The sequence below is a fragment of the Cervus canadensis genome, chromosome 13 (assembly GCF_019320065.1).
Source record: "Cervus canadensis isolate Bull #8, Minnesota chromosome 13, ASM1932006v1, whole genome shotgun sequence".
Taxonomy (NCBI): domain Eukaryota; kingdom Metazoa; phylum Chordata; class Mammalia; order Artiodactyla; family Cervidae; genus Cervus; species Cervus canadensis.
Genome location: NC_057398.1, coordinates 69403910 through 69475998, shown reverse-complemented (window position 1 = coordinate 69475998; position 72089 = coordinate 69403910). Strand labels below are relative to the sequence as shown.

Below are 72089 nucleotides of genomic sequence, written 5' to 3'. Positions count from 1 at the left end.
AACCAGTCCATCCTAAAGGAGATCAGTCCTGAATATTCATTGGAAGGGCTGACGCTGAAGCTGTAGCTCCAATACTTTAGCCACCTGATGCAAAGAACTGACTCATATGAAAAGACCCTGATTCTGGGAAGGATTGAAGGTGGGAGGAGAAGGGGATGACAGAGGATGAGATGGTTGGATGGAATCACCAACTCAATGGACATGAGTTTGAGTAAACTCTGGGAGTTGGTAATCACAGGAAGGCCTGGCATGCTGCAGTCCATGGGTTCGCAAAGAGTTGGACATGACTGAGTGAGTGAACCGAACTAAACTGAGCCATATTCATACGCTGGAATATTTAGTTCTATTGACCTTCCTATACTCCTATAAGTGATGTACATAAATATTGAAACCACTCACAAAACCCCATGCCATTTTTATAGAAATGGAAAAAAAAATAAGATTCCAAAATACTGAGAGGGTAACAGGCAGGAAGGCCAGGGATCTCCAAATGGAGGAAATAGGCTACAAGTGTTAGACATTTTTCGTCTTTCCCTTAAGTGGCAGGAGGAAACTACAAGTGTCAGACTTTTTTCTCTCAAAATTCTGTGCTGCCAGGATGATACCAGGTTCCACCTGAACTTAACTTCTCTCAAACCTTGAGCTAACCAGTACATTTTTGTTATGGAAATGTTTTTCTTAAGCTATGTTAATGAAATTATGTATTTGCTTTGGAATTTGCCTTTCTTCAAAATGGTTCCACCTAAGACTAACTTTTGGCTGATAACAGCTCAACAAACCAATATTCATATCAATTGTTTTATGGCTGGGGATGACACACCTTGAGCCATCCTATCTCAAAGATGCATGTTGTGGGAGAGGGGCCTGGTGAAACTCCCTCAGACTCCAGGTGTCTCTCTTATCTGCTTAATATCTTTCTAACAGACATAAAACATTTGACTGAAGACTAGCACTCTCCGTCCCCCTTCTGATGTCTGTGTCAGAGGCTTTCTCTGTCCCTTTTTATACTTTAATAAAACTCTTCTATACAAAAGCTCTTGAGTGATCAAGACTGGTCCATGGTTCCGAAGTTAAATCTTCTTCGGAGATCCAACACCATTCACCGTAAGCTATCAATATTGGAACTTATGGAACTCAAAAGAGGCCCAAAGAGAAAAAACAATCTTGAGAGCAAAGCACAACAATGGGGCCTTCAGGCTTCCTGAATTCAAAACAGGTAAGAATGCCACAACAGTCAAAAGAGTGTTCTACCTGCAGCAAAATAGGCATAGAGACCAATGAATCGTAAGGAGGGAATCTTGAATAAATTCACACATGTGTGGCCAAATGAGCTTTGCCAAGGTTTTAAAATTACCAAGTGAAGAAAGGATGGTCTCCTCAACAATCAAAAGAAAGGTAACCTACAGAATGAGAGGAAGTATCTGCAAACTTTGTATCTGAATAAGGGGTCAATATCCAGAATATACAAGCAACTACCACAAACTTCAAAACAACAGCAGTCAAATAACTAACTGATTTTGAAAAATGTGTAAAAAGCTTCAATGGATGTTTCTTCATAGAATACAGAGAAGTGATCAATGTACATAGGAAATGTGCTCAGCATTACTAAGTACCAGTGAAATGGAAACCAGGTCAAAGGAGATATCACATTTCAGGATGTATATTATAAGAAAATAACAGGTGCTGGCAAGGATGTAGAAAATTGGAAGTTTTGTGGCCTGTCCAGAAGACAGGTGATTTAGCATATGCTTGAAACAGGCAGGGGCATTATGAGTCTCTGTCATTGAATCTGGTATGCATTTTAATGTTTCCTTTTTCCCCATTGGTTAGGTTATCACAAGTTCAAGCGTGGAATCTCTGTTTAATTTCTTTCCACTCCTCTCCTTTGCTGTCCTTCAGCAAAGAAGATTATTCAACAGCAGCTTAGTCCATATTTGCTAACCTCCCTCATGCATGCACTGTACCCCATGTCACCATCAAAAAAAAAAAGAAAAATGTTGAGTGATTGGTAAGCAGCCTCACCAGTGTCCTGACAGCTATTCTTTGTCCCTCTAGTTCCCCAGGAAGACCTGGTGGAGGAACTGTGCTTTTTATAATCAACTATCCCACTAAACATATGGCACCTGTGAGGATGGACAACAGCTAACTCAGTGGACATGCACACACTGTACAGAAAACAAATGTGATAGAAAATTATAATATTATTCATCGTGGCTGTTTTTAAATGGCAGGAATTCAGTATTATCAGATCCTGTATATTTGATTTTCTTTAAGACAAGTAATTAGTGGATTAATAGAGTAGCATACTTTTCCCAAGATTGAATTCAGTCCTCTAACAAAGTTTACTTTTAATCAAGTCAGGGGCAGTTTTCTGAAATATTTTGTGAATATTTTGTGAATATTTTCTGAAATATTTTCTGAAAATATTCTTTTTTGAAATAAAATTCTTGAATTCCTGACTACAGTTTTTAATTTACATTGTCATTATTTAAAAATGCCATTTTGAATTACTTATCTGCTGGGAAAGACTCAACATTCATCCATTGAATTAAAAACTGTATATATCAGTTGACTTGAATGTTTTGAACCTTTATTTGAATTCAGCTAAAAAAATAAAGTCATGAAACAACACTTTTATCTCAGATAAATAAGGGATACTTACCACAGAGTTGGGCAAAGCCTCTTCCTCTGATGATCAAATGGATAGCTCCTCCTCCTGGTTCTCAGGGAGCTCTGGAATGATATAGAGGAGTTGTCAGGACAACTGTGATGCTGATCTGAAGACCTTGTTAATGTGGACACGGGTGGCGGGGCAGAGGGGGGAGTGTGTGGATGAGGGTGCTTAATAAGTGTGGGCTGAGATGTGTTGTACAACCTTCCTCATGGATGGAGGAAGGCTAAGGAGATGAACGTTTCAGAAATGAGTCAGAGAGCCTTTAACTTTCTCACTAAGGGGAACTGCTGAGGAAACTGCCCCAGACTACAGTTTGTAATTTACATTGTCATTTTTTTAAAATGCCCTTTTGAATTATTTATCTGCTGGGAAAGACTCAACATTCATCCATCGAATTAAAAACTGTATATATCAGCTGTCTTGGATATTTTGAACCTTTATTTGAATTCAGCTAAAAAATAAAGTCATGAAGCAACAATTTCAACTTGAAATTGTCAGTCTAACAAGGGGAAACACTAAAATTCACACTATGCTTCAGTAGTCATGTACAGTTGAGAGGCTTGGAACATAAAGAAGGCTGAGTGCCAAAGAATTGATGCTTTAGAATAGTGGTGCTGAAGAGACTCTTGAGAGCTTCTTGGACAGCAAGGAGATCAAACCAGTCAATTCTAAAGGAAATCAATACTGAATATTCATTGGAAAGGACTAATGCTGAAGCACCAATACTTTGGCCACCTGATGTGAAAGGCAGACTCACTGGAAAAGCCCCTGATGCTGGGAAATATTGAGGGCAAGAGGAAAGGGTTGGGGGACCACAGAGGATGAGATAGTTGGATAGCATCATCAGCTCAGTGGATATGAATTTGAGCAAACACTGGGAGATAGTGAAGGACAGGGAAGCCTGGTGTGCTGCTGTCCATGGGCTCACAAACAGTCAGACACGACTTAGCAGTTGAGCATTGTGATCAAGGATACATTGTATTTATTCTTTTCATAATTTTTAGGAATTAAAAAGTTCTATATAATTTTCTATATTCACAGTGCTGTGTATCTATCAATACCATCTACATCTAAATCATTTTCATTAGATCAAATATAACCTCTGTACCCACCTTCCCTCTTGCCTCCTGGCTCTGGTAATTTCTATTTCCAGTTCCTGTGAGTTAACCTATTCTATGTACCTTAAGCCAGTAGAATCACATAATATTTGTCTTTTTGTGCATGCCTTATTTCACTAACTATAGTAATTTTTTGTATTATTTGGTCATCCATTTTGTAGCATATTTCAATCCTTAATTCATTTTTATGTCTGAATAGTATTCCATTCTGAATATATATCATATTTTATTTATCCATTCATCACATGATGGTCTTCGGGTTGTTTCTATCATTTCAGTACTAATAATGGACTGTGAATATTAGAGTACAGATTTCTGTATGATACCATAACAAGCATCACTACAAACAAGGCTAGTGGAGGCGATGGAATTCCAATTGAGCTATTTCAAATTCAGACAGGTGATGCTGTAAAAGTGCCGCACGCAATGTGCCAGCACATTTGGAAAACTCAGCAGTGGCCACAGGACTGGAAAAGGTCAGTTTTCATTCCAATCCCAAAGAAAGGCAATGTCAAAGAATGCTCGAACTACTGCACAATTGCACTCATCTCACACACTAGTAAAGTAATGCTCAAAATTCTCCAAGTCAGGCTTCAGCAATAGTGAACCGTGAACTTCCAGATGTTCAAGCTGATTTTAGAAAAGGCAGAGGAACCAGAGATCAAATTGGCAACATCTGCTGGATCATCAAAAAAGCAAGAGAGTTTCAGAAAAACATCTATTTCTGCTTTATTGACTATGCCAAAGCCTTCGACTGTGTAGATCACAATAAACTGTGGAAAATTCTGAAGGAGATGGGAATACCAGACCATCCTACCTGTCTCTTGAGAAACCTGTATGCAGGTGAGGAAGAAACAGTTAGAACTGGCCATGGAAAAACAGACTGGTTCCAAATAGGAAAAGGAGTATGTCAAGGCTGTATATTGTCACCCTGCTTATTTAACTTATATGCAGAGTACATCATGAGAAACGCTGGGCTGGAAGAAGCACAAGCTGGAATCAAGATTGCCAGGAGAAATATCAATAACCTCAGGTATGCAGATGACACCGCCCTTATGGCAGAAAGTGAAGATGAACTAAAAAGTCTCCTGATGAAAGTGAAAGGAGTGAAAAAGTTGGCTTAAAGCTCAACATTCAGAAAACTAGGATCATGGCATCTGGTCCCATCACTTCATGGGAAATAGATGGGGACACAGTGGAAACAGAGTCAGATTTTATTTTTTGGGGCTCCAAAATCACTTGCAGATGGTGATTGCAGCCATGAAATTAAAAGACGCTTACTCCTTGGAAGGAAAGTTATGACCAACCTAGACAGCATATTAAAAAGCAGAGACATTACTTTGCCAACAAAGGTCCATCTAGTTAAGGCTATGGTCTTTCCAGTGGTCATGTACGGATGGGAGAGTTGGACTGTGAAGAAAGCTGAGCGCCGAAAAATTGATGTTTTTGAACTGTGATGTTGGAGAAGACTCTTGAGAGTCCCTTGGACTGCAAGGAGATCCAACTAGTCCATCCTAAAGGAGATCAGTCCTGGGTGTCCATTGGAAGGACTGATGCTGAAGCTGAAACTCCAATACTTTGGCCACCTCATGCGAAGTGTTGACTCATTGGAAAAGACCCTGATGCTGGGAGGAATTGGGGGCAGGAGGAGAAGGGGAAGACAGAGGGTGAGATGGCTGCATGGCACCACTGACTCGATGGATATGAGTTTTAGTAAACTCCGGGAGTTGGTGATAGACAGGGAGGCCTAGCGTGCTGCGATTCATGGGGTCTCAAAAAGTCGGACATGACTGAGCGACTGAACTGAAATGAACTGAAGACCTCAGATTCTTCTTTGTGTCCTTATCAAGGATCAAGGCCCAGAAGGGAGGAACCTCTTTGACCCTCCCCAAACCTGGTAACAATACCAATAAGTAAAAGGTCTCAACTTGAGGGGGAGAGAGCTATTTGAATGCAAATATTTTATTGACAATACAGTGCCATCGGTCAAAATATGAAACCAGGTCATATTCAAGGGTGGTAACCAGTTATCTCAGATCTGTCTGCTTACATTTGAATGTTATGATGCTATCTTGAGAACATTATCTATGGGTTTTCTGCAATATCTAATATCTGTAAGGGAGGAAATCGCTACTGTTTTATTGCTTAGTAAAAAAGTCATCATTATGTGTTTTGACTCCCATCTTTGAGTGATTGTTTTTATTCTTGGGAAGAAAGGTAAAAGAAAGCTGAGTTGTTTCTTTACTTATAGCTATCAAGGATACTAGATGTCTGGGATTCCATCAGGAGTTCTTTAAATGTATGCTAAAAACCTACTCAATATGTTATTATTAGCAATATGCATATTATGTTGGATTTAGCAATATCAGCATTACTGTAAGAACAGGAGAAATCACATTAAGGTTAAATGGGAGAAGGTTTCTTTATCAGTTTTACAGGTAGATACACTGACAATAAAACAATATAACAATAATTCTAAGATTCTCATCTTTTTCAAATTAGTCACTAAGTTCTGTGAATTTTGCTTGTAAATACACATTTTCCATTCATGTAACTTAACTCCCACTAACTTTTTATCCTCACTTTCACCATGTTTTTGTACATATTGTAAATAAAGTTACTTGTACAACATGGAAAGCAAGTATATTTCAAACACATCATATTTATTTAAGACCTGTGTCTGAGTTGCTTTTTGGTTTGCAATGTCTTTCTCACCACTTTCACATGGAATTCTCGGTGACACTTCAAGAATCAGCTTGTACTTCACTCTTCTTATTCTCACGTTTGCCCTCCATCTTTTCCTCCATGGTACAAAAATAATTTAAAAAAAAACCAAGGGCCCCTTTCCATGGAATTTTGGATTCTGTTGTCAGATTATGGGATTAGACTTACTCCTTATTTTCTACTATTGTTAATGGGGGTGATAAATGTATAGTGATGATTAGATTAGGTGACAATTATAAAAGGCTTAGGAACATAAAAATGTCATGTGTCTATTATATGTCTATTTATTTTATTGTAATATAATTATTGATTTTTCTTGTCTTACATTTCTGAGATATTATGAGCTCATTAAGGAAGATTCTGACTTGTTTGGCACAGGTCAGTTTTCATGTAATGTAAAGAATTGATGCTTTTGAACTGTGGTGTTGGAGAAGACTCTTGAGAGTCCCTTGGACACCAAGGAGATCCAACAAGTCCATCCTAAAGGAGTTGAGTCCTGGATGTTCTTTGGAAGGACTGATGTTGAAGCTGAAACTCCAGTACTTTGGCCACCTGATGAGAAGAGCTGACTCATTGGAAAAGACCCTGATGCTGGGAAAGATTGAGAGCAGAAAGAGAAGGGGATGACAGAGGACACGACTGAACGACTGAACTGACCTGAAAGTGATGCCTAGTGCTAAAATTATGTTTACTAATCTTTATAATTAACAGACTCTACCTAATCAGAAGGTTGGACTTAATGCTCAGATGGTGTATGTTAATAATATTTGCAAAATACAATGTGCTATATGAATTTAAATATATATATGTATATATATGTACACACACACACGTATATAAACACCAAAATTTACTTTTACTTTGCAATTTTCCTATCTAACCTCTAAAAAGAAAGAAAAAAAAAAGGAATATTTTTCTTTCTTCATGAAAATTGTATGAGTAATGCTGTTAAAATTTAAGACAAATTCTGAAAAGCTTCAGAATGAGCTCTCTGGAGAAAATATGCAAAAGCCACCATATGTTCTCTTGTTTTTACCTTTCAAGATTCATGAGTCCAGAGACAGTTGTTACAAACATAAACTCTATATGAAACTAGACGACTTATTTATTTTCAATAAGAAAAATGGTTAATGCCTCATGTTAGCTGCTTTTAGGACTGTGAGAAAATGTTTTTGGAACTCTCTTCTCAACAATACACATTCTCACCTGTGATATTATAAGAAAAAACATTTTAGTAATACAATATTAAGTACTCACAGATATTTTATAATTGTAAAAATCACACACATGTGTGTGTATATATATATATTTATATATCCTAATAATGCAGTCAAAATTCTCAAGCAGATTTAAGATATTTACACTTTACCACTTACATAGCATAAACTAGATTTTTACATACTGAGAAAATTATATAAGTAAAAAATGTAATGACTATATTTGACTAACACATTAGGGCAACACAGCTGCCCAGATAGATTGTTGTGCCAAATTCTTAATATGTTACGAACTTCTGCTGAAAAAAGAGAAAGAAATTGTGAACAGGTGGTATTTTTACTGTTTATTTTATATTGTTCTCTGGTTTCTTCCCTTTGGCTACCATTTCCTACCAGATGTGCTTTTTATTTTTCCTTTTAATTAAAAAAATCTTTAATGTGATCTATATCTTTAGTCAGCTTCATATCCCAGGAAAAAATATATATAAGCTTACATATTATTTAATCACCATGATAAGAAAATTTATTGTAGAGTTAAAGAAAATAATACTAAGTTAATGAAACATGTAGAAAATAATTATTTAATAAATATTAGATACATTGGGTGTTATTTTCAAAACAAAAAATTGGGGGCCAAGGTCACTTTTTAATTTCTGGTTACAACATATTTCAGAGCTATATATTTCTAACAGTCAATAAAATACAGTTGTATCACTGTATATCATCCTTCTGATGGTAGATGGAATATATTTTCAATATTAAAACGTCTTAGCATCTGTGCATGATATCGTTCTAAAACATGTAGACTTAGTAATTTTATTCTCTTTCGGAATTAATTTCATGACAGTATCATAAATTAACTCTTAGTCTTAAATAGTGGAAGATTGAGAAAAAAATGTTTAAGAAGTCACAGTCCTTAACAGGGTTTATTTTCTATTCAGGGCAAATGCAAATAATTTAGCCATTATTTTAATCATACTTTTTAAATTAATGTATTTAGAAATTAGAAAGCTAAATAGAAAAGCATATAGTGAATGGAATCGTTGCCATTTGTGTTAAACCTAATAACTATTCAGAAATAAACAGTCATTCCTTGACCACGGTAGGTGATGGAGCAGTTGTAAATAGATGGATTCCATATATAAAACTTGAATAGAATGATGATAAATGCTGTCTGAGTGTTACTGAGCCCTAAATTTAAAAAGTGATACAAACTAAAGGAATAAAGGAAAATGTCTCCTAGGAAATAAGAGTGGCTCTATCTTGAAACTTGAGAAAAAATTCAATATAATTTAATAGAAGGGAGCCATGTATGAGGGAGTTCTGGGAAAGGGCAGTCCTAGAAGTTGAAGGATTTCTTACCATCTAAAAGTGTTTGCATAAATAGGAAACACAGATGTCGCTAAAATCACAATGTGTTTTCTAATTTTTACACACACACACACAGACCCATATCCTTTTTTTTTTTTTTTAATTCTGTGACCAAGTTAAATGAACAACTGAGTAGAGATAAGAAAGGAAATCTTCCTATGATTTAAACGTGGGGGTATACAGGGAAATGAACATGGCACTTAGATGTTTATCTATTTCTCTTAATAGTTTCTATCTCAGATTAAACACACACACACACGTTCTTCAAAACAATAAGAAGCATAGTTCTCATTGCACTAGAGATGCCATACTGGTTTCCAAAATGCTCAAAAAACATAAAAATTAGAGTGAAAAACTCTATCATGGAACAATACTTTTGCAAAACCTGCAATCCTCTCTTTTTTGCATGGTCTCAACTCCTTCTATAAAATCTCCTTCCTTCATATTTAGAACTTCTGCTGTCTAGATGCATTGTACCATTGAAATGAGGGCACATGAACCCATGGATCCAATGTAGCACATCCAATTTATAAACTCAGTCTTTAAAATGTCAAAAAATTATTTTCAGGATGTATAATAACTCTTCTTAGGAGGGACTTTCTATTCAATGCTGTGTGTTTCATTCAAGTCAAGTTCTGGCTATGAGTCTGCAGCAGTGAGTGTTGGAGGTTTCTGAAGCAATCAGCATCCTTTTGCAAAGCTCTGCCTCAGGCCAATGCATTATAAAGACTGAAGTAAGAGTCCTCAAGGCCTTCCCAGGTGCTAAAGAATCAGCCGGCAATGCAGGAGACTCGGTTCAATGCCTGGGTTGGGAAGATCCCCTGGAGAAGGAAATGACAACCCTCCCCAGTATTCTTGCCTGGGAAATCCCATGGACAAAGAAACCTGGCGGGCTATAGTCCATGGGGTTGCAAATGAGTTGAACATGACTAGCGACTAAACTACAAACAGAAGAGACTTCTAAGCTCCCCAAAGGAGGGAGAAGAGGTGGAAGTGAGGTGGGATGCAATCAGGTTGATAGGAGTCTTATCAAACTTATAATTCATTCTCAGGGCCTTCCTTCCCAATCTAAGCTAGAAATTTCAAATAAAACAACATTTAAAATTACATTATAATTTTGCTACTTTAATGATTAATTTGGAGAACTTAAATTCAGATAGATGTATTTTTCCAAGAAATAAGAGACTCTTAGAGTGCCCACAGAAGTGTGGTTCTTTGATTTGTACTGAACATCTCATTTTCTTCACTATGAGATCTTCAAGTTAGTAAAGAGTGGACATCTGATCTAGGAATTTTTACTGTCTACAGTTTCACCAAAATATGATGCAATAGCTGTTGTTCTTCAGAATCTGTAGCATGCTTCCAGAAAAGTATGGGTGATTCTTTTTTTTTTTTTTTTTTGCCACTGAATTACATTGACTTCCAATCTCCCAGTTCCATGAAGAATAAAACCACTACCATTTTCTAATCTAAACACATTAGACAACCAATTCCAGATTCCCAGATTTAAAGGTCTCTTTCTTGGAATTACTTCTGTAGCATGTACTTTTTATTTTGTCTCTTTTTGTCCTTGATTAATTTATCAAGACCAAAGTATTTTATACTTGATCACATTAATTCTCATATAACTCAACATACAGGTAGTTGTATAATTTTTCTTCTCATTTCTCCTTCAAATATAAATTTAAATGTAAACATTTATGTGGTAATTCTTCTGAAGAGGAAAGTGTATGAGAAACATATATACATATATATGTGTTTATATACACACACACACATATATGAATTATCCCCTCATATTTGAAGGTGACATAGTTGACAAAATTTCAATATCAGCATTCTTTTTTGTGATTTTTAAAATTAATGACTGATTCATGTCAATGTATGACAAAATTAGCCTCCAACTAATAAAAATAAATTTAAAAAAATAAAAAATAAAAAAAATAAAGAAATTCATCAGAAAAAAAATAAAATTAATTTTTATTGGGTTGTAGTTGCTTTACAGTGTTATGTTAGTTTATAATGTATAGCAAAATGAATCAGCATACTAATACACATATTTCCACCCTTTTGCACTTCCTTCTTATTCAGGTCACCACAGAGAATTAAGTAGAGTTTCCTGTGCTGTACATTATGTTCTCATTATTTATGTTTTTAAAATATATAAAATATTACATTATACTACTATTGAGTTGTCTTAATAGTAATTGTTGTTGCTGTTATTCAGTCACTCAGTTGTGTCTGACACTGCAACCCCATGGACTGCAGCATGCCAGGCTACACCAATTCTTGTCACAGTCTCAGAGGCATGACATCCCTGGAAGAATCAGCCTATTGTCTAAAACTGTGGATAGGGAAAGAATTTCAGGCAAGACCCTAAATTGTATATATCTCTTCTAGTTTATGTTAAAAATGAGTGCTCAATTTAAAAGACAGCTCCATTATTTCAGGAAACTCATAAAGATCATTTTCAATTACTTCCATGTAATCAATTGCTTCCCCAAAGGGCAAGTCCATTCATGGGACTGGAGATATGCTGAATTCATGGTGACTTAGAAGGAAAGGAAGAAGTGAGTTGAATGTCCACAGATGTGTAGTTAGTTTAAACCAACATTCATCTCTTCTAATAATGCCCTGTGAACACATAGACCAGGTGTCAAATATTGTGAAAGGAAAATAAGGTAATGATTATCCTGGGGAACCAGAGAGAAATAAGAGGTCAATGGAAGCATTCCACACTATTCCATTTAATGCATATTCAATATTCACTGTAGCACTAATGCATACTTTTAAGTTACTTTTTTCCACCCTGAGTTTCTTTTCTGAACATTTTTGTACTTAAGCCTTTACATAAGAGCAATTATAGGGTATATATCTGGAAATGGAGTTTTGGGGTCATGTATAAGGACATCTTAAAGTTTCTCAGATATTAGCTAAATGTAATCTAAAGTACCATAAAATATTTCTATTTTTATGCCAGCAGTGTGTTAGAGTTCCCTTTACATCTTTACAAAATTTAATATTTTAAACTCTTTTATATCAATATTATAGGTGTGTAATAGTATCATTGTTGTTGTCGTTCAGTTGCTAAGACATGTCTGACTCTTTGCAACCCATGGACTGCAGCACGCCAGGCTTCTGTGTCCTTCACCATTTCCTGGAGCTTGCTCAAACTCATGTCCATTGAGTCGCTGATGCCATCCAACCACCTCGTCCTCTGTTGTACCCTTTCTCTCCCTACCTTCAATCTTTCCCAGCATCAGGGTCTTTTCCAATGAGTTGGCTCTTTACATTAGGTGGCCAAAGTATTGGAGCTTCAGCTTCAGCATCAGTCCTTCCAATGAATAATCAGGATTGATTTCCTTTAAGATTGAATGGTTTAATGTCATTGCAGTTCAAGGAACTCTCAAGAGCCTTCTCCAATGTCATGGTTCAAAAGCATCAATCCTTCTGCACTCAGACTTCTTTATGATCTAACTCTTACATCCATAATCTTTTAATTTGAATATTCCTAATCATCAGAGCGAAAGATTATTCTTTTATTTGTTTTATGACTGTTTTGTTTATTCTGCTGCAGATTAGCTGCCAACACAAAGATTTTATCAATTGTGTTATTCAATTGTGTTCTTTATTTTTTTTCTTTCTTGTGTGTACATATTTAATGTGTGTCTTTGAAACTATATGCACACTGCATATACATCATAGTATTTAAGGTCAATTTTTAAAAGTAAATTCTTATCTTATATAATGTTATTTTTTTGAATGTAAAGTATAATAGTTCAAATGATTCACCCTTTATACTTCTCTCTTGCTGATTGGAATTATGTTTATTATAGAGATTATTTAGGAAAAATCATTCTATCATGATACAGTTACTATATCACTTATCCCCATTATTTTTTGCTAGAACACATTTTTTTCTGACTTTAATGTTACTTCTGAGTATTTTAAAATTGGTATTTTAATGTTTCATTCTTGTGTGTTATATTATTTTTATGGTTTTCCATTTCCTCATCTCTTTTTTCCAGTTTTAATATTCACAATATATAGAGAACTAACCTGGCATGTTTATTTAATTATTTAATATATCTTTTTTATTCCTTAGAACAAGCTTTCTGTATGTATCTTTTGGACATGCCAAGTGCATGTGGAATCTTAGTTCCCCAGCTAGAAATCAAATCTGTGCCCCTGCAGTGGAAGCTCAGAGTCCTAACAAATGGATCTCCGGTGAAATCCCTAACCTGGCAGGTTTTTAATAAGCTTTATTTGTGACAAATAATAACTAAAAAACAATTAAAAAACTTATTCAGAGTCGGTTTACTTTTACAGTATTTTGCTATCTTTTATGTAATATATTTATATAAATAACAAAGCATGGTTAGAAAATGAACATTTAACAGCAATTTCAATAACTACAAAAGTATCACTAGTATTAAATCTAGATGTCTGTTCTAGTGTAATTTAATTTCATCTTATTATGCTTTATAGTTTATTGCTCTTTTAAATGTAAGTTATGCTTTCAGATGTAACTTTGAATCTATTTTTCACACTTATTTCAAGAGTTTGAAATGTTAATATTATTCTTTAAAGATTAATTTTATCAGAAATAAATTTTTAGCTTTCAACTTTATTGACATTTTCAGCATTACATTTCTTGTTGTTTTGTTTTTAACTTTTATTGAGAGTTCATTTTCAGTGAGAGATTTCGGGTTTTTCTCTCTTTTCTTCTGTTAAGCATTTTGAAGTTATGTACCTCATGGGTAAATACAGTCTTAAGATATGTTCGAGTGAGTGAGTGCTCGGTCACTCACTCATGTCAGACTATTTGCATCCCCAATGGACTATAGCATGCCAGGCTTCTCTTTTGATGGAATTTCCAGGTGGGAGTACTAGAGTGGGTTGCCATTTCCTACTCCAGGGGATCTTCCCAATCCAGGGAGATATATTGTATTGAATGTATTCATGTGCTCAGTAGTATTTTTTTTTCCCTTCTTTTATTCACTGATAGAAGTGGAAATGCCGACTTCAAGCATTGAGTTAATGTCAGGTCCCCATAATCATAATCAGTAAACTAGGGCACCAACCAAGAAGGAGCAGTACCCATGTGATAAACAAGTTTCCTGTTCTCAGAGATTTACCTCATATGTGAACCCAATTGGTTTTTTGTTTGTTTGTTTGTTTAGTTTTCTTCATATTTATAGTTGCTCTGATTTTAAAGCAAAGGGCAACATCAAAGCTAGAAATAACTTGCTGTACTGTCCCAGATGTTTGGGTTGAGTTTCAACATTGCTTCAGAATGAGATAGAAAAAACAATTTTCAATTATTGGAAAGAAATTCAATATATCTTGAGAATATAATAGGTAACCAAAGATGGTATACAAAGGACATTCTATATCATACTGCCTTCAACTTTATGATTGCAAGGAACCACTGAGAATTTTCTCTTTTTTTCCCCATTTATTTTTATTAGTTGGAGGCTAATTACTTTACAATATTGTAGTGCATTTTGCCATACATTGTCACGAATCAGCCATGGATTTACATGTGTTCCCCATCCCAATCCCCTCCTCCTGCCTCCCTCTCCATCCCATCCCTCTGGGTCTTCCCAGTGCACCAACCCTGAGCACTTGTCTCACGCATCCAACCTGGGCTGGTGACCTGTTTCACCCTTGATAGTATACTTGTTTCAATGCTATTCTCTCAGAACATCCCACCCTCGCCTTCTCCCACAGAGTCCAAAAGTCTGTTCTGTACATCTGTGACTCTTTTTCTGTTTTGCATATAGGGTTATCGTTACCATCTTTTTAAATTCCATATGTATGCATTAGTATACTGTATTGGTCTTTATCTTTCTGGCTTACTTCACTCTGTATAATAGGCTCCAGTTACATCCATCTCATTAGAACTGATTCAAATGAATTCTTTTTAATGGCTGAGTAATATTCCATGGTGTATATGTACGACAGCTTCCTTATCCATTTGTCTGCTGATGGGCATCTAGGTTGCTTCCATGTCCTGGCTATTATAAACAGTGCTGCAATGAACATTGGGGTACACGTGTCTCTTTCAGATCTGGTTTCCTCAGTGTGTATGCCCAGGAGTGGGATTGCTGGGTCATATGGCAGTTCTATTTCTAGTTGTTTAAGGAATCTCCACACTGTTTTCCATAGCGGCTGTACTAGTTTGCATTCCCACCAACAGTGTAAGAGGGTTCCCTTTTCTCCACACCCTCTCCAGCACTTATGGCTTGTAGACTTTTGGATAGCAGCCATCCTGACTGGCGTGTAATGGTACCTCATTGAGATTTTGATTTGCATTTCTCTGATAATGAGTGATGTTGAGCATCTTTTCATGTGTTTGTTAGCCATCTGTATGTCTTCTTTGGAGAAATGTCTGTTTAGTTCTTTGGCCCATTTTTTGATTGGGTCATTTATTTTTCTAAAATTGAGCTGCAGGTGTTGCTTATATATTTTTGAGATTAATCCTTTGTTTCTTCATTTGCTATTATTTTCTCCCATTCTGAAGGCTGTCTTTTCACCTTGCTTATAGTTTCATTTGTTGTGTAAAAGCTTTTAAGTTTAATTAGCTCCGATTTGTTTATTTTTGCTTTTATTTCCAATATTCTGGGAGGTGGGTTATAGAGGATCCTGCTGTGATTTATGTTGAAGAGTGTTTTCGCTATGTTCTCCTCTAGGAGTTTTATAGTTTCTGGTCTTACATTTAGATCCTTAATGCATTTTGAGTTTATTTTTGTGTATGGTGTTAGAAAGTGTTCTAGTTTCATTCTTTTACAAGTGGTTGACCAGTTTTCCCAGCACCACTTGTTAAAGAGGTTGTCTTTTTTCCATGGTATATTCTTGCCTCCTTTGCAGAAGATAAGGTTTTTCTAGATATGTGGATTTATCTCTGGGCTTTCTATTTTGTTCCATTGATCTATATTTCTGTCTTTGTGCCAGTACCATACTATCTTGATGACTGTGACTTTGTAGTAGAGACTGAAGTCAGGCAGGTTGATCCCTCCAGTTCCATTCTTCTTTCTCAAGTTTGCTTTGGCTATTTGATGTTTTTTGCATTTCCATATAAATTGTGAAATTATTTGTTCTAGTTCTCGGAAAAATACTCTTGGTAGCTTGATAGGGCGCGCATTGAATCTATAGATTGTTTTGGGTAGTATACTCATTTTCACAATATTGATTCTTCCAATCCATGAACATAGTATATTTCTCCATTTATTTGTGTCCTATTTGATTTCTTTCATCAATGTTTTATAGTTTTCTATGTATAGGTCTTTTGTGTCTTTAAGTAGATATACTCCTAAGTATTTTATTCTTTTTGTTGTAATGGTGAGTGGTATTGTTTCCTTAATTTCTCTTTCTGTTTTCTCATTGTTAGTGTATGGTAATGCAAGGGATTTCTGTGTGTTAATTTTATATCCTGCAACTTTACTATATTCATCGATTAACTCTAGTAATTTTCTGGTAGAGTCTTTAGGGTTTTCTATGTAGAGGATCATGTCATCTGCAAATGTTACATGAGAATTTTCATGTAGCATTAATAACATTTTAGCCTATGGTAATCTGGTTATTTAGTAATCTAAAAAAAATGTTTTATGTTTTCTAGGTTTGTGGATAAGTTTCTTAATAATATCTTTGGGTAATCATGTACACCAGTATGTATTTTATATCAGCAGCTTCTTTTTTTTAGTTTGAACTATTTCTATTATGTATATTTTATTTCTTTTTTCTTCTTGAGAAAATTTACAGTAAGTGACATAAAAATAAATTTACTTAAATTTACAAAATAACTCATAAGAGCCACAAAATTGGTGTCTCTCACTTTGGTCTATACAGACACCACTGGAGACTGAAATGCTGTGAGAAAGCAATATTCTTGGAGAAGACTCTGCTTATGCTCTTATCTGACATTAGTGTTCATGTGATAAGTGTACTCAATTATTCATGAATTATGATGTTTGCTTAACAGTAAGAACTACCTAGTCAAATACTTTACCTTACCACTATGAAAAACAAGTAGCAGTTGTGACATTTGTTTATAAAATGTCACAGCAAACAGGAATGCATTATTGAGATGATAAGAATTTATAAATAAATGGATATAATTCTTTGACATTAAGCATTGTAAACTGTAAAACTCCTACATTAACAGTTAAAGCTTATATTCAAATTTAAAAACTGTTATAATTTTTAACCTGATATTTATTACATAATACACTACACTGTAATTGGATTACTACCATCAAATAATTCAGTTTTAAGAAAACATAATTTATGATAATTGACTGAAATATATAACGGCTGCTTCTATGTACTATCTTGCTTGAGTGCATGCTCAGTCGCGTTTGATTCTTGGTGACACCAAGGACTACAACCTGCCAGGCTCCTCTGTCCATGGGAGTTTTCAGCAAGAATACTGGAGTGGGTTGCCATTTCCTCCTCCAGGGGATCTTCCTGACCCAGGGATGGAACCCGAGTCTCCTGTGTCTCTTGCAAAGCAGGCAGATTCTTTACCACTGGCCCACCTGGGTACTACAATGCATTATTTTACTAAGGCATTTAAATGTCTCTGGGAGGAAAACCTACTATATCAAAATGATAGCTTGATGGTACATAAATTTCTTTACTCTTTGTCTGCAATGTCAGTTATGCTGACTTTGCTATTATCACAATTTTTCGTTTCTTACAACAGTGCTGGTCTACACAAAACAAATTACATATTCAGCTACCCTCATTGTCCTAAACTAATGTCAGCCACGAAGTCTCCTGAATAACAGTTTTTACCTTTGTTAGGAAAGTTATGTGGGATAACAATTCAGAGCTGACTTACCGAGCAATAAATAATAGCCTGTTTTATTTTGGTTGGGCAATGCAATTTCAAAAAGAAAAGGTTTAAAAACATTTCATAAAATGGTTATTTTCTGCATTATATAGATGTTCTGGAATAAAGGTTTTAGTCAGTACTTTTTATACATATCAGAAGACAGAATGCAAACAAAATTTCCTCTTGAAGTTGAAAGATTAACTATATTAATTTAGTTTCACAAAATGTGTTTTCCAAGTATGAATGAGTGTTCTCTAATTTTATGTTTCTTTCTATGAAAATGATATTTCTTGTCTTAAAATCTGCTCTTTGATACATGCCTTACTCTTTTTCAGAGAGTTAATATGGTTTGCATCATTTCTCAGCCAGGACTCTTGGTGTCCCTTTCATCTGGACTGGTGTGAGTTTTAACCTTTTATAAGGTCTGTAATGACACAGGAGTCTTACAGAGAAATATACTTTAAGTAGCCTTGTAAAGAAACACAAGTGATATTCTGTTCTTCTTGGTCACATTTCTGCATGTGTGTGTGTGTTTTTTTTTACATTTCTGTCTTATATCATAACTTGTTGGTTTGATTCTGATAAACAGAAGTGATATTTATTATGCCTTATCAGTTATTTTAATTTTCACTTTAAATTTCACTTAATTATACTTGCAAAGTTACTTGTTCATATATTTTCTGCATTGAAATCTAATTCTACATTGTTTCTTTTTTATATTTTCCCTTTGTATAGGAATAATAATAATTACATGTATAGCTGTTAGATGTACCAACTATTTTAGACACACACACATTATTTTTCACAACAGCTCTATGAAATACATGTTATTATGTCTCAGATTAGGATGACAAGGTATGAAAAGTATAACTAACCAATCCTAGGTTACAGACCAAGAAAATAGTAAGGTAAGAATTCATTTTCAAGGAACATAATTTCAGAGTTCATATTTTATTTTATTTTATATCTCACATAGTGGTTTTACTACTTTCTGCATTAAAATTGCATATAATATAAAATAAAATAAAGTACATTTTTTAAATCAACTGAGGTTTTACTTACTTTTTATTAAGAGTCAAAATTAAGTAAGATTTTCACAATATAAAGCAAGGTCAGAAAAGGATATTAAATAGGGAACAATTCATAGGAATCATTTTTTTTTTATTTTATTAAATGTATTTTATGTGCACATAAGAACTACTTTTATACAAATTTATAAGAAAAATAAAGCATATGGATTTAAAACCTACCAGCAAATCACACGAATAACAAAAAAAATGTAAAGTTCATGAAACTACTAAACTGCATATTAATTACAACTGCAAGAGAAAAGTAATGAGGGAATTGATTTCTGTATTAATATACTAATTAAAAGTTACGAACTAGACTTCTGCTTCTTGCAATAATCAAGTAAAATGTCCAGATTTAATTTCAATCATGAACAATTAGAGAATGGGGGAAAAACACAAGCAAACAAATATAGAGATTATTTAATTGACAACATAGGACTGTGATCCCCCAAAGTGGGAAAAAAGTCGTGTGAGAAATAAAATTGCCTAAAGACACATTATAGGTCACAGTACAGAAACAGAGATCCCAAGTAGAGCACAGTAATATTACTGAGCTAAGCATATAGGTAAAGAATCTGCCTGCAATGCAAGAGATGTGGGTTCGATCTCTGGGTCGGGAAGATCCCCTGGAGGAGGGCTTGGCAACCCACTAAAGAATTCTTAACTGGAAAATCCCCAGGACAGAGGAGTCTGGAGGGCAATGGTCCATAGGGTCACAAAGAGTCAGACATGATTGAAGTGACTGAGCACGGGCGCAAAGCATATAGAGATTAAAGTTTAGGTGCACTGAGGTAGCTATAAGTTGCAAGGCATAGGTCAACATAAGACAAACCTACATAGAAAAAGAGCACTGAAACTTTGCATAGCAATTGCACCAAGTCTTCGCAGAATACTAAATTACATGTGCGTACAATGAAGCTTTATGAAACCAGGAAAAAATGATAGGGTGATGGTATAAGCTAGATAATTCTCCAAGATTACGTGAGGTGCAGAAATATTCAAGAATCCAAACAACATTACTGGAGAGTCAACTGTCAGTAACCTTGGGCATTCAGTAAGGTACACAGAAGGTTAATATTTTAGTAGTAAAACAATAAGAGTAGTATGTCTAATTTGTCTAGCCTAGAAGGAAGATTACTGGTAGTAATAAGCCTAACTTTTCTCCAGAGAAAAACTTATTTTATACTCAAAAAGCAATGCTTAAAAATAGAGAAAAATCAACCTGATGTGGAAATCATTTAGTTGCCTTCTTGAACCTATTAGCAGAAAACTGGATTAAAGATTTACTGACCATGGACTTGCTCACCAGAGCAAGACCCAGTTTTCCCCACAGCCAGTTCCTCCCACCGGGAAGCTTCCACAAGCCTCTTATACTCATCCATAAGAGGAGAGACAGTATGAAAACCACAATCACAAAAAAACTAATCAAACTGAGGACATGGGTCACAGCCTTGTCCAACTCAGTCAAACTATGAGGCATGCTGTGTAGGGCCAACCAAGACAGACAGGTCATGGTCAAGAGTTCTGACAAAACTAGAGAAGGGAATGTCAAACCACTTCAGTATTCTCACCTTGTTCAGAATCCCATAAACAGTATGAAAAGGCAAAAAGATATGACACTGAAAGATGAACCCTCCAGGTTGTTAGGTGCCCGATATGCCACTGAAGAGTAGAGAAATAGCTCCAAAAAGAATGAAGACACTGAGCCGAAGCAGAAACAACACCCAGTTGTGAATATGTCTGATGGTGAAAGTAAGTTCGATACCATAAAGGGCAATATCGCATAGGAACCTGGAATGTTAGATCCATGAATCAAGGTAAATTGAAAGTGGTCAAACAGGAAACAGCAAGAGTGAACAACAACATTCTAGGAATCAGTGAACTAAAATGGACTGGAATGGGTGGATTTTATTCAGATGACCATTATATCTATGCTGGTGGGCAAGAACCCCTTAGAAGAAATGGAGTAGCCATCATAATCAACAAAAGAGCTGGAAATGCAGTACAAACCATTCAATATTACAATAATCCAAGTCCATGCCCTAACCACTAATGCTGAAGAGGCTGAAGTTGAACAGTTCTATGAAGACCCACAAAACCTTCTAGAACTAACATCCAAAAAGGAAGTCTTCTTCATTATAGGGGACTGGAATGCAAAAGTAGGAAGTCAAGAGCTACCTGGAGTAACAGGCAAATCTGGCCTTGGAATAAAAAAAAGTAGGTCAAAGGCTAGCAGAGTTTTGCCAAGAGAACACACTGGTCATAGCAAACACCCTCTTCCAACAACACAAGAGAAGACTCTACACATGGACATCACCAGATGGTCAATATTGAAATCAGATTGATATATTATTTGCAGCCAAAGATGGAGAAGCTCTTTACAATCAGCAAAACAAGACCAGGAACTGACTGTGGCTCAGACCATGAACTCTTTATTGCCAAATTCAGACTTAAAATTAAGAGAGTAGGGAAAACCACTAGGTCATTCAGGTATGACCTAAATCAAATCCCTTATGATTATTCAGTGGAAATGACAAATAGATTCAAGGGATTTGATCTGATAGACAGAATGTCTGAAGAACTATGCACAGAGGATCATAATATTGTACAGGAGGCAGTGATCAAGATCATCCCAAGAAAAAGAAATGCAAAAACGCAAAATGGTTGTCTGAGGAGGGCTTATAAATAGCTGTGAAAAGAAGAGAATCTAAAGGAAAACGAGAAATGAAAAGATATGCTCATCCAATTGCAGAGTTCCAGAGACTAGCTAGGAGAGAAAAGAAAGCCTTTCTAAGTGAACAATGTAAAGAAATATAGGAAAACAATAGAATGGGAAAGACTAGAGATCTCTTCAAGAAAATTAGAGATATAAAGGGAAGATTTCATGCAAAGATGGGCACAATAAAGGACATAAATGATATGGACCTAATAGAAGCAGAAGATATTAAAAAGAGGTGGCAGGAATACACACACACACACACACACACAAAAAAAAAAAAAAAAAAAAAAAAAAAAAACCTTACAAAAAAGATCTTCATGACCCAAATAAGCACGATGGTTTGATTACTCACCTAGAGACAGACATCCTGGAGTGAGAACTCAAGTGGGCCTTAGGAAACATCTCTAAAAACAAAGCTAGTGGAGGTGATGTAATTCCAGCTGAGCTATTTCAAATCCTAAAAGATGATGCTGTGAAAGTGCTGCACTCAATATGCCAGCAAATTTGGATAACTCAGCAGTGGCCACAGGACTGGAAAAGGTCAGTTTTCATTCCAATCCTAAAGAAAAACAATGCCAAAGAATGTTCAAACTACCTCACAATTGCACTCATTTCACATGTTAGCAAAGTGATACTCAAAATTCTCCAAGCTAAGCTTCAACAGTGTGTAAACTGAGAACTTCCAGATGTTCAAACTGGATTTATAAAAGGCAGAGGAGCCAGAAATCAAATTGCCAACATTCACTGAATTATAGAAAAAGCAAGGAAATTCCAGAAAAACATCTACTTCTGCTTTATTGACTACACTAAAGCCTTTGGCTGCATGGGTCACAATAAACTGTGGAAAATTCTTCAAGAGATGGGAATACCAGACCACCTTACCTACCTCCTGCAAAACATGTATGCATGTCAAGAAGCAACAGTTAGAATCACTCATGGTACCAAATTGGGAAAGAGTGCATATTGTCACCCTGCTTATTTAACTTATATGCAGAGTACATCATGCTAAATGCCAGGCTGGATGAAACAAAATCTGGAATCAATATTGCTGGGAGAAATATCAATGACATCAGATATGCAGATGACACTACCCTTATGGCAGAAAGCAAAGAGGAATGAAACAGCCTCTTGATGAAGGTGCAAGAGGAGAGTGAAAAAGCTGGCTAAAACTCAACATTCAGAAAACTAAGATCATAGCATTTTGTTCCATCACTTCATGCCCAATAGATAGGGAAACAATAGAAACAGTGACTGAGTTTATTTTCTTGTGCTCCAAAATCATCACAAATGGTGACTATAGCCATGAAATTAAAAGATGCTTGCTCATTGGAGAAAAAGCTCTGACAAACCTAGACAGTGTATTAAAATGCGGAGACATTAGTTTGTTGACAAAGGTCTGTCTAGTCAAAGCTATGGTTTTTCTAGTAGTCATGTATGGATGTGAGAGTTGGACCATAAAATGGCTGAACACCAAAGAATTGATACTTTTGCATGGTAGTGTTGTAGAAGACTCTTGAGTGTCCCTTGTACTGCAAGGACATCAAATCAGTCAATCTTAGAGGAAATCGATCCTGAATATTCATTGGAAGGGCTGATGCTGAAGCTGAAGCTCCACTATTCTGACCAGCTTATGTGAAAAGCTGACTCGTTAGAAAAGACCCTGATGCTGGGAAAGATTGAAGACAGGAGAAGGGGAGGACAGAGGATGAGAAGTTTGGATGGCATCTCTGACTCCATGGACATGAGTTTGAGCAAACTCTGGGAGATGGTGAAGGACAGGATGGCCTGGTGGACTGCAGTCCATGCAATCACAGAGAGTCAGACATTACTCAGCACACACACAAGGCAAATACTATATATAAAATAGATTAAAAAACTAAAAGGAAAAAAAAATTTGAAAAAGAATATATATATATATATATATATATATATATATATATGTATATATATATACACACACATATATATAAAACTGAATTACTGGGCTGTACACCTGAAACTAACAAAACATTGTAAATCAACTATAATTTTAAAAAATATGGTAATATTTAAAATAAACAGTAAAGAAATCTAGGAGACTTTTTTATGGACTAATTTATCAGTTAATTAAGCATGCTAAACTAGGCTAGTCTTACATAATAAAAGAACCAGATATCAGTATGTCCCTATGCTATATATAATACCATTTATCTAGATAAATGACCAGAATTGTAGACTTGGTAGCTTCGTTTTATTGGTCAGTCAGTCAGTTATCATCTTTGAGGTCACTCTTCTACACTTCTTGAAGGTTTCAGTTCCTGATTCACTGTGACTCTTGCCAGCCCTGCTTCTACCATAATTCTCAATGATTTCAAAAATCCTGGGCAGACGGTCCTTTCAATATCTGTCCTTAGTTACCCATTCTCAAGGTCATTGGAGAATCAATAGTTTCCATTCCAAAATCTGAGTTTTATTCAACTCTCTGAGCCCTGCTTCTTATTTTCTATGTGATTTCTTCTCACATCACCAACTCTGATCTGTCCTTTTTCACTGGAATCTACTGTCCACTATACTGTCCTTAGTCACCTGAGGGCTCTTCTTCCTTCCTTCCCCAGATTCAGTTCCAAGATCAATCACCATAAAGAGTCCTGTGCTGATCCTCTAAACAATCACTGATGATCTACTGCAAGCTAACACCAGTCTCAACTCTGCTTCCCTTTTCTCTCTTCCTCCTACTCCCAGTTTTCTGAGCTTTCAGGTTTTCTATCTACCACCTTGAATGAAAGTTCTTGAGGCAGATGACAAACTGCAGAGGGAAGATCCAGTTACTCTTATGGTAAGAATCAAGCTCCCAGAAGTCCAGTCAGTGTGTGGATTGAAGACTAATAGGATAGTATTAGCAGATATTAGGATAAAAGCCTAGGGCCCCATCTTCAAGGGAACTAGATTCTTACACACTGAGTTTGCAGGAGTGAATACAACAATTTTATTGTTGCTGTTGTTCAATCATTAAGTCACGCCCTTCTCTTTGCAACCCCATGATCTGCAGCATGCCGGGCTCCTCTGTCCTTCACTATCCCTGGAGTTTGCTCAAATTCATGTCCATTGATCAGTGATGCTATCAAACTATCTCATCCTCTGCTGCCTCCTTCTCCTCCTGCCTTCAATCTTTCCCAGCATCAGGGTCTTTTCCAATGAGTCAGTTCTTCGCATCAGGTGGCCAAAGGATTGGCGCTTCAGCTTCATTATCAGTACTTCTAATAAATATTCATGGTCAAGTTCCTTCAGGATGGACTGGTTTGATCTCCTTGCTGTCAAAGGGACTCACAAGAGTCTCCTCCAGCTCCGCAGTTCTAAAGCATCAATTCTTTGGTGCTCAGCCTTATTGATGATCCAACTTTCACATCCTTATATGACTACTGGAAAACCCATAAAAGTTATTAAAGAAGACAATTTAATACAACTTGACACAAACAAACGTTAACACTTCATGAAGTAAGCAGTCTCCATTCCCAAGGGTCCAGAGAACTGCAAAATGGGATGCTGTGCTGTGCTTAGTCATCAGTCATGTCTGACTCTTTGTGACCCCATGAACTGTAACCCACCAGGCTCTTCTTTCCATGGGATTCTTCAGGCAAGAATACTGGAATGGGTTATTATTTCCTACTTCAGGGGATCTTCTTGATGCAGGGATTGAACCCATGTCTCCTGTGTCTCCTCCATGCAGGCATATTTTTTACTTGCTGAGCCATGGGGTGGGAGGAAGGAAGTTTTAAAGCTTAAATAATAAGAAATAAGGAATAGAAACAAATAGAGAATGAATAAGGAAATAAGTACAGAGCACAGAGTTGGCTTGGCATTGGGGATTGGCGTACTGGAATTAATCTATTTTTGGTCAAGTGGGACATTTACTGGGACAGGAACAAGATGTAAGTTTTGGTTTGCATTTATGGCACCAGGGCAGGAGCCATTCCATCTTGGAACTACAGTTTATTTCAACAATAGTATCTCTAAAATATCTCAGCCAGCCCTTGCATTTTAATGACCATCATTCATTTCCTCAAAAGAGAGCCAGTTCTAAGTAGTAAGACACATTGTCCAGTATTCTTGCCTGGAGAATCCCATGGACAGAGGAGCTTGGCAGGCTACAGTCCATGGAGTCGCTAGAGCTGGACACTATTTAGAAACTAAACCACAACCACAGTGTTGGTAGAAGCTAATAGAAGACATTTCAATTCTCGGATGTACATTCTCTGATTTAAAAAAAAAAAAAAACTGAGCCACGCTGGGTGGTGAAATTAAATGCTTGCTGCACCTGGAATTTATCTTAAACCTACCTTTGAACCTATCACACTGTTTATACTGAAGTAGTTTAACATAAGAGATAGCCTAAGAGTCATTCAGCTGACATTGATGGAGTTTGGGATTTAAATCAGAAGAGTTCTAGAATCTAACATCAACTTCACTTTAATCTAGGCAGTCTGAATGGACCCAAACTCTTGCATTGTCCTTCCAAGCAAGGCTGTTGGAAGGACTAAATGAGATGATTTCTGAGAATTATATAATCAGGAGACAATAATTGGCAGTTGCTGCTTATTAAAAGAATGTGTCTTCAAATTGCTGTTTCTAAAATACTATGGCCATCAAAATGTGTAAGCAAATGTTATTATTAGTTTATTAATTACAAAATTGGGACAAGAGTTTAGATGCATTATTTCTTTGGCATATATAACAAATAAATAATATTTACATAGTAATATAAATAATATTCCTAGGAGACAATCAAATCTTCTGATCTGCTTGATATTTGGATGTTTAGACAAATAAAAATATCTGTATTCTGTTACTTTATATAGGGCAATGCTACATTTTATGTTAGCATTTCTGTCTACATAGCAGTTTGAGCCATGCCATTTTAACTTGATTATTTTGGTATTTTGTTTGGATGTGAAGCCTTTTGAATATTACACTTTCAACTTTTAAAACTATGAAGGAATATGTTAGAAAAGTCTTCAACTTGTCCTTATATTAGAGACAAAAAAGGATAGAATTCAATTATGAAATGAAAGTAAGAGTGCTCTAGTTCACAGCTTTCTAATATAATTGATATGACCAGGCTGGAATAAGGTTGAGTTTGCTATTCATAAGCTCAGACTGATCACTTGAGCTCCTACCCACCCAGCTTACTAGGTCACACAGCTTCACCGGCCAGGGTTCTCTTCTCCCCGAATTGTCCAAGGAGGATTTAGGGGGTTCTGGGGGTTTGGGAAGAATCCCTTCCACCTGGAGTTGCATCTGAAACATAGTTTTGTATTTGAACACTGGACAACACAACTTAATGTATCTTCATCCAGTGTGACAGTTACCTGTTTTGGTCCCAAAATACCCACCCAGGAAGCGATTCATCTTTAGCATGAAGTTTACAGCGAGGTACCCAGAGTGCACCCTTGAGGTGTGTGCTAGGATGACTGAACCAAAAGGAACCTCCAGACTCAGCCAGGCTTTGTGCCAGCACGCAGTGTCTTTGCAGAAGGACCTGAGCGGGTCCTTACCCAGATGCATGCCTCTCCCCTGGGAGTTTTCCTTTGTGGGCTCTTAGTAGTGCCACAGAGCAGCAAACTTCCTCTGGGATGAACTCTAGCCCAAAGGTTGCCAGATCCCCTGCACTGCTTTGCTCAGAAGAGACTGTTGAAATCCCTGGCAACTGGCCTACCTGCTCCCCTAAGGGCCATTTCAGAGCACAGAAGACATTAGCAGATAAGGTCTTTGTCAAGGTGTTGTTGTTACTTAGTTGTTCAGTCGTCCAACTCTTTTGCAACCCTTGGACTGCAGCCCGCCAAGCTGCTCCATCCACAGGCTTTCCTAAGGCAAAAATACTAGAGTGTGTTGCCATTTCCTTCTCCAGAAGGAAACCTTCCTGGAGATTGGGAAGGATCTTCCCAATCCAGGAATGGAACCAGTGTCTCCTGTGTCACTTGCATTGGCCTTAGCCATCGGGGAAACCCCCTTTGTCAATTTAAATCTTTTAAAATTTCTCTTCCACCTGCCTAAGCACCTTTCCTTACTCACTCAGGTGTGTCTTCCAGGCAAAAATATTCCTTAAAAAGTTTCCAAATTTAAAGAAAAGCTGGCCCCCACTTTCAAATTTAAATTTCTTTTACATCTGGAAGATGTTGAAGGTTTTCACATTTTTATGAATGAGTGTTAGTATCTAAATTCAACTTAAATAGGCACAAACAAATGTGCCTTGAATAAAAAACAACCATTTCAAATGCCAAAGACATTATGAAGTAGCAAGTTTTGCTCCAATCTACAAGGAAAGTATTAAGCAAGTCATTTAAGGATTTTATTAGAAGGATTATGTTTAGCAACTGATGAAAGAAAATAGAAGAATTTATGTGATCCAGTTCAGTGGGTTGGAGAAGGAAATGGCAACCCACTCCAATATTCTTGCCTGGAGAATCCCAGGGACAGAGGGGCCTGATGGGCTGCTGTCTATAGCGTAGCACAGAGTCGGACACGACTGAAGCAACTTAGTGGCAGCAGCAGCGATCCAGTGGGTGAAGGAATGCCTCCCTGAGGAATTGGTATTCCGTCTTCAACTAGAAGGGCATCCTAGGTGGCACAGTGGCAAAGAAGTGAAGTGAAGTGAAGACGCTCAGTTGTTACCGACTCTTTGCACCTCATGGACTGTAGCCCACAAGGCTCCTCAGTCCATGGGATTTTTCCAGGCGTGAATACTGGAGTGGGTTGCCGTTTCCTTCTCCAGGAGATCTTCCCAACCCAGGGATTGAACCTGGGTCTCCACCATTGTAGGCAGACATTTTACCGTCTGAGCTCCCAGGGAAGCCCAGGAGATCAGGACGATCCCCTCGAGGAGGGAATGGCAACCCACTCCAGTATTCTTGCCTGAGAAATCCCTTGGACAGAGGAGCATGGTGAGCTACAGTTCATGGGGTTACAAAGCTACAGACACAGCTGAGTAACTGAGCATAAGCACTTTTACTAGAAAAAGAGACTGAGCAGGCATAGAGATTAGCAGAGCATTCCAAAAGAGGACAGCAAATACCAAGATTCTGGGAACTAAACAGACCATGGAGCAGAGCGAGGGAGAGTCTTAGCTGGTGGTGCTGGGAAAACTGGTCAACCACTTGTAAAAGAATGAAACTAGAACCCTTGCTAACACCATACACAAAAATAAAATCAAAATGGATTAAGGATCTAAATGTAAGACCAGAAACTATAAAACTCCTAGAGGAGAATATAGGCAAAACACTCTCCGACATAAATCACAGCAGGATTCTCTATGACCCACCTCCCAGAATATTGGAAATAAAAGCAAAAATAAACAAATGGGACCTAATGAAACTTAAAAGATTTTGCACTACAAAGGAAATTATACACAAGGTGAAAAGACAGCCTTCAGAATGGGATAAAATAATAGCAAACGAAGCAACAGACAAAGGATTAATCTCAAAAATATACAAGCAACTCCTGAAGCTCAATTCCAGAAAAATAAATGACCCAATCAAAAAATGGGCCAAAGAACTAAACAGACATTTCTCCAAAGAAGACATACAGATGGCTAACAAACACATGAAAAGATGCTCAACATCACTCATTATCAGAGAAATACAAATCAAAACCACAATGAGGTACCATTACATGCCAGTCAGGATGGCTGCTATCAAAAAGTCTACAAGCCCATAAGTGCTGGAGAGGGTGTGCAGAAAAGGGAACCCTCTTACACTGTTGGTGGGAATGCAAACTAGTACAGCCACTATGGAGAACAGTGTGGAGATTTCTTAAAAAACTGGAAATAGAACTGCCATATGACCCAGCAATCCCACTTCTGGGCATACACACCGAGGAAACCAGATCTGAAAGAGACACGTGTACCCCAATGTTCATTGCAGCATTGTTTATAATTGCCAGGACATGGAAGCAACCTAGATGCCCATCAGCAGACGAATGGATAAGGGAGTTGTCATACATATACAGAATGGAATATTACTCAGCCATTAAAAAGAATTTATTTGAATCAGTTCTAATGAGATGGATATAACTGGAGTCCATTATACAGAGTGAAGTAAGCCAGAAAGATAAAGATCAATACAGTATACTAACACATACATATGGAATTTAAAAAGATGGTAACGATAACCCTATATACAAAACAGAAAAAGAGACACAGGTGTACAGAACAGACTTTAGGACTCTGTGGGAGAAGGCGAGGGTGGGATGTTCTGAGAGAATAGCATTGAAACAAGTATACTATAAAGGGTGAAACAGACCACCAGCCCAGGTTGGATGCGTGAGACAAGTGCTTGGGGCTGGTGCACTGGGAAGACCCAGAGGGATGGGATGCGGAGGGAGGTGGGAGGGGGGATCGGGATGGGGAACACATGTAAATCCATGGTTGATTCATGTCAGTGTATGGCAAAAACCACTACAATATTGTAAAGTAATTAGCCTCCAACTAATAAAGATAAATGAAAAAAAAAAAAAAAGTCTGACAGGCTGAAATGGAAACCAGAAGCCTGACTATTCATGGTTTAGAAGAGCACTTTAATGAGTTACACTTTATTTTATGACTAACAGGAAATTATTGAAAGATACAGGATTTTAAAATATTAAATACATAAAACTTCAAAGTGATGTTGAAACTAATTTAAAAAATGAAATAATAAAATATTATTTTAGCTACAATGTGAAGAATGGTATGAAGAAAAGTGAGAGCTAGTGACAACCAACCAGTTAGAAGACTTTTGAATTGGACTATAGCAGGAAAAACGTTATGTTAAAAGTGAAAAAATAAAAGGAATATTATCTCTAACTTGGCACTAACAGTTACAGTCTTACTAAAGAAATAGGAACCATAGGCACTTGGGGAATGATGTAATTCAAGAATACTGATATAGAAAAGGTACCAATGCAAGAGCAATTCCTTCTATAGTGCAAAATGCTTTTTGTTTTGTTTGGTTTTTTTTTTTTTTTTTGTATTTTTATTTTTTCCATTATTTTTATTAGTTGGAGGTTAATTACTTTACAATATTGTAATGGTTTTTGCCATACACTGACATGAATCAACCATGGATTTACATGTGTTCCCCATCCTGATCCCCCCTCCCACCTCCCTCTCCATCCCATCCCTCTGGGTCTTCCCAGTGCACCAGGCCTGAGCACTTGTCTCACGCATCCAACCTGGGCTGGTGATCTGTTTCACCCTTGATAGTATACTTGTTTCAATGCTATTCTCTCAGAACATCCCACCCTCGCCTTCTCCCACAGAGTCCCAAAGTCTGTTCTTTACATCTGTGTCTCTTTTTCTGTTTTGCATATTGGGTTATTGTTACCATCTTTTTAAATTCCATATGTATGTGTTAGTATACTGTATTGGTCTTTATCTATCTGGCTTACTTCACTCTGTATAATGGGCTCCAGTTTCATCCATCTCATTAGAACTGATTCAAATGAATTCTTTTTAATGGCTGAGTAATATGTTTTAATATTTTGTTTGGTTTACATGGATTAAAATGTTAAAAAAAATAGGACATATATGATGTTTACTATGTGAAAGTGAGTCACTCAGTCATGTCTGACTCTTTGTGACCCCATGGACTGTATAGTCCATAGAATTCTCCAGGCCAGAATACTGGAGTGGGTAATTTTCCCAATCCAGGGGTCGAAACCAGGTCTCCCACATTGCAGGCAGATTCTTTACTGGGAAGCCCAAGAATACTGGAATGGGTATCCTATCTCTTCTCAGGGGGATATTCCCGACCCAGGGATCAAACCTAGGTCTCCTGCATTGCAGGTGGATTCTTTACCAACTGAGCTATGAGGGAAGCCCATTTACTGTATGGTCATTTAACTACTACCCCAGACTCAGATCTAAAGTATTTTAAAAGCATTCGTGAAAAAATAAAATATTTTCTTATTGGTTTTAGTGTCAATATTCAGTAATGGTCTAAAACTGAGATCTCAAGCTTTTGTGTGTCTATATACCTTATATAATAATATATAGCCCTTGTGATTTAGAAGCATCAGTCCCAGCTACCACAGATCAAAATTTATAGACTGACACACTAGCTTAGTAATATTTTATTAAATATTATATTTTCCGGATTTTTATGTTCTTATTTTGATTGTTTTGCTTTAATATATAATGCAACTAGTTTCAGGCTTCTCCCAGTTTGTGAAATATAGTGTATGGTATATTTTTCATCTTTGTGTTGGTTAGCATACCTGAGCATGTCAGAACTATTTATTAAATGAATTAATTCAGACAGATAACTATTCCATAGGTATTTTACACAATTATATCACTGGATAAATTTAAATAGGCACATCAAAATATGCCTTGAATAAAAAATAACTTCAAATGCCAAAGGCATTTTGGGGTAGCAAGTTTTGCTCCAATATACAAAGAAAGGATTAAACAATTCATTTTAAGATTTAACTACAGAATTAACTAGAGAAGTAATTGTAGAACATTTCTAGATAAAACAAAGTAGATTATTTTAATTACTATGATGCTTTATGATGATCCTAGTACCTAGGGAAAAGAGACATGCTGTTCAGTAGCCAAGTCATGTCTGATTCTTTGTGACCCCATGAGCTGCAACATGCCAGGCTTCCGTTTCCTTCACTATCTCCTGGAGTTTGCTCAAACTCACGTCCATTGAGTCAGTTATGCCATCCAACCATCTTATCCTCTGTCACCTTCTTCTCTTCCTGCCCTCAATCTTTCCCATCATCAGGGTCTTTTCCAATGAGTTGGCTGTTATTCACAATAGGTGGCCAAAGTATTGGAACTTCAGCTTAAGCATCAGTTTTTCCAAGGAATATTCAGGGTTGATTTCTTTTAGGGTTGGTTGGTTTGATCTCCTTGCAGTCCAAAGGACTCTCAAGAGTCTTCTCCAGCACAATTTGAAAGCATTAATTCTTTGGCACTCATCCTTCTTGACGGTCCAACTCTCACATCCTTACATGACTACTAGAAAAAACATAGCGTTGACAATACACACACTTGTCTGCAAACTGATGTCTCTGTTTTTTAATATGATCACTATGTTTATCATAGCTTTTTTTTTTTTTTTGAAGGAGCAAGCGTCCTTTAATTTCATGGCTGCAGTCACTATCCACAGTGATTTTGGAGCCCAAGAGAATAAAGTCCGTCACTTTTTCTATTTTTTTCCCCATTTATTTGCCATGAAATGATGGGACCAGATGCCATGATCTTAGTTTTTTTTGTTGTTGTTGTTGTTTTTTTAATGTTGAGTTTTAAGACAGCTTTTTAACCCTCCTCTTTCATCTTCATCAAGAGGTTCTTTAGTTCCTCTTCACTTCCTGCATTAGGGTACTATCATTTGCATATCTGAAGTTGTTGATATTTCTCTTCACAATCTTGGTCCAGCCTAGCATTTCCCATGATGTACTCTGCATAGAAGTTAAATAAACAGGTTGACAATATACAGCCTTGCTATATACTCCTTTCCCAAATTTGAAACAGTCTGTTTTTCTATGTCCAGTTCTAACTGTTGCTTCTTGACCTGCATACTGATTTCTCAGGAGGCAGGTAATGTGGTCCAGTATTTCCATCTCTTGAATAATTTTCTGTAGTTTGTTGTGATCCACATAGTCAAAGGCTTTGGTATAGTCAACAAAGCAGAAGTAGATATTTCTCTGTAATTCCCTTGCTTTCTCTATGATCCAAAGGATGTTGGCAACTTGATCTCTGGTTTCTCTCCCTCTTCTAAATCTAACTTGCTTATCAACTCTGAAAAGAAGATGCTAATATATTGCTGCCCTCAATATGCCAGCAAATTTGGAAAACTCTGGAGATTCTCGGTTCAGATACTGCTGAAGCCAGGCTTGAAGGATTTTAAGCGTTACCTTGCTAGCATGTGATATGAGTGCAATTGTGCATATTTTGAACATTCTTTGACATTTCCTTTCTTTGAAATTGGAGTGAAAACAAACCTTTTCCACTGTTGGAAAAATTTTTTAACCTTCCAAAAGATTTTTTTTTAAGTGAGAAAATAAAACACTCTTAGGTCAGTTAATTTGCCTTTTCAGAAGCTCCGATCATGGATATGCCATTTATTCTCCAAGCGAGTCTCTGCTTTATCTTCACTGTCCATTTTGCTACTATTATGTATTCATTTTAGTTGATTGAATATTGTCTGTGACAGACCATATCATGCTAAATATCTTTAGTGACATGGTTGTTATAAAATATTTTTTAAATGAAGACTTTTGAAACTTCCAGATGGTTTGAGATTTGTCATTTGGTGGTATTCCCTAGGCTTACCAGATGGAGTGGTACCAGCCCAAAAGTCAATTGATATTTTTTGCCATTAGGCCACTCTTCTAATTTTTCAGGCTTCCCTGGTGGCTCAGATGGTAAAGAGACCCAGGTGTGAAGTGGCTGCCATGGGGAATCTCAAAATATGTGAACCAGGAGAGCTACCAGTGATATAGAGACATCAACTAAAGGTCAGATCACCAACCACAGCAACAGTAAGGCATTTGCTGTGGTTTTATCTTGCTCCATTTTTCTGGGGAAAAAATAAAGTGTGTGTATATGTGTGTGTATGTGTGTGCATGTGCACAAGTGCACCTGGCTTTGTGGAGGAGGAGGCAAATAGGAAGAAAACTTACGTAAAACTCTAGGATGAGTGGAAATTCTCAGGATTCTTCTAGAATAGCACTATCCATTGAGCTTTGTCCTCAATTCATTACAATGAGTTGTTATTTCAATAGCCATATTTGCTCTTCTCAGAAGTTCACTGTAATAAGATTTGACATTTAAAAGCACATACTGTGAGAACAGAGAGCCATAGGAAATCTTAGATGTCACATTATGAACCATAAGCTCATTGTGGGAAATTTTTGCCAATCTGCATATTCATCTTATAAATTTATAGCTCAGTATTATTCACAAGGTAAATTCTTCAATCACCTTTATGAGTTTATAGCGAGAAAATGCCTCATAAAAGCCAAATTACTGAATTTATTTTTCTTACGGTGCTAAAATGTTGGTTAAAATATTCCTTGGAAATAAGCATTGCATTTCTCTTCCACAAAACAGTTTATGTTGCATGACCTGCTCTCGTAATTGCATGTAGTTTATTGCGGCTAGGAATCACTTGCTCCTAAACCTGTTGTTATAAAAAGCACAATTCTGGATTGTTAGTGTAATGCAAATATTTCTTTGAAATGTAGGTTGTTTCCCACTCTCAGTATCATCACAGAGCTCACCCACCCAGCCAACATAAGATTCATGCAATTCAGAGTCAAAGACCATTACTCCCTTGCTCTTTCAAAGCTGGAAAAGCTAAGATGCCACATTATCAAGTGAATTGCATTTAATCTCTTGGGTTGAAAGAGAAAGAAATGCCATGAAATATTAAACATAAAAATGCTGCTTTGAATTCCTATGTGGGGGCTAAAATTTTCATTTATAAGATTTTTAATTTGATTTTTAATTTAATTTTTAATTTAATGTATGTTGATGGATTTGAACCATTGATATTACAAGTGAACATGATGGAAATATCTCATTCTGGCATCATTAATCATAAATTGAAAGCATGACTTATGAAAGAATTAAATGCAGAATTTAAAGAATTAAACATATATATATATGTTTATTAAACATATATACATGTTATTAAACATATATATATATATACACACACACACACACTCAAATATGATATTTTGATATTTATTTAGATAGTGTCATTAGTACTATGTCAAGACATCTGTGTCAAGACAGTCGTGTCTGACTGTTTATGACCTCATGGACTATATAGTCCATGGAATTCTCCAGGGCAGAATACTGGAGTGGGTAGCTATTCCCTTCTCCAGGGGATCAAATCCAGATCTCCCACATTGCTGATATATTCTTTACCAGCTGATCCACCAGGGAAGCCCAAGAATACTGGAGTGGATAGCCTGTCCCTTCTCCAGATGCAGGAATCGAACCAGAGTCTCCTGCATTGCAGGTGGATTCTTTACCAACTGAGCTACAGGGAGGCAAGGGAACCCTAAATACTCATTGGAAGGACAGAGCTAAAGCTGAAGCTCCAATACTTGGCCACCTGATGCAAACAGCTGACTCAATGTAAAAGACCTTGATGCTGGGAAAGATTGGAAGAAGAAGGAGGAGAAGGCAACAGAGGATGAGATGGTTAGATGGCATCCTGATTCCATGGACGTTAACTTGGGCAAACTCTAGGAGACAGTAGGGGGCAGGGAAACGTGATGTGCTGCAGTCCATGGATTTGCAAAGAATTAGACATGACTTGGTGACTGAACAACAAAGTAAGGAGAGTTGTTTTTGCTTTGTTTATAAATATTTATTAAAGTTAAAAGTTGTTTGGTCTTTTGTCCCATGAGCATCCATCCAACTGTGTATCAACTGCTAAGATGTATGGCTGCTGTCATAAATGCCCCTGAAATCCTCAGGATAATAGATCATCTTCCTTTACTTAAAACTCCTGTTCCTTGCCTTGTGGTCAGCACCTCTCTTCACAATGTTATTTAAAAAGTGTCTAAAATTTGTGTCCCAAGTGAGCCATCCATGGATAAAAATGTATGTGCCACATGCTAAGTTGCTTCAGTCATGTCCGACTCTTTGCAATGCTATGGACAGTAGCTCACCAGGCTCCTCTGTCCATGGGGTTCTCTAAGCAAGAATACTGGAGTGGGTTGCCATGCCCTCCTCCAGGGGATCTTCCCAACCCAGGGATATAATCCATGTCTCTTAAATTTCTTGCATTGGTAGGCAGGTTCTTTACCACTAGTGCTACCTGAGAAGCCCTACAAAATGTATACCTGTGATCAAAAAGACATTGGCCCTGACATGTCAAAGAGTCAAGTCCACCTGAGAAGGGTGGTTTTAAAATAGCCAAAGATGTATTTTCTCAGCACAAATATAAAATATGCCTGAAATCAGATAGAGCTAATTAAAACTCAAGAGAGGTTTGTCAATACGTTGGAGTGGGGGAAGGAAGGTCAACGTCTATCAAGAACTGAGAATTTTATTGAATGAGGCTCTTTCCACGTGGGAACTTATTAGGATTGAGAGGATATTAGAATAATGCTAAGGGAGACAGTTGCATTATTGTATGGTCATGTTATGGAGATAGAAAGGTGCAATTTTCATTCTCAGTGTCCAGGCTGCCTGTGGGGATAAACAGATTTTGCATTCAAGGTGTACTTGACACTAGTATACTGGGAGAATTCAATGTAAGAGAAAAAATAAGATCCAGTCTTATACATGTTAAAATGTGTCAAATCTATGTCATGTTCTTTATTTGTAATAATACAAGGTAGAGATAAGGATGGCTTGTGTTTTTTTGGTTAGATTTTTCTCTCACTTTATTTCAATTCCCTATTATGCCAGGAAATGCCTGAAACCCTGGGTGACATATAGTTGAGTGAGGGCTCTTCTATGCTCTTTTCTGGTGATTTCCATCTTCAATGCTGGTCACGTACATTATGTTAGTAAAGTCTTATCCTTGCTTCTTTATAAGCATAGTTACATTGTTGTTAGAGACTGCTTCCAGATGAGGTAACTGAGTTTAAGACAGATTAAATGACTTTTTTTTTTCAAGGTCAGATAGCTATCAATGTTGTTGGAACCAATTGGTATGCCTGACACACAGTGAGGCCAAACAAGCAGAAAGGCTGGGGTTTGGAGTGGAGAAAGTTTTACTGAAGGGCCATGCAAGGAGAAAGGGGAGGCTTCTGCCCTAAAAACCTGAACTCTCTGATGGTTTTCCAAGAAGACTTTTTATAGGCAAAATTGGGAGGGGGACTGCAGGGTGTGTAACTCTTGTCTGCTTGGTTGGAGGCTGTGTTCCAGAAATCTCAATGGTCAGCCTTCTGGTTCTAATTAGTCTGGAGTTCAGGAGCTTGTCCTAAGTCTGAAGTTACCATCTTCCATCAGGGTGGGGCCTTAGTTCCTATAGAACTCAGAGGTGGATCAGATTGTATGCACATCCACCAGGGAGGAGCCTGGACCAGAACCCATAGCTGTACTATCCTTTTCTTTCCTTTGTTTATTGAAGTATAGTCGATATAAAGTATGGTGAGTCATAATTTTTAAAGTTTATGCAAATTAGTGAATATGAAAAGAAGACACGAACAGATATGCAGAACAAACTAGTTGGTGCCAGTGGGGCAAGGAAGGAGAGAGGGGCAAGATAAGGATATGGGGATTAAGAGGTAGAAACTCTTCGGTATAAAATAAGCTGTAAGGATATATTGTATAACACAGGGAATACAGACAATATTTTATAATAGCTTTAAATGGAGCACTGTTGTTTCTTTTGCATTACTTCACTCTCCTAATTAGTAACTGAATCTGCCTTTTGGAAATGGAGGGAGGTCTAGGAAACTTGAGAAAAAAAAAGGCAGGGCTGCTCAGTTTCATCTAGTCGGTGCACAAGAGAAATGTAAAGCCATTCGTGTTCATAAAACGTTCCTTGTGTCATACACGGTCTTAACACCAAGGGTAGAAATCAGAGCTGAATGGCTCAGCATCCACAGACAAACCCAGGAGTAAGCAGCCACTGGAATGGATGCTGTCCTGGTGTGGCATGGTCTCCTTCATGACATGTAAGGGAGGATCTCCCCATGATGAAGCAGACAGGTTCTGCAGTCACATCACCCATGGCTCTACTGCTGTCTAGGAATGGAACCTGGATAAAACATTTACACCTTCATAGCCCTTGGCAGTTGCTCTGGAAAATAGTGATGATAGTCAAATGATAGGGTCATTGCAAATAACACATCACACAATCTAGACACAATATTTAGCCCAGTTTGGGCATATAATCAGTGCTCAAATAAATAGCCCCAAAAGCATAATTATGAATCAATATTGTTGACATCATCACTAATAAATATTCTATTGTTGCTGTTGTTCAGTCACTAAGTCGTGCAACCCCATCAACTGCAGCACATAAGACTTCCCTGCCCTCCACTAACTCCCAAAGAGTGCTCAAGATCACGTCCACTTAATCAGTGATGCCATCCAACCATCTCACCCTCTTCTCCTACCCTCAATCTTTCCCAGCATCAGGGTCTTTTCTATGTGTATTTAATTTTATGCCAGATCAGTTGATATAGTAAGGTCATAATTGTGGAAGTTATTTTCAGTATTGGTGAATCTGTGTGTCTGTATTATTGTGACAATTGTTTTAGGGGAGAAGAAAAAACAAGATGAAATTTTGACCTGTGTTGGGGAATTAATTAAAAATAAAAACTTTCCTCCAACCTAAAAATCCTCTTCACTAATGTAGAAAGGTTTTGTTTGAATAAGCTTTAAACCAAACTATGATATGCATCTCAGCAATCCACTAAAGAAATATCATCTGTTTATATAGCTGGGCAGATACAATTATTTACATACATGTTAATGGTCTTAATCCAAAGGAAAGATAAAATGTCTTCTATCTTTGCAGCAAACAAGAATTTACAACTTGGAGTCTGGCATCTAGGCTAAACTCCCAAAGAGACAGACATGGTACTTTATGTTCACATTTAAAGAAAATAGTTCCAAGGCCCTGAAGACATTCCTGGAACTCAAAGCTGGCTAGAGGTTATTCATGTTTTCAAAAGGTCTGCATCTATCTCTAAGAGACAAGGAAATGATTCGCAAATGCAAACTTTATAAAAGGAAACCCTCTAGGAAAAAGGAGAGAGTTTTCCTTCTTTGGGGCATTAGGGAACTCATTTATTTCTTGAGATTTATACTTACCCTTGCATCTTTTGAGGGCCTTCCATGGTGCCTCAGATGATAAAGAATCTGCCTGCAATGCAGGAGACCTGGGTTCGGTCTCGGAGTTGGGAAGATCCCCTGGCATAGGAAATGGCAACCCATGCCTGTATTCTTGCCTGGAAAATCCCATAGACAGAGGAGCCTGGCAGACCTGAGGATCCATGGGGTCACAAAGAGACAGACATGACTGAGCAACTAACACCTTTCCTTCACTTTCTTTCACTTACATTTTCTAGACTTTTTCCAAGAAGAATACAAAATAATATATTACCAAATTATTAAGAATAGAGGAGTTAAGGGAAAAGGAATTGAAATCAATGGTTTGAATGTTATAAAGTCATGGAAAATCCACTAAAATTCACTAACTAAATTTTCATTCTCTTAGTGTCAGTTATATCCATTGAAATAGGATTGTCACATAGAAACATTTAGGCTGTTGAACTACAATGAGTTGAATTGTGACCCTCCCACCCCTCCAAAATATGTGATGGATGTTAGCTCCACTAGTTCAGAATGTGAAATTCTTTAAAGAAAAGTTTTTTTTTAAATTTATTTATTTATTTTACTTTACAACATCGTATTGGTTTTGTCATACATTGACTTGAATCTGCCATGGGTGCACATGTGTTCCCAATCTTGAAACTCCCTCCCACCTCCCTCCCCATCCCATCCCTCTGAGTCATCCCAGTGCACCAGCCCCGAGCTTTCTGTATCACGTATCGAACCTGGACTGGTGATTCATTTCACATAGGATAATTTACATGTTTCAATGACATTCTCCCATATCATCCCACCCTCGCCCTCTTCCAGACAGTCCAAAAGACTGTTCAATACATCCGTGTCTCTCTTGCTGTCTTGAATACAAGGTTATCATTACCATCTTTCTAAATTCCATATATATGTATTAGTATACTGTATTGGTGTTTTTCTTTCTGGCTTACTTCACTCTGTATAATAGGCTCCAGTTTCATCCACCTCATTAGAACTGATTCAAATGTATTCTTTTTAATGGCTGAGTAATATTCCATTGTATATATGTACCACAGCATTTTTATACATTCATCTGCTGATGGACATCTAGGTTGCTTCCATGTCCTGGCTATTATAAACAGTGCTGGGATGAACATTGGGTTACACGTGTCTCTTTCAATTCTGGTTTCCTAGGTGGGTATGCCCAAAAGTGGGATTGCTGGGTCATATGGCAGTTCTATTTCCAGTTTTTAAAAGAATCTCCACACTGTTCTCCGTAGTGGCTGTACTAGTTTGCATTCCCACCAACAATGTAAGAGGGTTCCCTTTTCTCCACAGCCTCTCCAGTATTTATTGCTCATAGATTTTGGATAGTAGCCATTCTAACTGGCATGTAATGGTACCTCATTGTGGTTTTGATTTGCATTTCTCTGATAATGAGTGATGTTGAGCATCTTTTTCATGTGTTTGTTAACCATCTGTATGTATTCTTTGGGGAAATGTCTGCTTAGTTCTTTGGCCCACTTTTTGATTGGCTCATTTATTTTTCTGGAATTGAGCTGCAGGAGTTTCTTGTATATTTTTGAGATTAATTCTTTGTCTGTTGCTTCATTTGCTATTATTTTCTCCCATTCTGAAGGCTGTCTTTTCACCTTGCTTATAGTTTCTTTTGTAGTGCAGAAGCTTTTAAATGTAATTAGGTCCCATTTGATTATTTTTGCTTTTATTTCCAATATTCTTGGAGGTGGGTCATAGACGATCCTGCTGTGGTTTATGTCGGAGAGTGTTTTGCCTATGTTTTCCCCTAGGAGTTTTATAGTTTCTGGTCTTACATTTAGATCTTTAACCCATTTTGAGTTTATTTTTGTGTATGGTGTTAGAAAGTGTTCTAGTTTCAGTTTTTTTTTTTTTACAAGTGGTTCACTAGTTTTCCCAGCACCACTTGTTAAAGAGATTGTCTTCTCCATTGTATATCCTTGCCTCCTTTGTCAAAGATAAGGTGTCCACAGGTGCATGGATTTATCTCTGAGCTTTCTATTCTGTTCCATTAATCTATATTTCTGTCTTTGTGTCAGTACCACACTGTCTTGATGACTGTGGCTTTGTAATAGAGACTGAAGTCAGGCAGGCTGATTCCTCCAGTTCCATTCTTTTTTCTCAAGATTGCTTTGGCTATTTGAGGTTTTTTTGTATTTCTATACAAATTGTGAAATTATTTGTTCTAGTTCTCTGAAAAATACTGTTGGTAGCTTGATAGGGATTGCATTGAATCTATAGATTGCTTTGCGTAGTATACTCATTTTCACTATATTGATTTTTCCCATCCATGAACACGGTATATTTCTCCATCTATTTGTGTCCTCTTTGATTTCAACATCAGTGTTTTATAATTTTCTATATATAGGTATTTTGTTTCTTTAGGTAGATTTATTCCTAAGTATTTTATTCTTTTCGTTGCAATGGTGAATGGAATTGTTTCCTTAATTTCTCTTTCTGTTTTCTCATTGTTAGTGTATAGGAATGCAAGGGATTTCTGTGTGTTAATTTTATATACTGCAACTTTACTATATTCATGATTAGCTCTATTAATTTTCTGGTGGTGTCTTTAGGGTTGTCTACATAGAGGATCATGTCATCTGCAAATAGTGAGAGTTTTACTTCTTCTTTTCCTATCTGGATTCCTTTTATTTCTTTTTCTGCTCTGATTGCTGTCGCCAAAGCTTCCAAAACTATATTGAATAGTAGTGGTGAGAGTGGGCACCCTTGTCTTGTTCCTGACTTTAGGGGAAACGCTTTAAAATTTTCACCATTGAGGATAATGTTTGTTGAGGGTTTGTCATATGTAGCTTTTATTATGTTGAGGTATGTTCCTTCTATTCCTGCTTTCTGGAGGGTTTTTATCATAAATGGATGTTGAATTTTGTCAAAGGCTTTCTCTGCATCTATTGAGATAATCATATGTTCGTTTTTTTTTTTTTTTCTCCAATATGTTAATGTGCTGTATTACATTGACTGATTTGCAGATATGGAAGAATCCTTGCATCCTGGGATAAATCCCACTAGGTCTTGATGTATGATCTTTTTAATATGTTGTTGGATTCTGTTTTATAGAATTCTGTTAAGGATTTTTGTATCTATGTTCATCAGTGATATTGGCCTATAGTTTTCTTTTTTTGTGACATCTTTGTCAGGTTTTGGCATTAAGGTGATGGTGGCCTCATAGAATGTGTTTGGAAGTGTACCTTCCTCTGCAATTTTCTTGAAGAGTTTGAGTAGGATACGTGTTAACTCCTCTCTACATTTTTGGTAGAATTCAGCTGTGAAGGCACCCGGTCCTGGGCTTTTATTTGTTGGAAGATTTCTGATTACCATTTCAATTTCCATGCTTGTGATGGGTTTGTTGAGATTTTCTATTTCTTCCTGGTTCAATTTTGGAACGTTGTACTTTTCTAAGAATTTGTCCATTTCTTCCAAGTTGTCCATTTTATTTGCATATAGATGCTGATAATAATCTCTTATGATCCTTTGTATTTCTGTGTTATCTGTTGTGATCTCTCCATTTTCATTTCTAATTTTGTTCGTCTGATTTTCCTCCCTTTGTTTCTTGATGAGTCTGGCTAATGGTTTGTCAATTTTATTTACCTTCTCAAAGAACCAGCTTTTGGTTTTGTTGATTTTTACTATGGTCTCTTTTGTTTCTTTTGCAATTATTTCTGCCCTAATTTTTAAGATTTCTTTCCTCCTATTAACCCTGGTGTTCATAATTTCTTCCTTTTTAATTTGCTTTATGTGTAGTGTTAGGTTACCTGACATTTTTCTTGTTTCTTGAGGTAAGCCTGTATTGCTATGAACCTTCCCCTTAGCACTGCTTTTACAGTGTCCCATATTATCAGAGTAAGCAAGCTAATGAAGACTATTAGGCCATCTCTAATCCAGAATGATTGGCATCCTTATAAAACGGATAAATTCAGATATAGAGACAGACACATGTAAAGGGAAGACTGCCATCCACAAGTCAAGAATAGAAGCCTGGAACAAATCCATCATTCAGAGTCCTCAGAAGGAACAAAAACGGTCAACACCTTAATTTTAGACTCTGAGCTTCCAGAACTGAGAGGCAATAAATCAATATTGTTTTAGCCACTCTGTTTACTTCCTTATTGCAGAGCTGGTAATCTTGCACACATGCCATCAGTGATAATAGTAACTGTTCATTTCTATCTGGTCCTTTTTATCACTGAACTGTAGTGCTGGAGAAGGTTCTTGAGAGTCCCCTGAACAGCAAGGAGATCTAACCAGTCAGTCTTAAAGGAAATCAGTCCTGAATATTCATTGAAAGGACTGACCCTGAAGCCGAAGCTCCAATATTTTGGCCACGTGATGCGAAGAAAAGACCATGATGCTGGTAAAGACTGAAGGCAGGAGGAGAAGGTGATGACAGAGGATGAGATGGCTGGATGGCATCACCAAATCTATGGACATGAGTTTGAGCAAACTCCAGAAGTTAGAAAAGGACAGGGAAGCCTGGCATGCTTCCATCCATGGGGTCACAAACAGTCAGACACAACCAAGTGATTGAACAATAAAAATGCAGCATGAGAGGTCTACATTCCCTGACCAGGTATAGAACTAGCTCCCCCAGCATTAGAAGGCAGATTCTCAACCACTAGATTACCAGGGAAGTCCCCTTTTACTACGTTTATAAGCTACTTCTTGCTTGTGCAAGTTAAGAATAAAAACTAAAGATTTTTAAGCTCATAAAGGCATTTTTTCTAGACTTCTATAATCTATTAAAGATTTTCCAGACTGGACTCATTTCTCTTGAAAATGTGGCAAAATTCTGGTATACTTCATTTCATTAATTTTTATGGCCAGACTATCCCTAAAGTTCCTTCTTAAATATAATGTTTAAGTTCTTTACCTCTTTGTCTCCTCACCCCTAGCATCTCTCTCCTATCTTCTCAAAACTTGATTATTGAGGCAATAGTGTTGACTTTGCTGTTTAATCACTCTTTTTTCAGTTGTGTCTCCTATTTTGTATGCATCCAGAAACACAAACTTTATAAATATTGGAGGCTCTTAATCTCTGACTCCCTGTCATGTCCTACTGTTTGTGACCATATGGACTGTAGCCCACCAGTCTCTTTTGTATGTGGGATTCTCCAGGAAAGAATACTAGAGTGGGTTGTCATGCCCTCCTTCCAGGGATCTTCCTGACCCAGGAATAGAACCAACATCTCTTGCATCTCCTGCATTGGCATGAGGGTTCCTTACCGCGAGCACCACCTGGGAACTTGAAGTTAATTCTTGCCTGAACTGCTGTCTTTCTTCTAACATCTGACTGACTGAAACAAGTAGAATTCACAGATCAATATTTACTAGATGGAGAGTCTCCTGGACCAGGTCTGGGAGTAGCACATAGAGTCCACTCAGATACAAAAAGCTAGAACTCAATCCTGTGCCCACACCTAACTTCAGGGGAAGCTAGGAAAGGTAGTCCAAGCTTAAGGCCAACGAATTGGGCAATGAGTTTAGGCGGACAGTCAATATTCTTGGCCATATGCGAAATATGACCCTTACTTCCTTCTAATTTGTAAAGTCAATCTAAGCATTTCTGAACATCATGCTTTAGCTTGCTTTTTTAATTTGCTTTTTCTTTCGTTTTTGTTTTTCATTTGTTTGTTTTACATTATCTTTCTTGTCCTGGATATTCATATAACCTCACTGGTATTATTTATCCAGCAATAGAGTCCTCTCTCTGTGTCCATGGGGTTTAAGTACCCTTCCTCCTCACTCTTCAGCAGGACCAAGAACTGAGGATGCTCAATTCCTTTATATGAAATGATTTTCTATCTGCATATAGCTTATGTATGCATGCCCTTCTGTGTAATTTTAATAATCTCTTGACTGCTTGTAATACCCAGTTTTCAGTTCAGTTCAGTTCACTTCAGTCGCTCAGTCTTATCTGACTCTTTGCAACCCCATGAAGCACAGCATTCCAGGTCTCCCTGTCCATCACCAACTGCTGGAGTCCACCCAGACCCATGTCCAATGAGTCAGTGATGCCATCCAACCATCTGATCCTCTGTCGTCCCCTTCTCCTCCTGCCCTCAATCTTTCTCAGCATCAGGATCTTTTCAAATGAGTCAGCTCTTCGCATCAGGTGGCCAAAGTATTGGAGTTTCAGCTTCAACATCAGTCCTTCCAATGAACACCCAGGACTGATCTCCTTTAGGATGGACTGGTTGGATATGTTTGCAGGCCACAGGGCTCTCGAGAGTCTTCTCCAACACCACAGTTCAAAAGCATCAGTTCTTTGGCACTCAGCTTTCTTCACAGTCCAACTCTCACATCCATACATGACCACTAGGGGGAAAAAATAGGCTTGACTAGATGGAACTTTGGTGACAAAGGAATCTCTCTGCTTTTTAATGTGCTATCTAGGTTGGTCTTAACTTTCCTTCCAAGGAGTAAGTGTCTTTTAATTTCATGGCTGCAATCATCATCTGCAGTGATTTTGGAGCCCCCAAAAATAAAGTCAGCCATTGTTTCCACTGTTTCTCCATCTATTTCCCATGAAGTGATGGGACCAGATGCCATGATCTTAGTTTTCTGAATGTTGAGCTTTAAGCCAATTTTTTCATTCTCCTCTTCACTTTCATCAAGAGGCTTTTTAGTTCCTCTCTTTCTGCCGTAAGGGTGGTTTCATTTGCATATATGAGGTTATTGATATTTCTCCAGGCAATCTTGATTCCAGTTTGGGCTTCCTCCACCCAGCGTTTCTTATGATGTACTCTGCATATAAGTTAAATAAGCAGGGTGACGATATACAGCCTTGATGTACGCCTTTTCCTATTTGGAAACAGTCTGTTGCTCCATGTCCAGTTCTAACTGTTGCTTCCTGACTTGCATACAGGTTTCTCAAGAGGCAGGTCAGGTGGTCTGGTATTCCCATCTCTTGAAGAATTTTCCACAGCTTTTTGTGATCCACACGGTCAAACGCTTTGGTATACTCAATAAAGCGAAATAGATGATTTTCTGGAACTCTCTTGCTTTTTCAATGACCCAGCAGATGTTGGCAATTTGATCTGTGGTTCCTCTGCCTTTTCTAAAACCAGCTTGAACATCTGGAAGTTCACGGTTCACATATTGCTGAAGCCTAGCTTGGAAAATTTTGAGCATTACTTTACTAGCGTGTGAGATGAGTGCAATTGTGTGGTAGTTTGAGCATTGTTTGGAATTGCCTTTCTTTGGAACTGGGATGAAAACTGACCTTTTCCAGTCCTGTGGCCATTGCTGAGTTTTCCAAATTTGCTGAAATATTGAGTGTAGCACTTTCACAGCATCATCTTTCAGGATTTGAAATAGCTCAACTGGAATTGCATCATCTTCATTAGCATTGTTCTTCGTGATGCTTCCTAAGGTTCACTTGACTTCACATTCCAGGATGTCTGGCTCCACGTGAGTGATCACACCATCGTGATTATCTGGGCCGTGAAAATATTTTTTGTACAATTCTTCTTTGTATTCTTGTCACCTCTTTTTAATATCTTCTGCTTCTGTTAGGTCCATACCATTTCTGTTCTTTATTGAGCCCATCTTTGCATGAAATATTTCCTTGCTATCTCTAATTTTCTTGAAGAGCTCTCTAGTCTTTCCCATTCTGTTGTTTTCCTCTATTTCTTTGCACTGGTCACTGAGGAAGGCTTTCTTATCTCTCCTTGCTATTCTTTGAAACTCTGCATTCAAATGGGAATATCTTTCCTTTTCTCCTTTGCTTTTCACTTCCCTTCTTTCCACAGCTATTTGTAAGCCCTCCTCAGGCAGCCATTTTGCTTTTTTGCATTTCTTTTTCTTGGGAATGGTCTTGATTCCTGTCTCCTGTACAATGTCAGGAACCTCCGTCCATAGTTCATCAGGCACTGTCTATCAGATCTAGTCCCTTAAATTTATTTCTCACTTCCACTCTATAATCATAGGGGATTTGATTTAGGTCATACCTGAATGGTCTATTGGTTTTCCCTACTTTCTTCAGTTTATGTCTGAATTTGGCAATAAGGAGTTCATGATCTGAGCCACAGTCAGCTACCAGTCTTGTTTTTGCTGACTGTATAGAGCTTCTTCATCTTTGGCTGTAAAGAATATAATCAATCTGATTTCAGTGTCAACCATCTGGTAATGTCCGTGTGTAGAGACTTCTCCTGTATTGTTTGAAGAGGGTATTTGCTATGGCCAGTGTGTTTTCCTTGCAGAACTCTATTAGCCTTTGCCCTGATTCATTCTGTACTCCAAGGCCAAATTTGCCTGTTACTCCAGGTGCTTCTTGACTTCCTACTTTTGCATTCCAGTCCCCAATAATGAAAAGGACATCTTTTTTGGGTGTTAGTTCTAGAAGGCCTTGTAGGTCTTCATAGAACTGTTCAACTTCAGCTTCTTCAGTATTACTGGTTGGGACATAGACTTGGATTACCATGATATTGAGTGGTTTGCCTTGGAAACGAACAGAGATCATTCTGTCGTTTTTGAGATTGCATCCAAGTACTGCATTTCAGACTCTTGTTGACTATGATGGCTACTCCATTTCTTCTAAGGGATACCTGCCCACAGTAGTAGATATAATGGTCATCTGAGTTAAATTCACCCATTCCAGTCCATCTTAGTTCACTGATTCCTAGAATGTCTATGTTCACTCTTGTCATCTCCTGTTTGACCCCTTCCAATTTGCCTTGATTCATGGACATAACATTCCAGATTCCTATGCAATATTGCTCTTTACAGCATTGAATCTTGCTTCCATCCCCAGTCCCATTCACAACTGGGTGTTGTTTTTGCTTTGGCTTCATCCCTTCAATCCTTTGGGAGTTATTTCTCCACTGATCTCCAGTAGCATATTGGGCACCTACCGACCTGGGGAGTTCATCTTTCAGTGTCATATCTATTTGCCTTTTCATATTGTTCATGGGATTCTCAAGGCAGGAATACTGAAGTGGTTTTCCATTCCCTTCTCCAGTCAACCACATTCTCTCAGACCTCTTCACCATGACATGGTTATCTTAGGTGGCCCCACAAGGCATGGCTTAGTTTCATTGAGTTAGACAAGGCTGTGGTCAGATTAGCTAGTTGTCTGTGATTGTAGTTTCAGTCTGTCTGCCCTCTGATCCCCTCTCTCAGTGCCTACCATCTTACTTGACTTTCTCTTACCTTGGACGTGGGGGTCTCTCTTCACGGCTGCCCCAGCAAAGCGCAGCCACTGCTCCTTACCTTGGACGCAGGGTAGCATCTTGGCCACCGCCCCCGCCCTTGTGCACAGGGTAGCTCCTTTTGACTGTGCTCATGCACTGTCGCAGCAGTCGCCACACTCATACAATGTGAATTCTACATAAATGCTGTCATTAGGCAGCAAATTCAAGTTTTGGTTTTGGGAACTTTCTGGAATTTTTTTCCCCAAATATTTTCAGTCTGTGATTGGCTGAAATTGGCAGATGAGGAGCCTGTAGATATGGCATGCCAACTGAACTTCTTGTGCTCTGTCATTGATCATTGGCTTGTTGACACTCCTCCTAACAAAGTTGAGGTAGCAGGCATTAGGAACATGGTATGAGAGCTAAGCAGAGATGGGAAATGTGACTGGTAATAAGGAAACTGAAGAGAAAAACAATAGATAAAGGAAAAAATGCTTGTTTCATTTTCCTCTGAAGATATTTAATTTCTCTTATTTTAATGCATTTCATAAAAATGCCTTTTATCCACGCATATGGTGTTGGAGAAGACTCTTGAGAGTCCCTTGGACATCAAGATCCAATTAGTCCATCCTAGAGGAAATTAGTCCTGAGTATTTATTGGAAGAGCTGATGATGAAGGTGAAACTCCAATTCTTTTGCCACTTGATGTGAAGAACGGACTTATTTGAAAAGACCCTGATGCTGGGAAAGATTGAAGGTGGGAGGAAAAGGGGATGACAGAGGATGAAATGGTTGGATGGTATCAATGACTCAGTGGAACATGAGTTTGAGTAAATTCCAGGAGTTGGTGATGGACAGGGAGGCCTGGTGTTCTGCAGTCCATGGGGTTGCAAAGAGTCAGACATGACTGTGTGACTGAATTGAACTGATGATGCAGTGAGCTTTAGGCCTGCTTTCTTTAAAGCTGCTTTTGAACCTTTCTCCAGTGATTATCATAATTACAGTTTAGCAATCATATACTAATTACATATTGATGTAGGAAGCAGAGTAATGAAAACATGAGATGAATAGCATTAGTGTATAAAGAAAAGTTAATATTAGGTCTTTGTCCATTGTTCCTGACATAGATCTTCAAAAACCCCTGGAATTTTCTAAGTGATAAGAGTACCTTTTGTTATTCATACTTGATTTTACGTTAACAAGGCAACTCGTGGAGACAACTTTAGGATGAAGGCTAGTTGCCAGAAACAGCAAAGATGTGATTAGGAAACTGAAACTTTCAGTGCCTGCTCACCTCCCTGCCTCCAGGGAAGGAGGAGGGACTGAAGATTGAGTTTCATCATAATAATTTAATTAATCATGATACATAATGAAGCTTTGATAAAAATACTGAAGAAAGAGGCTTAGAGAGCCTTCTGATTGGTGAACATATGTACCTGGAGGGTGGTACCTTCAGACTCCATGGAGTCAGAAGCTCTTGTGCTTAAGACTCTTCCAGATTTGTCCAGTGTGCTTTTTCATCTGCTGTTCATTTGCATTCTTTATATTCAAATGATAGTCCTTAAATATAACACTTTTATGAGTTCTGTGAGCCTTCTGGAGGATTACTGAAATTCAGGGAGTTGTGGGAAACTCTAGATTTGTAGCTGGATGAGTAAGAGGTGCTGCTGGATTGGACACACTGAGTACTTTGAGCTTATTGCTAAAATGAGAGCAGTCTTGTGCGACTGAGTCCCTACTCTGCGGGGTCTAAGCCAATTCTGAGTAATGAGTGCCAGAAGTGAATTGAATTGACATCTGTTGGTGTGAGAATGGCTCAGATGGTAAAGAATCTACCTGCAATTCAGGAGACCTGGGTTCGATTCAGGCTCAGGATGATCTCCTGGAGAGGAGAATGGCAACCTACTCCAGTATTCTTGCTTGGAGAATCTCATGAACAGAGGAGGCTGGAAGGTTACATGTGGCCACAAAGAGTCAAACATGACTGAGCAACTAACAACATTTTAATAAAGGGTCATGTCAATAAATTATATACTGTTGTATAGTCAATTTAATGCAAAGTTCCAAAGAATAACAAGGAGAGATAAAAAAAAAAAAAGCCTTTCTCAGTGATCAATGCAAACAAATAGAGGAAAACAACAAAATGGGAAAGACTAGAGATCTCCTCAAGAAAATTAAAGATACCAAGGGAACATTTCACGCAAAGATCGGTTCAATAAATGGCAGAAATGGTATGGACCTATCAGAAGCAGAAGATATTAAGAAGAGGTGGCAAAATACACAGAAGAACTGTACAAAAAAGATCTTCATGACCCAGATAATCATGATGGTGTGATCACTCACCTAGAACCAGACATCCTGGAATGTGAAGTCAGGTGGGCCTTAGAAAGCATCACTAGGAAAGCTAGTGGAGGTGATGGAATTCCAGTTGAGCTATTTCAAATCCTGAAAGATGATGCTGTGAAAGTGCTGCACTCAATATGCCAGCAAATTTGGAAAACTCAGCAATGGCCACAAGACTGGAAAAGGTCGGTTTTCATCCCAATCCAAAAGAAAGGCAATGCCAAAGAATGCTCAACGTACCGCACAATTGCACTCATCTCACACGCTAGTAATGCTCTAAATTTAGTAATGCTCTAAATTCTCCAAACCAGGCTTCAGCAATACGTGAACCATGAACTTCCAGATGTCCAAGCTGGTTTTAGAAAAGGCAGAGGAACCATAGATCAAATTGCCAACATTTGCTGGGTCATTGAAAAAGCAAGAGAGTTCCAGAAAATCATCTATTTCGCTTTATTGAGTATACCAAAGACTTTGACTGTGTGGATCACGAAAAACTGTGGAAAATTCTTCAAGAGATGGGAATACCAGACCACCTGACCTGCCTCTTGAGAAACCTGTATGCAAGTCAGGAAGCAACAGTTAGAACTGGACATGGAACAACAGACTGTTTCCAAATAGGAAACGGCGTACATCAAGGCTGTATATCGTCACCCTGCTTATTTAACTTATATGCAGAGTACATCATAAGAAACGCTGGGTGGAGGAAGCCCAAACTGGAATCAAGATTGCCTGGAGAAATATCAATAACCTCAGATATACAGATGACACCACCATTATGGCAGAAAGAGAAGAGGAACTAAAAAGCCTCTTGATGAAAGTGAAAGAGGAGAATGAAAAAGTTGGCTTAAAGCTCAACATTCAGAAAACTAAGATCATGGCATCTGGTCCCATCACTTCGTGGCAAATAGATGGAGAAACAGTGGAAACAGTGGCTGACTTTATTTTTTGGGACTCCAAAATCACTGCAGATGGTGATTGGGGCCATGAAATTAAAAGACACTTACTCCTTGGAAGGAAAGTTATGACCAACCTAGATAGCATATTAAAAAGCAGAGATATTACTTTGCCAACAAAAGTCTGTCTAGTCAAGTATATGGTTTTTCCAGTGGTCATGTATGGATGTGAGAGTTGGACTGTGAAGAAAGCTGAGTGCTGAAGAACTGATGCTTTTGAACTGTGGTTTTGGAGAAGACTCTTGAGAGTCCCTTGAACTGCAAGGAGATCCAACTAGTCCATCCTTAAGGAGATCAGTCCTGGGTGTTTATTGGAAGGACTGATGCTGAAGCTGAAACTCCAATACTTTGGCCACCTCATGTGAAGTGTTGACTCATTGGAAAAGGCCCTGATTCTGGGAGGGATTGGGAGCAGGAGGAGAAGGGGACGACAGGGGATGAGATGGCTGGATGGCATCACCGACTCGATGGACATGAGTTTGAGTAAACCCTGGGATTTTGTGATGGACAGGGAGGCCTGGTGTGCTATGATTCGTGGGGTCGCAAAGAGCAGGACATAACTGAGTGACTGAACTGAACTAAACTGAAATAGTCAATCATAGAGCAAACTAATACTCATTGGAAATAAATCCTGGGAGAAATAGGCAAGAATGTCAGTTATTTTTAGCATATTCACTCTGTAAAAGCAAGAAGGCAAGATTTTACATATTGTCAATTTAAAATCAAGCCACTGAATATTTACTGAGCATCTACTATTAGCCATATTCCTTGCTCACTGCAGGAAGTTATGAGTTAGAATAAAGTACATAGAATTTTTAGTTTGATAGGAGACATAGATATATAAGAATGAATAAAAACACATTGCCTTATTCTTTCTTTTTTTCTTCTTCAAACAAGTTGGAAAATTTTTTTTATTCATAAGCTAAGTGCTGGAATGGCTGGATAGGAGTTTGGTGCAATCTTCATGATTGATTATGAAAATTTCTCATCAAATTTTTAAGAGAATATTTAACTTCCCCTATATTGGTGCAGAAATAATTTGAAGTGATTATGTATTAGTTTCTATTGCTTTTTAAATGTGATACACCACTGCCTGACCTAGGGGAGTGATGATACATGATTTTCATGGATGTCTGTCTCCCATACACACAACTGTTTTAATGTACAAATGTATCTATTAAGAACCTGCATAATGTGGTTAAGTCTTGGTGCTATCACTGCTTGGGCCCAAGTTCACTCCCTGGTCAGGGAACTAAGATGACATGGTGTAGCCAAAAAAATAAAGGAAAAAAAGAAAAAATGAAGAATGTGCATAGTTTATGATTTCACATCATAGGTTCAAAGTTACCATAGATTGAATGCTAGTGTCCCTCTAAAAATTCACATTTAATCCTTCAACATCCTTTATTTATTACTGAACCCACATGTTTCTCAGAAGCTTACAGTTTTCCAAGTGTCTCAATTCTCTGGAGCATCAGGACCTCAGAGGAGAACAGGGTGCAGGCAGCCATTTGTGTGTCTTGTTTGTAGAGCACATATTTCTAAGTTATGTGTCATGTTTGGAGTCCCAGTTTGCCCTACACTCCTGGTGTACGGCTATTGACTCAGTATACTTACTAGGTGCACCTGTGAAGAGATCCTGATTTGGATGATAAATTGCACCCAGCTTCCTATTTCTAAGGCATGGACCATCTGTGTCTTACTGTAGGAGGGTAATAACTGCCTCAAAGAACTTGCATTCTCCTCTAAGATAAGGAAGTGGGTCTCGCACACCACAAACTCCTTCAGTATGAACTTGCCTTGGGTTGACTCAAGGGTGTTAGAGGACATGGGCCTGAGTTCACCTTGAGTTCTCATAAGCAAGATGGATTCCTGGAGTGTCCAGCCAATGCAACCCCCCTAAGCTGCCACTGAGACTAGAACAGACATGTGTGTGTGTGTGTGTGTGTGTGTGTGCGCATGCACATGTGGGTCTGTGTTCACGTGTGTGTGGGGGGTGGGGCGTGGTAGGAATCTACTCTTTCCAGTAAGAAGAGAAGTGGAAATGCAGAAAAATGTTCTTTATTACTGGAACTGCCTCCTTCTGCGTGCAATATAAAGAAGAAGTGAAAGAAAGGGGGATCGATTTAAAGTCATGATGACTCAGGGTCCTCTGATTCCCCAGTTCCTAAGCACACACTTCAGTGAGAAGCTCTAATAAGAAACCTGTTCTGGAAGAGATACACATTCAGAGCTGCTAGGCCCCCTGCCACCCCGAGACTCTTTCCTAGGAAAGCTCTAAACAGGATACACAAAACACTAGCAATTCGTTGAAGACGGTTGTATTTTACTATGAGGATTTTCTGCACTTGAATTCCAAAGGCCACTCCGTTGTCGAGCAATTTCATGAGAGGAAAGCCAGAGCTAATTGGCCAGGATATGAGAATCTGGAAAGAAGATTTGAGGGCTTTTGGTAAAGTAGAATAGGGGTGGGGAGAAAGAGAGAGGAAAAGAGTGGAAAAGAAGAGAAGATGTCGTGTCATACTCTGTAAAGAAGGGCAAGTAGGGTGCATGGTAGGAAAACCACTAGATTTGGTGTTATAGTATTACCATGTGTTGGGTCCAGGCAAAAGAATCAAGACATGTAAAAGAATCATAGTTGAGAAAGTACAGATAAAAACCATTAATGGATGCCAATAAAATCCTTGATTTTTCTTCACCTCCCACACTGTTCTAAGTCCAACCATGTTATCATCAAATTCCATATGGCACTGGATGGACACAGTTTAAAGAAACCACAGTTTTTACCAGAAACAAATGTCTTCTTCCAACAAAACCACATGTTAACGATAGCAAACCAAATGGCAGGGATAAGTAAGACTGAGGGTATTTGCCTTTTTATATAAATGCTATCAACTTTATGCAACAACTACTGTAAGTAGAAAAGATTTATTCTTTTGTTCAATAAAATTCCATTGACTGTCTGTGTTCCAGGCACTTGGCGCAATTTAAGAACCACATGTGGCCCCAGATTCATAGGAAATCCATCCTATTTCTGTAGTAAGACAGCTCATTCAGAGCCGCCTATCTAGATGGTTCAAATAAGCATTGTTGACACCAAGGCTAATAAGTCAGTGACTGCATTGTGATGTGATGGACACAGACACCAATGGAGCACTACCTGCATATCCTTCCTTCTCCCTACATTTCAAGTCAGGATGTCCTTATACTCTGGACAGTCTTCTAAACTAGTAGACACGATAGATGTGGTGGAGTAACTCCTCTTTCTCCCTGACAGGGTTGATGCTGAGCCCAGCCTCATCTGTCTGTCCAGGGAAAGCCCAGGGGTCTAGTTGCTTTAGTACCATCATGACAACAAGCAGGAGCAGTGGACCCGGTTTTATCTCCAAGACCCCCTCTGTCAACAGTGTGCTGTCCCACCCATTCCTAAAAAGATGGACCCAGAGCCATTTCTTCCCCTGAGATCTCCCAAATTTGCTGCACTAGAGACTGGAGCCCCCTTCCATTGCCTCAGAGAGTGAAGGCTCATGTTTTTATTTGCTTTGCTGTGTCTGTCTTTCCCATTAAGGGTAAACTTGCAACAAGATAAACGAGCGTTTTTGAGTTTACCACTTGAGACAAGGTGAAGTTTCATTCTTAAGAAATTTGTTCCAATCTTACACAAATATTTGCTCTTAGGCTTGTTTATTAGTAGGCAATAATAGCAACAGAATTTTTTCAAAAGAAACCTTCTTACACCACTATACAAACAACACATGTTTGTTATTTTTTTTTTTTTTTTTGCTGTGGTAAAAGTCATATGATATAAGTTCAGTTCAGTTCAGTTGCTCAGTTGTGTCCGGCTGTTTGCGACCCCATGAACCAGAGTATGCCAGGTCTTCCTGTCCATCACCAACTGCCAGAGTCCACCCAAACCCATGTTCATTGAGTCAGTGATGCCATCCAACTGTCTCATCCTCTGTCATGCTTAAATATGCTTAAAGTAGTAATACCAGACCACCTGACCTGCCTCTTGAGAAACCTGTATGTAGGTCAGGAAGAAACAGTTAGAACTGGACATGGAACAACAGACTGGTTCCAAGTAGGAAAAGGAGTTAGTCAAGGCTGTATATTGTCACCCTGCTTATTTAACTTCTATGCAGAGTACATCATGAGAAATGCTGGGCTAGAAGAAGCACAAGCTGGAATCAAGATTGCCAGGAGAAATATCAATAACCTCAGATATGCAGATGACACCACCCTTATGGCAGAAAGTGAAGAGGAACTAAAAAGCCACTTGATGAAAGTGAAAGAGAATGAAAAATTTGGCTTAAAGATCAACATTCAGAAAACTAAGATCATGGCATCTGGTCCCATCTGGGAAACAGATGGGGAAACAGCAGAAACAGAGGCTGACTTTGTTTTGGGGGGCTCCAAAATCACTTGCAGATGGTGATTGCAGCCATGAAATTAAAAGATGCTTACTCCTTGGAAGGAAAGTTATGACCAACCTAGATAGCATATTAAAAAGCAGAGACATTACTTTGCCAACAAAGGTCCGTCTAGTCAAGGCTATGGTTTTTCCAGTGGTCATGTATGGATATGAGAGTTGGGCTGTGAAGAAAGCTGAGTGCCGAAAAATTCATGCTTTTGAACTATGTTGTTGGAGAAGACTCTTGAGAGTCCCTTGGACTGCAAGGAGATCCAACCAGTCCATCCTTAAGGAGATCAGTCCTGGGTGCACATTGGAAGGACTGATGCTGAAGCTGAAACTCCAATACATTGGCCACCTCATGCGAAGTGTTGACTCATTGGAAAAGACCCGGATGTTGGGAGAGATTGGGGGCAGGAGGAGAAGAGGACCACAGAGGATGAGATGGCTGGATGGCATCTCCGACTCTATAGACATGAGTTTGAGTAAACTCCGGGCATTGGTGATGGACAGGGAGTCCTGGCGTGCTGCAATTCACGGGGTCACAAAAATTCGGACATGACTGAGTGACTGAACTGAACTGAACTGATACCATTTTTCTAGATTCCACATATATGTCTTAATATATGATATTTATTTTCCTCTTTCTGGCTGATAGACACACTTTTTTGGGTTTGATTCCTGGGTTGGGAAGATCCCTGGAGAAGGAAATGGCAACCCACTCCAGTATTCTTGCCTGGGAAATCCCATGGACAGAGGAGCCCAGTATCCTCCAATGTTTCATGTGACATTTGAATATATTTTGCATATTCCTTTAAACATATAACTAGACATAAATAAAAGTTAAGAAAGAATTACTTGGTTAAGGAAAAGTCGTATTTCTTTCTAAAACACATTTAAAAAATTAAGATACCAAATGATGTCAATAAACTGAAAAACCAAGGACATTTTCAACATCTGATTAACTATAGCCTACCTTAGAACATATAAGGAAAATTTTACAGCCTCTAAGATCCATTCAATTTCTTTCTGAATACCAATGTTTTACATTATTTCACCTTAGGTAAGTTCACAAGGATTTTATTTTATACAAGTATATTATGATTTCTTTTTAACTTTGCCAGAAACTGAACAGCAGCATTTCATATTCTTTGATTCAAGTATACAGATAATTTCTAAATGTATCTATTAAGAAAAATATTCACAGGGCTTTAAACAAAAACCAAAGGCACTAGTTGATATTTCATTATAAATTTTAGTCATTACAAATTTTGAAAAAATATTCTCTATTTTATTCAGCTTATAGTATTTTGCTATTAAAAACCTAGAAGTGTTTTCATCATGTCCAATGGCATGCATAAAATTTAAACATATCAAGATATCCTAGAAAATAATCATTTCCCATATTTTTTAAGGACAGCTTAACTGTACATGCATATTTAGGACAATGACAAGATAGATTTTTATTTCTTTTTTTAACTGAGGCTTAATGATATGATAGTGCTTCCCTGGTGGCTCAGTGGTAGCGAATCTGCCTGCCAGTGCTTTAAACGTAGGTTCAATCCCTCGGTCGGGAAGCCCATGGAGAAGGAAGTGGCAACCCACTCCAGTATTCTTGCCGGTATCCCATGGACAGAGGAACCTTGCGAACTACAGTTCATCAGGTTGTGAAAGAGTCGGGCGTGTTTTAGCCACTAGAGTTCAGCCACTAAACAACTACAACAACAATGATATGATAACCTTTAAAACAACCTGTAAGATGTGATAAGATGTTTACACTCTAACCTATTCTATGTATCTCATGTGTGCTCAGTCGCTGAGTTGACTGATGAGGGTTCTGTGCCTACGTCACGAAGATCCACTGGAGAGGAAATGACAACCCACTCCAGATCTGTTTCGCAACTCCTTGCTTCTGTCCTTCTTCCCTGCTGCTACTTTAAAAGCAACATCTACTAATTGAGAAGGATTCATTTCAAATACACCATCTAATTTCTATGTATTTTAATTTCTGGGGCATTGCCTGATGAGGGTCACATTTATCATCCTTACATTCTTAGGGCCCTCAGGGTCTGTATCTGCATAGCACCTATATACTTGATAACTTCTTTCTGGAAACCGTGATGGATCCTCAGTTGGTTTTTGTTTTATCTCCTGAATTTTGTTTCAGCTCTTTTGTCTGGGTACCCTGTTGGGTTTTCTCTCAGCCCTCCACACCACTAGGTGTGACTCCTGTTTCTCCTGATGTGATGTGATAAATGCTTCTACATATGGCATATCACCTCTTTTCCTTGCTTTTAACAAAACACTTCTAACTGTGAGATTGCATAATAGTTGAGTGAGCCATTCAGAAGCCATTGATCTTCTGAGCCTAACATACATTGGGTCCACATTCTATTACAATAGCATAGTCATAGGCTCACAATTATATTTTACTCATTTATCCAGTATACACCCTAAAGGGCTCTACTTCAAGATAGATGGAGCAATTCCCATTTATAGATGGAATACTTTCCAATTTCTTTTTAAGTATGACCAAACCACAACACAAAAGATGTATGCAAATTCCAATTTTAAAAAATTCCACAAAGAAATTGCAGCATCAATACACCAACAAGTTAGTTCTCAACTCCCAAACTTACCCTACAAACCAAAGAACTAATTCCAACTAGGATAGGTTACCCCTGCAAGAACTAGTTCCTCAACAAACTGGTTCCAACTGAATTGGTTCCCAACTCCGGTAAATAAACTTACCCTACAAAACAAATGAACTGATTTCAACTAGGATAGGCTTACCCCCACACTAAGATATGGCATCTAGTCCCATCACTTCATGGCAAATAGATGAGTAAACAATGGAAACAGTGACAGACTTTATTTTCTTGCACTCCAAAGTCACTGCAGATAGTGACTGCAGCCATGGAATTAAAAGATGCTTGTTCCTTGGAAGAAAAGCTATGACCAGTCGAGACAGCATATTAAAAAAGCAGAGACATTACTTTGTTGACAAAGGTCCATCTAGTCAAAGCTATAGTTTTCCCAGCAGTCATCTATGGATGTGAGAATTGGACCATAAAGAAAGCTGAGTGCTGAATAATTGATGTTTTTGTACAGTGGGGTTGGAGAGAACTCTTGAGAGTCCCTTGGTCTTCAAGGAGATCAAACCAGTCAGTACTAAAGGAAATCAGTCTTGACTGTTTATTGGAAGGATTGATGCTGTAGCTGAGGCTGAAGCTGCAATATTTGGCCACCTGATGCGAAGAACTGACTCACTGGAAAAGGCCCTGATGCTGGGAAAGATTTAAGGCAGGAGGAGAAGGGGACGATAGAGGATGAGGTGGTTGGATGGCATCGCCGATTCAATGGACATGAGTTGGAGCAAGTTCCGGGAGTTGGTGATGGAAGCCTGGTGTGCTGCAGTGAGTTGGTGATGGAAGCCTGGTGTGCTAAAGTCCATGGGGTCACAAAGAGTTGGATACAACTGAGTGACTGAACTAAACTGGACTGAACCCCCACAAGAACTAGATCCCTAATGAGCCAGTTTCAGCTCAGGTACAGTCCAACAACAATTAAGCTCCCCAACAGTGTACCCCAACCAAGTTGGCTTGTCCCCTAATTGAAAAGGCCAAATTGAGGGGGGAATATTTTCCCAGTGTGCACACTGGAGTGACTTACCCTACAGAAGTGAGTCCATCAAAATAAATGCATGTTTTGTTTCTATTGCAGTCATTTGTGAAGGACTATATGATTTCTATCAACAGGCTTCTGTTGGGATTGGACACTACACCAGGATCGGGGTTTCTTTGCTCTGTAAGTTACTAATGTCTGAAGTGTAAGATTATTCTGACAGGCAGTTCTCAAATCCATCTATAATGGTCTTTGCCTGACTCCTCTATGTCATTTATTTGTTTATTTGTCTAATATGTGCTCAAAAATAGTATGTTGGCTTTTAAAATTCATTTAAAAATGTTTAGGGAAGACATTATTTAAATTAATAATCCTGTAGATAGCCATTCTGAACAAAATTCACATTTTTTTTTTTTTTTTCTAGCTGGCATTTGAGACGCACAGTTTCTGACATGGGATACCATACTGCCAAGGATAACACTGATCATGCCATTTAACATCTGAGTTTGTTTTTTTTATTTTTTCTCTTATTTTTGGCCATGCCCCACGACTTGCAGGATTTTAGTTCCCTGACCAGTGTCCCCTGTAGGGGAAGCACTAAATCTTAACCACTGGACCACCAGGGAATTCCCTAACCTCTCTGTTTTATAAATAAATGGACTATGTCCAAGTGTATTTAATGAAGTGACTTATTAACGATGCAAATTCATGATTAGCAGAGAGGGAGCAGCACTTATGCCTCCTATTGGAAGTCCTTTGTTCCTCCTATTGCACACCTTTCTCAATAGGGATGCTATAGAACTTTGGATGGACAGTTCGTTTTTGTGCAGTGTCCTTTGCACTTCAGAATTTGTAGCATCAGCAGACCCTGTCCACTAGTAACTAGTAACATCCACTAGTTATTACTGCATTCAAACAAGTCCTTACATACAGGGAAGCCTGGCACACTGCAGTCCATGGGGTCACAAAGAGTCGGACACGACTGAGCAACTGAATTGAACTTATATACAGGTTTCCAACAATTCCCAATCAATTACCAGTGATGTCTCCCACTGATATGGAACTAATGCAATGCCATGCTGCCACAAATTGAGCAGTGGGTTTCTTAAATTTGGGTGAACCCGGGGGATAAGGTTTAAATGGAATGCAGTAAATAACTTTAATATGTGGGTTAACATTTATGAAATGTTGTTTTGCAATTTTAAAATATCAGTAAAATCTACCTTTAAGGAATGAAAAATAACCACTGAGTTTTTTATTTCTTTAAAATTTGCTATGTAAATAATCCAATTATATTACAGATGAAGATCACTGCAGACGACTTACGGATCAGGACTTATGCCAGACTTTATCAGAAGTTATGTTCTTCTACTGGGGATGCTCCCAATGGAATCTACAGAATGGAATCTCAAAAGCTTACTACATCTGAGGTTTAAAAACATCAAGATATTCCTGTCTTAATGTTTAATGTGATTGAAAACTGCCATTCCTGAACCTAGAAACTTATTTTTGAAATATACCATTAAATACCATAAAATATTTTTGGCTAAAGGGATATTCTAGAGTTTGGTCTCTGAATGTCTTTTGTAGGTTTTCAGGAAGTAAATTAATTTTAAGTACATTTTTGACACATAAGAAAATTTCTCTGGGCAAGCAATCTAGTTCTTAATATAATCTTCAACTCCAATATATTAGCATTTGGAAAGAAGGAAACAGAGATAAGTTAGGGAGTATGAAACTCACATTTTTCAAACTCTAGGTTGAGGACTACTTTGGAGCCAAGAAAAAAAACCCCAAGAACAGTGCCAGACCTTCCTAGGGGGAAGTTCAGTAATTATAATAGCAAATTACAGCATATTAAAAATGGAACTGAATTTACAGTGGCTGCATAAGATTGAAAATGTATCCACATTTTAATTTGGTCATACTGTGTGGTTATAAAATATGGTTTATAGTCTTGAAATATTTATCTTCTTCAGACACACCAAAGTTACTCAAAACTTTGGTTAACCATTTCTTTCTTCAGTCTTATATGAAACAGAGCCCCAACTATGAGACTTAGATCAATTAATGCATTTTAATAGTCATGTAATCATTACAACAAAATGAAAAGTGAAACTGCAAGTCGTTCAGTAGTGTCCATCTCTTTATGACCCCAAGGACTATACAGTCCATGGAATTCTCCAGTCCAGAATACTGGAAGTGGATAGGCTATCCCTTTTTCAGGGGATCTTTCTGACCCAGGAATCAAACCGGGGTCTCCTGCATTGCAGGCAGTTTCTTAAACAACTTAACTATCAGGGAAGCCATCATTATGCCAGCTTGTGATTAAAATCAGTGAATCTATGTGTAGAAAAGAAGAGCTTTAAAGGAAGCATAAAGGTAATGGAGTAGATCTTTAATTTCTTACTACAATTTATAGTTTGACATTTAATTAAGTGATACAGAGGTCAGAAGAAAATAGTTCCATTTTTCTGAGATGCTCTTTGCTGGTTTCACTGCAGTTTCAGAGGTGCTAAACGATATCTTATTGCCATCTCTGCAGTTGAATCTGAGTTTGTCATTGGCTGTGGTCCCGTGGTTCACACTACAAAGAGCAAGGCCAAATTGGAGAAAATCAGGCATGACCGATGGGAGGAACATACCAGACAGTTAAATGTGTAGGACAACTTGACCACATACACCTAAAATTTTAAGAATATTGCATCCCCAAAATATTATTTGATTAAAGGTTAAAAGTAAAAAGTGTTTTCATACTTAAGCAATTAACCACTACTTAGTCAAGCTTGGTAAGGAAAAGAGGATTCTTTTCTTTTTTTTTTTCAGTGGGTTTTGTCATACATTGATATGAATCAGCCATGGATTTACATGTATTCCCCATCCCGATCCCCCCTCCCACCTCCCTCTCCACCTGATTCCTCTGGGTCTTCCCAGTGCACCAGGCCAAGCACTTGTCTCATGCATCCCACCTGGGCTGGTGATCTGTTTCACCATAGATAATATACATGCTATTCTTTTCGAAACATCCCACCCTCACCTTCTCCCACAGAGTTCAAAAGTCTGTTCTGTACTTCTGTGTCTCTTTTTCTGTTTTGCATATAGGGTTATCGTTACCATCTTTCTAAATTCCATATATATGTGTTTGTATGCTGTAATGTTCTTTATCTTTCTGGCTTACTTCACTCTGTATAAGGGGCTCCAGTTTCATCCATCTCATTAGGACTGATTCAAATGAATTCTTTTTAAGAGCTGAGTAATATTCCATGGTGTATATGTACCACAGCTTCCTTATCCATTCATCTGCTGATGGGCATCTAGGTTGCTTCCATGTCCTGGCTATTATAAACAGTGCTGTGATGAACATTGGGGTGCACGTGTCTCAAAGAGGATTTCCAATTAGCAGAATGCTATCCTGTTTTTATCTTACAATATGGATTTTGTAAATGGGTTTTTGAAAATAGTTAATTCTTCCCTTGGTCAAGTTCATATCCATCTTTGTAATTTTATATTATTAAGAGACATTGTTGTATGCTGTCAACAGTATTGATTGGGAAAAGATAATTGAATGGAACACATATTTTTGTTTAAATTTTATACACTACCTATGATAGAAGAAAGACAATTTAAAGATTACAATAAACTTCGAGTGCTTTTACAGCAAACTGTATTAGTAGGGGCAGAAATTAATGTTACTTTATATCTAACATGACCTGACTGCTACACTTGAAAAGGAATTCTACTTTTATTTTTCTGGCAAATAAGGCAAAAATAAGACTGTTGAGTTATTTAATAATTGTAGTTTGATACACAAAAGGATGTAAGTTCACCTATAGAAAGATTGCTTTTCCTGATGACTGTTAACAGAGTGAGTATATTATGTGTTTCCTTATTTGAGATTTAATATTTAGAAATATTTAAGAGATAACTTGGGAACATTATCTGGCTTTATAGTTTTGCAAGATGCTAAAGTACCAATAAGGTGATATCCCTTAAGTCAATGTTCTTTTTTTTTTTTTTTTTTAAGAGGGGTACATCAATTAAATATTTACTCAGTAAAGACATTGGGTTTTGTGCAAAGAGGAAGCCATTCTTTTATTCCTGATTATATTTAAAAAATACAATAAGAACTTAGTGAATCTAATGATATTTGGTTTAAAGAGAAAAAAATTATCTTAAGTTATAGCACTGCTTTGGCTGGGAGGGGGATGGCTCCAAATCCTTTAGTAGATGTCTTTGCAATGACACGTCACTGATAAAATATACATATAGTTAAAATCATGAAATTTATTAAAGTCCTAGCACATTTACTCAGTTGAGGCTGTAATTGGTGAAAGCAGGATTCATACAAAGACAGACATATAGTGGGGGCTCGTTCAGGGTCAGAAAAATTCATTCATGGCAAGTATGTGCACCTGGGTCAGCCACTTTTCAGCTAGTTGTACATCATTGAGCAGGAATAAACCACTCTCTACGTGTCTATTTCCGTGAAGTTTTACAAATACCAGGATCTCTCAGCTCATAAAACAGAAAATCAGCAAGAACTTAGGCTTCCCTAGAGGACAAAGGAGAATGAAATTTCTGCCGACAATTTTTTCTCCATAATTCTCAAATTCAAAAAGCTTATTGAGCTGATTTTTTGGCAAAACCCCACTTTAACAGTTGTGAGATTTTCTCTAATATTTACTTATTCCAGTTAAAATTAGCATTCACATTTTTCATTACAGAAATATTATTTTTATTATAAAATGCTAACCAAGGCCCTCTGAGGGTATTACCTACTATTCAGTACACGATGCAGTACTATCTTTCCAAAATCTGAAATCTTCTGAACTAACGAATATATTTATTCTTGTTTTTTGGTAAGAAAATGTAAAATTATATTTGCCTTTAGTTTTCCAGTGTTTTGAAGGTCACATTTTCTTAAAGTGAAATAAAACCAGTGGAAATTTTACTAGAAACTAGAAAGAGATCATTTTAAAGCATATTAAAATACTGACATCTTTAGAGTATACTCAACAAATTTGTAGAATCTGTTACCCTGCTGTTCACCTTCATAGCCAATAAATGCCAAATTTTTAAAAAACTGTGTATAGTATAGATCAGTTCAGTTCAGTTCAGTCGCTCAGTCATGTCTGACTCTTTGCGAACCCATGAACTGCAGCATGCCAGACCTCCCTGAGCATCACCAACTCCAAGAGTCCACCCAAACCCATGTCCATTGACTCAGTGATGCCATCCAACCATCTCATCCTCTGCTGTCCCCTTCTCATGCCCTCAATCTTTCCCAGCATCAGGATCTTTTCAGATGAGTCAGCTCTCCCCACCAGGTGGCCAAAGTATTGGAGTTTCAGCTTCAACAGTCCCTCAAACAAACACCCAGGACTGATCTCCTTTAGGATGGACTGGTTGGATCTCCTTGCAGTCCAAGGGACTCTCAAGAGTCTTCTCCAACACCACAGTTCAAAAGCATCAATTCTTCTGTGCTCAGCTTTCTTTATAGCCCAACTCTCACATCCATACATGACCACTGGGAAAACCATAGCCTTAACTAGATGGACCTTTGTTGGCAAAGTAATGTCTCTGCTTTTTAATATGCTGTCTAGATTGGTCATAACTTTCCTTCCAAGGAGCAAGTGTCTTTTAGTTTCATGGCTGCAATCACCATCTGCAGTGATTTTGGAGCCCAGAAAAATAAAGTCAGCCACTGTTTCCACTGTGTCCCCATCTATTTCCCATGAAGTGATGGGACCAGATGCCATGATCTTAGTTTCCTGAATGTTGAGCTTTAAGCCAATTTTTTCACTCTCCTCTTTCACTTTCATCAAGAGGCCCTTTAGCTCTTCTTCACTTTCTGCCATAAGGGTGGTGTTATCTGCATATCTGCGGTTATTGATATTTCTCCCAGCAATCCTGGTTCCATCTTGTGCTTCCTCCAGCCCAACTGCATGTACTCTGCAGTATCATGTTGTACTCTGCATTGAAGTTAAATAAGCAGGGTGACAATATACAGCCTTGACTAACTCCTTTTACTATTTGGAACCAGTATATTGTTCCATGTCCAGTTCCAACTGTTGCTTCCTAACTTGCATACAGGTTTCTCAAGAGACAGGTCAGATGGTCTGGTATTCCCATCCCATCTCTTTTAGAATTTTCCATAGTTTATTGTGATCCACACAGTCAAAGTCTTTGGCATAGTCAATATTACAGAAATAGATGTTTTTTCTGGAACTGTCTTGCTTTTTTAATGATCCAGAAGATCTTGGCAATTTGATCTCTGGTTCCTCTGCCTTTTCTAAAACCAGCTTGAACATCTGGAAGTTCACAGTTCACGTATTGCTGAAGCCTGGCTTGGAGAATTTTAAGCATAACTTTACTAGCATGTGAGATGAGTATAATTGTGTGGTAGTTTGAGGATTCAAATAGGACCTGTGATGGATTTCTTCTTATACATTTATATTCTTGAAACCTTGATTTATCTTTATGTGATTTGCATTTTTTATTTTATTTTCCATTTTCTTCATGTAATCATGTTAAATAATTGTCTTTATGACCTTAGAACTTAACACAAACTCCCAAACATAAATAGAATTAAAGAAACTATTGAAAATATAAATATTTTCAACTTTAAAAATTGCATTTTCAATGTGAAAACAGTGGTACATTTCAGCCCGCTGTGGAATACAATCACAAGTGTAAACCTTTTGTGTCAAAATTACCAAGGAAATTATGAGTCTATTTTTGAACTCATTGAAATTCAGAGAGAAGCTCTATGTTATCAAAATTCCCGAAAGTTTGACAGAATGACTGGTGTGTTCTCTATGATTTGAAGCCATGTAATCAATGTAAACTGTTTATTAAATTACTCTGAACATTCTACATTATTTATTTAAGTTTTAATAAGCTCTCACTCTGTTATATTCTTAAATATTCTAATTTTGATTTTCTATATATTGATTTCTTTAGAGTTTACAAAATATGTACTAAGGAAGCTTCTCTTTGGGGTGTAAGAATGTTTTAGCTGCTTTCCAACATTTTTCACATGATTGTACATAGACAATCTAACATTTGTTTAGCATGAAGTTGCTCAGCAGTTACAGCTACCATGGCTGTCTGCTGGTGACACAAATTGAAATTCTAGTTTGATGCAGAACACAGGTCTGGCAAAGCAAGGTTTATTGAGCTCATCTTAGAATTTTTATGGTTTATTTATTAGAATATGTTTTATAATGCTTTGAAAAGTTACAAATGAGATGAAACTTCTAGGCCTAAAGTTTTTCATTTGTAGCAGTATTTCACTTGACCTGATTCATAAGTTTTCATTTTATTTATAATGTACTGGCAGACATTATTTCAGGGAGTATTTTAGGAACATGTCACAAGCCAAATTTCTTTACCTTGCCTCTCCTAAAGGCATTCTTGAGTGTGAATCCAGACCTAGTCCACAGTGGTAGAAACACTAGTTAGTAGTAACACCATGTCCCAGAAAGGAGTTTTCATTTGGTTAAAAATTATACAGATTAACGTTTGAAAGTGGACTTAATTTTTTTGAATGTAGTTTTTGGCTCTGTTGAAGTTTTCCATGTTGAGTCATATGTTCTGCACTTTTTATTTAGATGTCAAGCTTTAATATCTCTTCTTCTCTGACTTACCATTTCAGATGCAGAAAGTCAAAGATTTGGCTCATTTCTGAAGTTTTGTAGCCAATTGAAAGTTGACTTGTAACTTTCTTCCTGTAATTGCTTTCTTTCTTATAGTTACTATTCTAGGCCTTAAAATCCTCCAGGTAATTCTCTCTGTAAGCTAAGCATCTTCTCTCTAATTTGCTGGGAAGTTTAAGTGTTCCAATATAAGTGTCTGCTAAAAATCCTTTTATGAAGAAAAAGCTCTAATTGCAATTTAGATATTAAAATATATTTATCCTTGTAATTCCAATTTTTTCTTCTACAATTTTTTCTTCCCAACTTTTCTCTCCCTTTCTCTCTCTCAACCTTCAAATTTGTTCAGATTTCCTCAAACCTCAAGAAACTTTCCCCTTTTATTCTATTTGTTTTTCTTACTTCACTGTTGCTGTTAAATTCTCAGAAGAGTTCATGTATGACTTCCATTCTATTTCTTATTCACGTCTCCCAGTTTTTCCTCACACTTTAATCAATCCTATTCTTACTAAAAATCTCTTTTAGCCAAAACCATTAGCATTTTAAATTAGTTTTGATTTGTTTAAACATCAAAGATACATTAACTGGGGTCACTGTCTCTTACATTTTAAAATTCTCTTGTCTGTTTTCATTTTATGAATTACTCTTGCTTCCCCTGGTTTATTTCTTTTCCTCCTCTTTTTTCTGTTCAGTTCCTGCCTATAACAACTCCTTTTATTTAAAAAATTATTTTAAGTCTTTATTGAATTTGTTACAATATTGCTTCCATTTTATATTTTGGTGTGTGTGTGTGTGTGTGTGTGTGTGTGTGTGTGTGTTTTGGTCCCAAGGCATGTGAGAACTTAGCTCCTGGACCATGAATCCAACCCACATCGCCTACATTGGAGACACAGTTTCAAACTCTGGACCACCTAGAAAGTCCCAATAACAACTCATTTTAGATGTTGCTACTGTGATCTTCCATCTGAAAGCTTGACTCTAATCTCCTGTCCTGCGATTGTTTCTATAACTCAGGACATCAAGGAGAGGCAAGGATTTACCTCCTATCCTAGAATGGGGCTTCATCTTTGGATTTCAGAAAGTACACCATGATCTAAGTGTGGGCTAAAGAATGTTCAAACTACTGCACAATTGCACTCATCTCACACAATAGCAAAGAAATGCTCAAAATCATCCAAGCCAGGCTTCAATAGTACATGAACCATGAACAACCAGATGTTCAAGCTGGATTTAGAAAAGGCAGAGGAACAAGAGATCAAATTGCCAATATCAATTGGATCATATAAAAAGCAAGAGAGTTCCCAAAAAAACCACCTAATTCTACTTTATTGACTATGCCAAAGCCTTTGTGCATCACAACAAATGAAAATTCTTCAGGAGATGGAAATACCAGACCACCTTACCTGCCCCCAGAAAAATCTGTATGCAGGTCAAGAAGCATCAGATAGAACTGGACATGGAAGAACAGACTGTTTCCAAATCAAGAAAAGAGTATGTCAAGGCTGTATATTGTCACCCTGCATATTTAACTTATATGCAAAATACATCATGTGAAACGCTGGACTGGATGAAGCACAAGCTGGAATCAAGATTACTGGGAGAAATATCAATGGCCTCAGATATGCGGATGACACCAACCTTATGGCAGAAATTGAAGAAGAATTAAAGAGCCTCTTGATGAAAGTGAAAGAGAAGAATGAAAAAGTTGGTTTAAAGCTCAACATTCGGAAAACTAAGATCGTGGCATCCGGTCTCATCACTTCATGGCAAATAGATGGGGAAACCATGGAAACAGAGACAGACTTTATGACACTTGTTCCTTGGAAGAAAAGTTATGACCAACCTAGACAGTGTATTGAAAAGCAGAGACATTACTTTGCCAACCAATGTCTGTCTAGTCAAAGCTATGGTTTTTCCAGTAGTCATGTATGGATGCGAGAGTTGGACTATAAAGAAAGTTGAGAGCCAAAGAATTGATGCTTTTGAGCTGTGGGGTTGGAGAAAACTCTTGAGAGCCCCTTGGACTGCAAGGAGATCCAACCCATCGATCCTAAAAGAAATCAGTCCTGAATTTTCATTGGAAGGACTGATGCTTAAGCTGAAGCTGCAATACTTTGGCCACCTGATGCGAAGAACTGACTCATTGAAAAAGCCCCTGATGCTGGCAAAGATTGAAGGCAGAGAAGAAGGGGATGACAGAGAATGAGATGGTTGGATGGTATCACCGACCATTAGATTTCACCAAAGGAGCTTCTGCCAATTTCTGGCCACTTCCCTCTTTTCCACCACCTGCTTTGAGATCTCAAAATGCTTTGTATGAAAATCAACATGGGAACAGACACCTGAACCAAAACCAGGCCTTTACCAAAGCTATGTGTATAGTCTTCCCTCTTTTTCTGCACATGACCTTGGAACACTAGTTGAATCTTATAGTTTCAGTCATTATTTTGAGGTTGATGGAGAGCACATTTGTGTTTTCTATGGTTGCTGTTCTAATTCTTAAACATGAAGAACAAACTCATTATCTGCCAGATCCTCCCTATCTTATCTCCCAGGATTAGAAACATTTCCTGAGCACCACCATGCCAATGTCCAGCACAGCGAGTGAGAAAGACCTGTAAGGTGGCGAAAGCATAATGAAAAGACAGACACATATAATTTGGCAAGCAGGGAAGCAGGGGGCCCTCCTCCTCTCCATGGCATGAAGACAGAATTGCTCCTTTCAGCCCATACATTTATTGGCAGAAGTCACATGACATCACTAGGAAATAGTTGTACTGGGAAGTTTGATCAGCACACCATAAAGAGGGAGTAAAAGTAAGACCCTGCTGTTGATCAGGAACATCTTGCTTTGTTTCCATGGGGATGGATACAGGGACAGGCAGTGAAGAGGAACAGAGAGCAGGGTCCCACCCCAAGCATGTCTGTTGGGCATGCTTACTGGGACAATCTCGAGGGCGTAGTTAGTCGCACCCTCGAGTTATGGGGCAGGTTCTGGTCTCAACTCTGCCAGGCTGCAACACCACAGGGCTGCAGATGCACTCACCTAGGTGCTTGGAATGAGTCAGCAAACATGCAAGAAAAATTTCTCAGTAAGTGGACGTGAACTTTTCATGCCTATTCTTGGATTTAATGACTTCTTGGTGGATATACTGTATCCAAATTCTCTTCCCTTCAAGATCTTGCGTGATACATACAGATTAATGATCATTTTCCTTGCATGATTCACACAGTGAATTTTTGATGCCTGTCATACCAAGTCAATTTCTTGTCGCTGGATTTTAGACTCTTCTATGTTCTAGTCATTCCTTATGTTCCTTCTGTCTCTGTTCCTAGAAGAATCATTTATCCAATTATTTTGCCTGAGCAAATAAGCACTGGACTTGGATCCACACAATCTATGCTTAAAGTTGTCTCCTATTTTTATTAGCTCTGTGTGACTTGGGTTGTTCTCTATGCATAGCAGAGTGGAAATTAAGTAGGGAGGTTATTATTATCACTTCACTAATTAGAAAAATATTAGAAATGTGTTAACAGAATTGTTCATAGTTAATGGCAAATAATTCTATGTGGCAAGGTACATGGACTAACATAGATCTTTTCTCATCATTTTTCTCTGCTGCATTATTTTTGAGTGGATGACTCTGCTTCAGAAAATGTTTGTATCAATACACTTAAATTTATAAATAAAAAATAGTAAGTATTCCAGTGATTTGGATAAACACCTTATAATATTTTCAAATATAGATATATTCACTAGCCTTAAATGCATTCTAATTCATACACTTACGTACACCATGAGTCTGAGCTGATATATAATTTTCTTTTACTTTCCTCTTATAATTTTTTTACCCTCGAATACTTTTATTTATTTATTCTTTTACTTTTTCTAATATTTCCTAGCTGTACTCATTCTTGTCTTGTTTATTTTCAACCCTAGGAAAGCATTTCTTACTTACTTTAAGAGTTGCACTTTCACACCTAGTAGCAAGAAGCTATTTAAATGCATCCAATCTGTTTGATTTAACTACATAGCCCTGGCTTTCTGTTCACTTAATGACTTAAACTGCATGCACATCATTCTTTCACTTTGCCCTGCCACAGGAAATAAATTAAGCTTTTACTCACAGTTTCTTAGTGCATGGCTGCTGAAGTCTATGAAATCAGAACTGAATGTAAAATTATAAAGCTGATCTGAGTCCTTCCAGTTTTCAGAAGGAAGTGATAATTTCTAAGCCTTAATACACTTGGATCAATAATATTGTTTTATGTAGATTCTTTACATAAGACTATTATATATTCATTGAGGCTTAACTCAGCAACAGTGTCCCATGAGTACTTCTCCTTATGACTCTGGGTATCAAAATCTTTGTTGTTGCAGAGGTACAGGCAGCAGCAGCGGAAGCATTCTGTAGGGTCTCAGGGAGCTGTTTTCAGGAG

General features: G+C 37.7%; 1 long non-coding RNA gene across 1 annotated transcript; it reads left to right on the top strand.

The window, feature by feature from the left end:
- The first annotated feature begins 48379 nt into the window (after window positions 1-48379).
- On the top strand, window positions 48380-58141 carry LOC122452566. The gene is made up of 3 exons (XR_006272750.1): window positions 48380-48587; window positions 56495-56498; window positions 58130-58141. It is a non-coding gene; the product is annotated as an uncharacterized LOC122452566 (long non-coding RNA).
- The last annotated feature ends 13948 nt before the right edge of the window (window positions 58142-72089 follow it).